At 32.0% G+C, this 54,472-nt stretch overlaps 5 protein-coding genes across 8 annotated transcripts; 3 read left to right on the forward strand and 2 right to left on the reverse strand.

The window, feature by feature from the left end:
- Positions 1-2,911: 2,911 nt before the first annotated feature.
- Positions 2,912-5,626, reverse strand: LOC112736695 (uncharacterized). The gene is made up of 6 exons (XM_025786254.3): positions 5,326-5,626; positions 4,961-5,033; positions 4,775-4,868; positions 4,092-4,208; positions 3,948-4,005; positions 2,912-3,829 (listed from the first exon to the last, which is right to left on the reverse strand). The coding sequence occupies exons 1-6, from the start codon at positions 5,356-5,358 to the stop codon at positions 3,284-3,286; spliced, it is 921 nt and encodes a 306-aa protein (XP_025642039.1). The 5' UTR covers positions 5,359-5,626; the 3' UTR covers positions 2,912-3,283.
- Positions 5,627-13,959: 8,333 nt separating this feature from the next.
- LOC112736696 (uncharacterized) lies at positions 13,960-17,437 on the forward strand. The gene is made up of 2 exons (XM_025786255.3): positions 13,960-14,189; positions 15,356-17,437. Exon 2 carries the CDS (start codon positions 15,377-15,379, stop codon positions 17,324-17,326), a length of 1,950 nt encoding a protein of 649 aa, XP_025642040.1. The 5' UTR covers positions 13,960-14,189; positions 15,356-15,376; the 3' UTR covers positions 17,327-17,437.
- A 2,053-nt stretch (positions 17,438-19,490) lies between these two features.
- Positions 19,491-22,391, forward strand: LOC112736697 (uncharacterized). The gene is made up of 2 exons (XM_025786256.3): positions 19,491-19,742; positions 20,315-22,391. The coding sequence occupies exon 2, from the start codon at positions 20,336-20,338 to the stop codon at positions 22,277-22,279; it is 1,944 nt and encodes a 647-aa protein (XP_025642041.1). The 5' UTR covers positions 19,491-19,742; positions 20,315-20,335; the 3' UTR covers positions 22,280-22,391.
- Positions 22,392-23,170: 779 nt separating this feature from the next.
- On the forward strand, positions 23,171-28,206 carry LOC112736698 (uncharacterized). 3 transcript variants are annotated; one of them, XM_025786257.3, is made up of 14 exons: positions 23,171-23,616; positions 24,010-24,050; positions 24,365-24,457; positions 24,673-24,747; positions 25,051-25,100; positions 25,444-25,533; positions 25,674-25,730; positions 25,951-26,020; positions 26,261-26,362; positions 26,432-26,484; positions 26,690-26,828; positions 26,941-27,025; positions 27,475-27,603; positions 27,838-28,206. In XM_025786257.3, exons 1-14 carry the CDS (start codon positions 23,325-23,327, stop codon positions 28,020-28,022), a joined length of 1,461 nt encoding a protein of 486 aa, XP_025642042.1. In that variant the 5' UTR covers positions 23,171-23,324; the 3' UTR covers positions 28,023-28,206. The 3 variants fall into 3 exon arrangements, with proteins under 3 accessions (XP_025642042.1, XP_029147219.1, XP_029147218.1); XM_029291386.2 differs by having other exon boundaries at positions 23,186-23,616; positions 24,354-24,457; XM_029291385.2 differs by having other exon boundaries at positions 23,206-23,616; positions 24,349-24,457.
- Positions 28,207-48,853: 20,647 nt separating this feature from the next.
- LOC112736700 (probable E3 ubiquitin-protein ligase RHC1A) lies at positions 48,854-51,396 on the reverse strand. Of its 2 annotated transcripts, none has more exons than XM_072213066.1 (2): positions 51,169-51,396; positions 48,854-50,026 (listed from the first exon to the last, which is right to left on the reverse strand). In XM_072213066.1, the coding sequence occupies exon 2, from the start codon at positions 49,973-49,975 to the stop codon at positions 49,070-49,072; it is 906 nt and encodes a 301-aa protein (XP_072069167.1). In that variant the 5' UTR covers positions 49,976-50,026; positions 51,169-51,396; the 3' UTR covers positions 48,854-49,069. The 2 variants fall into 2 exon arrangements, with proteins under 2 accessions (XP_072069167.1, XP_072069168.1); XM_072213067.1 differs by having other exon boundaries at positions 48,854-50,023; positions 51,169-51,355.
- Positions 51,397-54,472: the final 3,076 nt, after the last annotated feature.

The following is a 54,472-nucleotide window of genomic DNA, read 5'->3' on the forward strand; positions in this document are numbered from 1 at the left end:
ATCTATTCACTAATTTTTTTTTTTTTTTTGGTTTACCCAAACGGTATCCCTCAACCCGACAGGTTAAGAACTAATCCGTCGCGGATCTAAGCTCCATTTAAGGGTCTGCCGCTGGCCAATGAGTTGCTGCATGCACAAGGCGGGGTTCGAACTCCCGACACTTGTTTAAGCGGACGAGTGAGCTGACCCAAGTTGGTTATTCACTAGTGTTTTATATATATATATATATATATATTGCAACTTAAGAGCTTAAAAGAGAGAAATAGAGAATTGTATATGAAAGGAGGAAGAGTATTTTATTGTTGCTGTGTGTAATCAACGGAGGCTTAACCTCCTATTTATACATGTACAAGAGTCCTCTTTTTCCTCTTTCATTAAATGTAATTTCCTTGGTAATATGACACTTCACTAGAGGAAAGTTAAGCCATCCAAATCATACGTGGTCAATGGTCATCCATATTGTAACATTCTAAAATTTTTATTAAAAAATATTTAGTTAAAAAAAAAAGTGATGGTTTATGAGTAAGACATACCAGGCCATGTGGGCCGAGGGTGCAGCAACCTGTTAACCCTTTGCCCTCTAGCCTACGCCCAAGTCCCGAGGCCCAACTCTCAACTTGGAGAGGATAGGACATCATATTGCAAACACATTTAGCCCAACCAAGAATATCCAAGCCCATGTTCCATTACAATAATGCCCCCACTCAGGTCACAAGCTCGCGTTATCAAATTCAAAAAATGTTACACCTTCTCATAAGTTTTATAAACCCGTGTGTTCTAATATATATGACCGAGGTGAGACTTGTCAAGCGAAGAACTTAGAACAATGTTATAAATATTTGGAAAAAAAATTGATCTCTAAAATCTATTTTTTAAAATATATATATATCTAATTCTTTTCATCTCATTTTTAAATCTTTTAGAGGCTTATTTGTTGTTAATATTTTTTGTAATTTTTTTTGTCAACAATATAAATTTTTGAGTACTATTTTAGTAGTTTATTTTACATAATTATAAAATTCGACCTAATTATTGAAATTAAAATTGATAAGGAGGCTTATTTGTTCTTAACAGTTTTTGTGAATTTTTTTGTCAATCATATAAATTTTGGGGTACCATTTTACTAGTTTATTCTAGATAGTTATAAAATTCGACTTAATTAATGAACTTGATTGGCAATATTATTGATAACGCGAACTCTTAACTTGGGTTTGCAATATGTTGTTCTGTCCTCTCCAAGTTAAGAGTTGGGTCTCGGGACTTGCACGTAGGTTGGAGGGCAAACCCTCGACCCACATGACCTGGTATGTCTTGCTCATAAATCATCATTTTTTCTTTTTTAATTAATTTTTTTAAAAAAAACTTTAGATGTAGATTATAGTTGAATTTTTTTTACAATTAAACAATCTTTTTGGTTTATATATTTTTTTTTGCACAACTATTAAATGATGGAATACTTTTTTTTTAACAACTGTTCAATAATTTTTTTCATCCATAATTTTTTTTAAAAAATACTTTAGAATCAAACAAAAATTAAATTTAATACTAATAAATTATCTAGCTAATCAATTTAATCCTTAAAATTTTTAAAATTGATTAATTAGGTCGAATTTTATAATTATACATTGTTAATAAAATGACAATAACAACGTCGTGCCAATATGGTCCAATAGCTTTTGAATTTTCTTCACCAACATATATCGATAATCTTTATTTTAATTGTTACTCAATAATTAATTTAGTCATGAGTTTGATAATATGGTAAATTAACTTAGTGTCTTATGTAGATTATCTCTTTGACGAAATTAGTAAAATCCTAAAATACTAAATGGCCTAAAGTGTCACGTACTGTAAAATGGGACTGAATTAATTAATAAATAAAAATTTGAGAACCAAATTGATTTGATCTCAAATCATACATTTACTTTTATCCTATTAATGATATAGAAAACAATTTTAGGATTAAAACATGTGTTTACATGTTTATAAACCCTTTAAATATGTTTATAAAACTCCATTTTGTTAGTTTGAACTATATCTAAAACCAAGCAAACATGCATTTTGCATCTCTAGTCTGTGTGTGAATTGGGATCAAATTTTCTGGTTTGATCTAGATAGAGATTATTCAATTGTTTCTTTTTCAAGAAGAAAAATCATGAGATAACATTCAAATAGATAAAATTGCTTTATCTATTATACTCTAGCTAGAGTATCACGTATATTACTTATTTTATACCTTATCTTTATTTTATGAGTATCTGCCAACTTTTTCTAGGATGATGATTATGTCTAAATCTGCACAATGACGGGTCTCACTTGCCTTTCACCGTTTATATTTATCCATGAATCATTCCAAAGAGAATACGCCAAAACCATATTGGATTTCCATTGTGAAATCTTCATAGCAAGATAAAATTCTATTAACTTTTACATGAAGACAATCGTATATAAATTTTTATCTTATAATAAACTATTATTATCAGAGAAAGTTATTTTATAGTTTATAGTCCTAAAACCAAGTGAGGATAAGTTGTTTAACTATCTTGCAAGAGCTTGGAGAATTAAATGGACAATCACAAAAGAAATCACTCATCTTTTTTAATACATAGCTAGTGAATGTTATAAAGAAAGTTGAATAATGTTGAGTCCTATGTTTCAGAAGAAACTTGTAGAGTTTGAAAAAGAATTTTAAATGATCAAAAAGAAAAATCCACTTTAACTGATATATCCTTAGGCACGATCATACATAACATAAAAATCATACTCGGAAACGGAGGACGATTAGCTAGGGCGACAGGTGCTACAATGAAACTGATTGCAAAGAAGAGAAATCGGCCACATTAAAATTACGTTCTGGAAAGGAGTTTGATATCCAAAAACTGCTCAGCAATAATCAAACAAGTAGGGAATGTTGGGGTCGCACGCATACAAATATATTTAATCGGAAAGGGATTGCTTAAGGGAGACACCTTCATCAGATTTTGAACCATAAAATCTAATGCAATGCCTACCGTAAGCAATCCCTCCATCAGATGATAAACTTGATAACTTATCAAATTACATTAAGGTGAAACATTTCTAAGAAGAAACCATCTCTACATTTTTTTTAACTCTAAACTAAGGTAGTAAGGAGAGTAATCATCAAATGCAATCTCCATCCTAACCTTCCTAAACACTAATGATCTGTCATAACTCTCTAGTCCTAAAAGTTCTAACTCTAGTTCTCCAATCAGAACTTACAAATCACACTATTTCATAGTTAAACTAATGCTGAGTGACTCACCTATGTTTCTTCGTCATAATCTTCGTCGTCTTCATCTATCCTTCCGTTTATGTTCGCCAACTGAATGGTGTCGATGCTCATTTTTTCCATGTCCGAAAAGGACCATCCAGGGTATTCCTCGTGCTTCTCTTCTACTCTCTGTTTCGCAGATGAGGTAGTCGGGACAGGAGTTGGTGTATCTGATGAATCCATTACTGGGACTGGAGCTTGTGTGTCCGATGAATCCATTACTGGGACTGGAGCTTGTGTGTCGAATGAATCCATATCTTCATCAACTGGAGCCATATTTAAGTCGATATTCCTTACACACGCTTCGGCTTGCCTGCTAACTGACAAACTCGGCTTAACTTCTTCATGTTCCAACACATTTTCCGGGCTTTCACTGCTGTGTGTGTGCTTGCCATTTTGCTTCAATACATCAGATTCATCTTCAAACTTGACATGCAAAATCATTTCATGATCATGATCTGCTGTTCTATGTCCTCGGCCACGACCTCTACCTCTCCCCCTACCCCTTCCTCTGCCACTAGTATTTCTGGCCTCTAGCTGCGCAAATTATCAGATAACATAAAAAAAACTGATATATTACTGCGGATTCATACAAGAAAAAGGAGAAGTCATATAACTTCTAATTTGAAGTAATTTAAAACATTTGATACATTACCATCTTATTTCTCTTTTGCTCCTCATCGCTGTCATTATCATCACCTTCCGCAACTTTCCTGATGTAAGATACAAGATAAACAAAATTCAGCGATAATAGAACATTTTCAAAATAACAAACAACAGAATCAAGCAAAGCACAAACCTCCTCTTAGGGATAGAACGATCATCACCCGTCGCACCAGAACCACCTAAATCAGGAACCTTGTTGAGAATATCTTTCAGAAAATCAAACACATTAAATGTCTGGACACAATGCTTTCTGCAAAGGCAAGGATTCAAGTAATTGAAGCTATTAGATACTAGAAAGAGGAGCATAACACTTGAGCAAAACATTCAGAAAGCAACGCCATCCCAAAATTTTATATGCCTTCGACCTTTTCCATTGGTCTAATTATATTTATGTATTCGATAAATGGAAGATTATAAAGGGGAATTTAATCTTAAACATCTTTGGATATCAAACCAAAAGAAGAACATGAAAGGATAATGTGACTAAGCAAACTATCAATAGAAGCCTCGTTCGGTAACTATCTCAGGACAAAAATACAAAAACATGTTTTGAAGACAGATGCATACATACACAAGGAAAATTTGCCGAAATTTCTGTCCACAAAGAAAAAGCTACGAACGATGGGGACAGAGACAAAGACACAACTTTTCTGTCTTATCAGTATTTTTGTCCTGAGACACTTACCAAAACAACCTCGAAGATCTCCTATTCTTATGAACATCATTGCTATCACCAACCAAACAAAAAAAGGAACCTACATGTCAATATATCCTTAACACAAAATAAAAAATTGAAGCCAAAAGAATATCACTTACAAATGCAAAGCAGTCATGGTCTTTGCCCCTCTCCTAAGAGTTATATCATATGTCCTATTACACAAATCTTGCAGGAATAGCTCTAATGCTTTAGCTGCCATTATACACAAACAAGAGATAAATTGATACAAATTCCTCAAAACATATAACAAGAAAAAATAAATACACCAATAAGAGACTACTTACAAACTAGAAGAGGCACAGCCATAGCAATCTTCCCTACATCCTCATCAGCTTGCATGATTTTCTTAATCCTAGCCTGTCAATAATGAACAAAATAGCACAACAACCAATTCATTAACAAAGGTCAACAATTCCCACACATAATTTATACCCATTTGAGAATATATCATAATATATAACAATAACAATAAATAGAAAACAAGTTTACACATTAAAACATGAATAAAGGAAATTCCAAAACCAAACATGAACCAATACAATGGAAACAAACCCCCATAAAAGAATCACAATGATTACAAATGCAAAAGATTAAGTTACAAACTTTCAGCAAAAGGGTATAAGAAAACGAGGAAAAGGCCAGAACTTACAGCAGGGAAACGTGTATCCAGTTTCTTCCTCATGTTTCTCTTTTTCAGTTTTTCTAGTGAAGACAAGAAAAACCCTTCTCGGGTGGTTTATATGAAGAAGAAGGAAGAGATAAGAGTATCAAACGAAGAAGAAGAAGAAGAAGAAGAAGTGAAAAGGGGAAAAGTTTTGTTTGTTATGGATTTTGAGAATGGAGGTTCCACAAAGCGGTATTCTAGGAGACTCCTACGGTGTAAACCTTTTTTGTCTTTTGATTTTTGAAACTTATCACGTTGACCACTCCTTTCTTTTCAGTTTTCAAGCTCCTAACTAATTAAGATAAGATAAAATAAAAAGAAAATAAAGATTGTAATCATTAAATAATCATTCATAATAATTTTAATGGTGTGAAATTTTATTTAATAATTTATTTTTTTTTTGTTGATTACATGCTGACCAGAATTTAACAAAGTTACATGTCTCTAAATTTTTTAATAAATATTTTTAAAATTTATATATATATTGTTTGAGATTTGCTAGGATTTTTTGTTAAATAAATAAAAAAAATTACTTAGGAAAATATGTAATTTATAACATTTTTATAAAATATTTTTTTATTATTTTTTAAAAAAATCTGATTTGTTATGGTCCAACCCTAAAAAAGAATTATTTGTATAAAAATATTGATATTGTAATATTATTATTTCTGTATTTTCAAAATATTTATTGTTGAATCGATAAAGTTTAAAATTTAAAATTTTAAGTGATTAATTTATTAGTCTGTTTAAATAATTTATTGACTAACAAGTAACAATAAATTAGTTTATGGCCTATTAAATAAAAGATATTAGAAAAAATTAAAAAATCAAAATTTATATATTAAATTTAAATTTAGACAAATTGAACTAGAATAATAAAATAAAAAATCAAAATTTATATATTCAATTCAAATTTAGACAAATTGAACTAGATATAATAAAATAATTTATGTACATATAAAATATATTTTTAAAAATAAATTTTTTTGAACTAACTTTTTACTAAAAAATCTCTATTAATTTACTGGATTTTGACTAATTTGTTGGCAAATGGTTTTCAGTTAATTCAGTTAAATCCTTTGATTCGGAAAATCATTAATATCTCTTATATAATCAATGGTTAAGATGTGATGATAAGCTTTTTTAAAAAAAATATGATTAATGAGATAAGTAACAAATTTGAAATATAGTCTTAGTAAAATATTACCAAAAATCATGTAACAAATTTGACACTGAATCTTAATCGAGATAAGTATCCAACCTATTTTTTTGGTGGCCTTCATTTGATCTATGTTTAGTATTTTATCGTTTAGTGTGCAATTATGTCTTGAATATGTAATATATTGCCTGCCATAATAATAATAATAATAATAATAATAATAATAATAATAATAATAATAATAATAATAATAATAATAATAATAATAATAATAATAATGAATATATTGACATCATTGTGGATATACTTTGGATAAAATATACTTTATACATGCCAAAAATAAGTGTGTTTGATATAAACAATCTATCTAAATCATTAGTAATATTGAATTTCCGTAAAAAAAAAATAGTAATATTGAATTAAAGTATTTGGATTGCTGTCATGTTTTTTTTATTTTATTTTATTTTATAATTTGGTTGCTTCTTGATATGTACCCTATACCTCGGCTAACAACCCAAAATTAAACTCATTTAATAACCCGGAAAAGTCAAGTCAGAGCTCGGCTACATAATCTGATAACAGCTCTCAACAAGTCAAAAACTATCTCCAAAATCGTTACCACAAAATCCGGACGAGCTTAACAAAGCTCGGAACCACAACTAACAGGTCAAACGTTAGCCTTGTGGATAACTTCGGTAAATCTGGAGAATCCCGAAACTAACTCCAACTAAGCAACCTCAAACGCCTATATAAACAGATAGGTAACTCCGGAGTAAGACAGGTCACAAAACTCAGTCTGATTTACTTCTCTTATTTTCTCATAACTCACATTCTTACTTGAGCGTCGGAGTGCTTTTTGCAGGTGCTCCCGCCGTGGTGTTCCAACTCAGCCGACATATATCTCTTCCACCTGAGCACAGTAGCAGACAGAAAGAGTCGCTATACCTCGGCTCTATACGCACGGAACATTTGGCGCCCACCGTGGGGCCCTGAGTTAATTTAACCCCACTTTTACTCCTACATTGCCCTTTTTTCTTTTCTTTTGTGCAGGGATTTTGACCTTTCAGATATGGCTGAAAACGGAGCTTAACCCTTCAACCAAGCCGAGCTCCTAGTCCAGATGGCCGAGCTCCAAGCAGAAGTCCGAAGACTTGCCGAGCTCTCCACACAGAATAACGCAGGAAAGCACGAGGAGAGTAGCTCTAAAAGCTCGGCCCTGGGAAACTCAGACCCCTTGAGCATCACCCCGCCAAAGGAAAAGCTGACGCTAGACAACCCCTTCTCCGAAGAAATCACAAACTTCAAGATGCCGAAGAATTTCGTGTTGCCTAACTCCCTGGAGCCTTATAAGGGGATTGGTGACCCCCGAGCTCACATTAAAAAATTTCAATCCATGATGTTCTTCAACGGCGCTAATAATGAGCCTATACTTTGTCGTTCTTTTCCCACTTACCTTGATGGTGCTGCTTTACTGTGGTTCTCTAAATTATCTGCAGGATCAATTTCTTCCTTTAAAGAGCTGGCGAGGTCTTTCATTAATTACTTCGCCGCATCAAAGATATACGTACACGGATCAGACTACCTCAGCACTATCAAACAAGGACAACACGAGAGCCTGAAGGACTGTATGACACGATTCGCCAAGGTAACTATAGAGATTCCAGACCTCAGTTCCGAGGTCCACCTGCACGCACTTAAAAGCGGCCTCTGTCCTGAAAAATTTCAAGAGACTATAGCCGTGACCAAGCCAAAGACTTTAGCAGAATTTCGAGAAAAAGCAGTTGGACAGATGGAAATAGAAGAGCTTAGAGAAGCTCGGCGGATCAATAAACCAACTCAATCAAAAGAAGATTACCAGGAGGATCTTTTTGAATCAACAAATTGATCGGCAGGGACTTATACCCTTCAAGCACTACTAGGCAAAGAACTATGGCTCGAAGATGTACTCTTTTCTCTACTCACACGACTTTTTTTACACCGGATTTTGCTTGGAGAGGTTTTAATGAGGTTCTTTCATCCTATACTTTCTATATTAAGAGAGTAATCTTTAATAAAAAAGTATATTATTTTTAACTTCATCATTCTTTATTTTTATCCATGCCTTTAGTTCAGCTATTGTTTACGCTCTACACATATTATGGCAAACTAATATTAAAGTCGGCATACAAAAAACAAACCGACAGTTATAAGTCGGAACCAATCTAACAAATCGACAACTATAAGTCGGAATCACTTCAAACAAACTGATAATTATAAGTTTGAATCAATCAAAGCAAACCGACACCTATAAGTCGGCCTTAGTCCAACAAACCGACACCTATAAGTCGGCCTCAGTCCAACAAACCGGCACCTATAAGTCGGCGTCCGTCCAACAAACAATCACCTATAAGTCGGTAGGATTCCAACAAACAATCACCTATAAGCTCGTTCAAAAACATATTGAAATAAGCAATCCATTTTCCAGTGACAAACTTGTCCAATTTTATTTTCAAGATTATCAGGTTGATCTTGGGGCTGCTATAATTTCAATTTATAGGTCGGAAGCTCAACCTGTTTAATTGAAAACTTTCACAGGTCAAGCTTGGGGGCTGTGATCTAGTCATTATAACTCGACAGATACAAACTATAATTTGGAGATTAGATCTGATCTGTCCTTATAAGTCGGTCACGTACGCTATAGCTCGGCCACTTACAAATTCAAAATAACTCGGCCGCGTGTGCTATAACTCGGCCACGTACAGCAAATTCAAAAAATGCAAGCTCGGGACATCATGCCTACAATAGCCGAGGTATACGAAGAAACTAGAAGCTCGCCTATGTTTCCTCTGGAACACAAGGCAAGCTTGGGGGCTATGATACGTACCCTATACCTCGGCTAACAACCCAAAATTAAACTCGGCTAATAACCTGGAAAAGTCAAGTCAGAGCTCGACTACATAATCTGATAACGGCTTCCAACAAGTCAAAAACTATCTCCAAAATCGTTACCACAAAATCCGGACGAGCTTAACAAAGCTCGGAACCACAACTAACGGGTCAAACGTTAGCCTTGTGGATAACTTCGGTAAATCCGGAGAATCCCGAAACTAACTCCAACTAAACAACCTCAAACGCCTATGTCATGGCCAAAATGAGCCATGACTGGCGCTCAGGAAAAAGAGTTCCCTAGCAAGCCTAACAGATTCGAATATAAGATAAATAAAAATGTTACAAATACTTTTTGAATAAATTTACACTTTCTAGAATGAATAATTAAATAATTGAACAAAAATAAAATAAATAAATATAGATGGATCTTGCCTGTGACATATGGAGCAGATGACGTCTAAGAACTCAACAAGGAATAGAATCCATTGCTGATCACTACTCTTGAATAGAAAAGCTCACATAATCAAATACTTATTCCTGAAAAATATTTTTTTAAAAAAAGGGGTGAGTTTTGCAACTCAGTGACTAGACAGTATATCTATAATTCACATGAGACCATCTAAACATTATTATGAAAATAATTTTAGTTAGAAAATAATAATTTATATGAATAAGTGAATCAATAAGGGAGTTCTCATACAGAAATCAAATCAAATAGTCCACACTTGGACGGCTCCACCTCTAAGGGTAGCCCTTTCCTCTAGTGTGTCCACACGGAATAACAGATCCAACGTGTGGCCTACACGTTAGGCTAGCAACGCCCCTGCTAGCTGAGGTCTGAGCCAGATGCATCTAGGTTAACGTCATAACTGCCGTTAACTACGGTTTTCTAATACGAGCATCCCAAACCAATTCAAAACATATAATTTCAAATACAACCAATCTTTGATCTTTCAAATATATAAGGTATCGAATCAAATCAAATCAGATAATACTTTCTCATCCAAATCAGATTCAATCATATTTTCTCAATCTTAAGGCATTTCAAAATATTTCACAATTCCAAAATAAATGAATACCAACAAAATTTCAATGCTTCAAAAATACATATTCGAATAAAATCAAATGCTTTAAAATAATATAAAACTTCTTCAAACATAATATATAGTCTCATGTGCATATTAAAATGAGTTTAACAAGGATAAGCATTTAGTTCTAATAAATCAATTATTAAAACTAATTTAAAATCATTTGATAATACTCTTTGTAAGTATAACAAGTTCAAGCACCGTATATCCAAATAATTATAGACGTAAAGCCAAACAATTATAAATTTAAAGTCTACTCACAACGTGGCCCTAAAGGACCGAAGAGACCAAAACCGAAGTGCGAAATTAACGGGTGAGGATGATCGATGTAGAATGAAATGAAGTGTCACATGATTTGGATCGGGCAGCGGAAAGTTGCGGCTGCAACAACAGCAGCATCCATTTCTTATTGCAACGTCGATGATCATAGCACCCAGAGAAACTATTGGATTCAAATTGAATGGAAGACAACAAGAAATAGTGCTGGAAAATCCAAGGTAAAGCAAAGGTTCAATAAATTCAGAATGGCAGGATACGGAAGTGAAACATATTCAAGGGAAAAATAGCGAACCAGAACGGCAACAATGGCAGCGGACAGCTCGACGGTAGCAAGGAGGTACGACGGCAAGGTGGCAGCGCTGCTTCTTCTCCCTCACGAACTCGCCTCCTTCTCCCTCCTCTGTTCGCGGCTCACGGCAGCGACAACAGCTTTATCAACGGCGACGCAGCAGTGGTGAGGGAACGGCGGTCTCCGACGGCATGCTAGGCAGTAACCAGGCGTGACAGAGCTGGTGGCGTCCTCTCCTCCATCGCGTTTCCCGCGGCGGCAGCTCTCTGCCTCAACGTCTCACTCTCTCCCCTCTTCGTCAGCGCCGGCGGCGACACGTGGGACGGCTGCTCCACGGCGGTGAGGTGCGACGCCGGCGTGCTCCAATGCGACGGCAGTGATGGTGGACAGCCTCCTTCTATTCTCTTCTCCGTTCCCTCACTCTCCCCTTTCTCTTTTCTTTGCTTCCATTACTTCTCCCTCTTTCTCTGAATTGTGTGTGTGTATGTATGTAAGAGAGAGGGTGTGAGATTTATTTTGAGATTAGGGTTAGGGTTTGGTTTGGGAAAAAGGAGAGTAAGGGTATTGTAGGGATTTTACAGCCTATATAAACAGATAGGTAACTCCGGAGTAAGACAGGTCATAGAACTCACTCTGATTTACTTCTCTTATTTTCTCATAACTCACATTCTTACTTGAGTGTCGGAGTGCTTTTTGCAGGTGCTCCCGCCGTGGTGTTCCAACTCAGCCGATGTATACCTCTTCCACCTGAGCATAGTAGCAGACAGAAAGAGTCGCTATACCTCGGCTCTATACGCACGGAACACTTCCCATTGTTGACAATGATAAGATATATTTATAACTTACAAGGTAACTTATGTTATCTTTCAAATGATATTCTATTTATAAATTTTACAGGTGTCTACTTTGATTTTCATTTAAGGTGGTATATAATTAGGGTGTTTAAATTCAAATCGATACAGATTAAATTGTTTATCTAATTCAATTCAAACTAAAAATCGATTAAAATCGTATTAATTTAGATTTGATTAGATTTTATTTTTTGCAAATCGCTGATTAGATCGGATCGAATTTTCGAATCTATTTTTCATAATCGATCAAATTCAATTCAAACCGCACAATATGCTATAATATTATTATTTTATTATTATATTTATAATTATACTTATAACATGATAATTTATTATATATTTTTATATTATTCATGTATTATTATTATTTAATAAATATTTTATGTTCAAAATGTGATTTATTTATTTATTTTAACTAACCTGTAATTTTATTTCTATTGTTATGTTATCGTTAGTTTTTAAAATATTGTAGAGACTTGTTATGTCATTATTGGTTATTTAAAATTTGATGTTGAGACTTGTTATATATATTTAATTTTTTAATTTACAAAACCGCAAATTTAATTCAATCCAAACCACTTGAAATTGATTGGATCGGATCGAATTTAAAAAAAAAAAAACAATTCAAACTGCACTACAAATAAAATTAGTGTTTAAATCGAATAAGTTTTTGACTTAAAATCGATCAAAACCGCATCCCAAACACCCTTAATATATATATATATATATATATATATATATATATATATATATATATATATATATATATATATATATACTTTCAAATCTTGTTTAAAAATTGTGAGGAAAAATAATAAAAAAATATATTAACAAGGAATAATGAAAAAAATAATGACATGTTTAGACCACTTAAAGATATTCACATTCACGGAATTAAAATTAAAAAAAGAAAGATTATAATATACTATTAGACTTTTATAATTTAATTCTTGAATATAGTAATATAAAATTATCATCTGAAAGTAAAATTGTATTACTTTATTGATTTTTTATGTATGTAATTATGATTAGTTTATCATGTAAAATAATTTTGATATTTTTATTCAATCAAAATTAGACTTAATTTGGTAAAAAAAATTTTTTTATGAAAATAGTTTATAAAAGTTAATTTTTAAAATATGATTTTTTAAAAGTTAGTAGCATTTATGTTTGGTAAATCAAATTAAAAATAGCTTTTGATCAACAATAATTATATTTAGTAAAATAGGTTTTAAAATTTAAAAATATTATAATAGATATAAATGTAAGCATTAAAATTTAAAAATTAGTTAACATATGAGGTTATACTAGACTTTTAAATTTTGAAAAGCACAAATCAACTCTAAAAAGCCCTATCTTAGGTAATTTTAAAAGTATTTTGATCTTTTAAAAGTTACAAACACAAGCACATGATCTTTTTGATTTACTAAATGCAAGATAAAAGTCTAGTATAAAAAACTTAAGTTTTTAAAAAATACAAACACCTTTTCAAAAAACTTTACCAAATCAAATCTTATTCTATTTGTATAATTATTTAAACGATAGTTAAGATTAATGATTACAAATGATATAAATTTTTATTGTATATTAATGGTAACACAAAATTCTTTTACATTTCTATTATATCCAAATTATGATATTTTTATTATATTAATTTTAAGAGGTCATTTTTATTCTTATATAAATAAAGTACATACTATGATGTCTATATATATTTACCTAATTTATTAAAAAGAGATAAAAATTAATATTTAATTTAAAAATATAAAAATAAATAATTTTTAAATATTTAAAATTTATTATAAAAAATAAGTTCAGCCATTTTGACACTAAAAAATTTGCCTGTAAATAAATACATAATAAAAGAATTTAATTTCTATGTATTCATACCATCAAATTTTTTTTGGTGTCTTTCATACCATCAAATAATTTTATCAAAGATCTAATAATATATTTTTATATTATTAAAGTGATTAATTAAAAAATTATTTTTTTTGGTGACAATTAAAAAATTATTTAAACGCGTAAATTTATATTTTTATTTAAAAAAATAACAGAGAGAATTAGGAAGAAAAATAATTTTCTGACATAATCCGATTGGTATTTTTTTTTTTTTTCAGATCTGATTTTTTCTTCAAAACCCTAATTCTGCCAAATTGAGTTTCAGCCTCGAAAAACCTATCTTTCTCTCTCTTCCATTTCTCTCTCTAAACGATTTTGCAATTCAATAGCAATCTCTCCATCGTCATCGTCGTCATCATCATCATCTTCATCTTCTTCTTCTTCTTTAACGTTTCCTTCTCTGAAACACCCAGGTGCCTACCTAATCCTTCTTCTTCATCCACCTCCCTCTCTCTATCTCTCTCATGTTTTCATTTCCCCTCTTTTAATTTTCTATGATCTTACTTTGCCACGTTGATTGGATTGGAGAGTGAGGATTAGGAATCTCGTGTTTTAGATTTAGGGTTTCGTGGAATAATTGAATTATGTTATTAGAATTCCGCATTTGCCTTTTTTGAATTTTGGTTTGGATTGAATTGGTTCAATATCGGGTCTCCGTTTCGATCCTTGATTGCGTGAATTGTGTGAGGCTCGTTGTTTTTTTTTTGGTCATGACTCGTTGGTTATTGTTGTTCAATATCAATGCTTTTGAATACTGAATTTGATGTATGCATGTATGTATTGGGTTCCTCATTGGCAATATGTTTGATTCTGCCAGAAAGTGTGAATCTTTTCGTAGTTTTCGTATTTACATATCGAAAGTTTTGGAGAATCTCGGTATTATACGATGTAGCTTAGCAAATTTTGAATTTTGATTAGGGAGGATTGATACGTCAGAGAATTTTAGGGACAAGGTTCATTGGAGCCGTTAGCAGAAGATCATCATCATCTTTTTTGTTGTTTGCTATGTTTTGGATCTGAAAATGATTGTAATTAGTCTAATCTCTTACTTGCATTAGATTTATCAGTCAATATGACTCGAATGAAGAGGATGTAATATGTTTTTTTTTTAGGATACAGGAAGAATAAACACTGAATAAGAAAAAAAAAACTGGTTTTCTCCCTCATTTCTATTGTCTTATGTCATATTCTTTTGATCCGTAAAGTGATGTATGCTTTAGTAAAGCTTAATACTTGTGAAAAGTTATTGGCCTGTGTTGTAAATAAAGAATTATAATTAAGTCCATCCTTCTGAATTTCAGTTGCTCTTTTTTTTTCCCCTGATATTTTTTTCTCCCCCATAATTTGATATACTAAATTGAAGTTTTAAAACAAGTTTTTCATTCTCATTAGTTTTATCAATAATCTGTTGATTTCATTTTACTAGTGCTTAGTCATTTGCCAACAGGTGTGGTGTTGATGTAATTGTTGCTTTCTTTTTCTCTCCTTTGTGAATAGAATATTATTTGGTAAATATATAGTACTCTACCCATTTAGCATCCGATTAAAAAGAACAATGTGGTTTCATTAAATATTGTAGGCCAGTTGCTTTTCTAAGGAAATGTCTCCTTCATCCCGATCCAAGTCTAAAGACAAAAAGCCAACCAAGGAAGCTCAGAAGGCTTCTGCAAAGCCATCAGGGTCTGGTAATGGAGTAGCTGGCATTCCAGCAAGTGCATACAACCCATTACTAGGAACGTTTCATACTCTTGAAACCTCAGCAGCATCTACCTCCCCAATACATTCAAATGGTCGATTCCGGAACATAGATGAGACAGAGGGACATCCCATTGGGTCTGTTGTTTCGGGTGTTGAGTATGATTCTGTTTCCAACAATGGTAGTTGGTCCGGTGAGTCTGAAGACCATAAAGAAAAAGGTTCTAATCCCCCTGTTAGACCAGAAACGGTACCGGGAGCTGATAATGATAAGCGAGAGAAAATCCGCCAGAAGAATGAGAGGAAACATCAGCGCCAGAAGGAAAGGCGAGCGCAAGAGTTGCACGAGCGATGTAGTGGTTATCTTATGTCCAGGAAGCTAGAGTCTCTTGCTCAACAGCTTGTGGCAATGGGATTTTCTCATGAACGGGCAACAATGGCATTGATACTGAATGAGGGAAGGGTGGAGGAATCAGTAGCATGGCTGTTTGAAGGTGGTGAAGAAACAGAAAGTCAGAAGGATAAAAATGTAGGTACGGGCAATTTGAAAATTGACATCTCAGAAGAGCTTGCCCGGCTTGCAGACCTGGAAACAAGATATGATTGTTCAAAACAGGAGGTTGAAAGAGTGGTTGTTAACTGTGAGGGTGATCTTGATAAGGCTGCAGAGTCCTTAAGAGAGATGAAGCAAAATCATCCATCTGCTCCACCAAAGTTAGAAGAACCTGGTGATCCCCTTATTACTAGCAATGGTAAGCAGTCAGGAGTTGTGAGTCCAAGGCTACAAACGAAACCTGTTCCCCCGCTGAATCAACCTAAAAAAGATGAAAAGGATTTTAACTATACAAAGGGAGCAGCTACATTAGGAGTACCGTCAGAATCCAATAACAGAAATATACAGCCTCTTAAGAGAATACAACCCAAGTCTGAATGGGCAAAGCCCCAACAAGCTACCACACCAGCTGCTGATAAAAGGTGGCCAGGTGCAGGATCTAATCCATCTGTTTCTTATTCATCGGAACCGCCTTTGCAAACTTCTCCCCCACTTTCCAAGACTGAAGCTCGTTATATGGCTGTTGGAGGTGATTTTAAGAACCTTCAGTCCAGTGCAGCTAGGGAACCAGTAATTGTGATGCAGCGGTCCCAAACTGTAAATGGAAAGCAGGTTCCAGCCACAAGCATGAGTTCCTCTCCCCCTGTGTCTGCTAGTTGGTATCCAAGCAATGGTGTAGAAGCTATGAGGTCTAATGGCTTTATATCTCACCCTCCAACCAGTAGAAGCCTTAGTCCAAACTTCCTCAATTCTAATCAAATGTATCACCAACTTCAGTATCATCCTCCACAACAGTTTGTTGCAGCCAGCAGTAATTCAGTAGATCCCCAGGCAACCAATCGAGGGAATAACATGTGGAATAGAGGAGGTCCATCATCATCGCTAGCTGTTGCTTCTTCGCTAGGCCTCTTTTCCGGACTAGGATCAGCAGCCACATCAGGGGCGTCTTCACCGGTAGACTGGAGCACTGGCGGGTCAATGCAGTTTGATTATACGTGCATAGACTGGTCGTTGGATAGAAATTTGACTTCACCAAGGTCGCATTCTTTGTGGCTAGGGCTCTCACCTTTTTCAAAGAGTAGTGCTAGTCATAGGTACGACTCTAATGCTTCTGGAGTGGTTGCTCAACAGGCAATGAGATCGGTACAATCAAAAGGAAGCATTGTTCCTATGCCGGGTTTTCATGAAGGCGGAGTAGCTTCTGGTGAATCATCGTCTGCTGGCCGAGAATGGAGTTCTCCTTTTGAAGGGAAAGATCTTTTTAGTTTACCCAGACAGTTTGTTTCTTCCCCTTCTCTGTAGTGTTAGGAGAGAAAAATCAAATGAGAATAATAATGAAAGAAAGACTGAAAATGTGCATGGATTTGATGTTGGTTCTTAATGATCATACAGTTGATGATTGTTGGTGGTAAACTTTCTGTTGCAGAGTACTTACTTTAGCACACACATGCACTTTCATTGCGTTCACACTTCTCACTCATTTTAATATTGCTGTCTACTGTTGCAGCCACAAAACTAATGAGACAAATTAAACTGTGCAGGGAAAAATGGATAACTGATATGTTGCAAAATCTGTTGGCTCTGAACTGTTTATATGGTATTTTTTGTGCCTAGTTTTGTGGTTCCAGCAGTATTCCAGTTTTTTCATTAATTTTAGAATATATGTCTAATAGCATTATTGAACCACTCTTGGATTAACCTAATATAATATAATAAAGGAGGATATTGAGAACTTCAAAGTTGGTCAACAATGTGCTGTTAAAAAATTGTAAAGAACTGAGTAAGGAATGAATGTCCAACTGCATGCATTTTTAGGCTAACCAATAAAAATCCACAGTCACTTTATTGGTGGTTGCATTTAAAATAAGTATTCAACTATTGGTTTCTTGTGGTATCTCTTGGTCCAACATGACAAAGATTAATCTATTTTGGATCGAAATTTTATCAAGGGTTTAACTGAACTAGGGAGTTAATTATTAGACCAATTTAAATCAAAGAAAAATTAAATATATTAACCATAAGAAAAAAAGGGTTCAACTGCTCAAGTGGTTTCATTGGGATTTAGATGGGTTAATAATAAATAAAATAAACCCTGATTGAATTTGATGCCTTGTATTAAATGCCTATCTGGTGGCCTATACAACAGATTTTGGTACATAAAGGTCATAAACTTCAATGCAAATAAGAATGGTTAGCAATGTGCACTGTACAATCTTTTCTTGGAGGGTTCTGTAAAATCAACCAGCTAATTTTGGCCTCTGACTCTATGTACTACATTTTTTTTTACTAAAGATAGGAGATTTGAACCTACAGCCTCTTAATTGAGTACGAGGAGACTCTATACCAGCACTCTATGTACTACATTGGAGATACGCTTCTTAAAATTCGTATTATTGTTATTTTTTAAAAAAAATTTATCTAGTCAAACACTAGTGTATAATAATAATAATAATAATAATAATAATAATAATAATAATAATAATAATAGCTTTATTTCGGTTGTTAAAATTTAGCGTATTTTGGGGAACAAATAAATTTGAGGATAATATTTTGATTTTTTAGTAGAAGAAACTGAGAGTTATTTAATGTTGAGTCAAATGTAAGGTAAATACAACAGAAAAATATTGATTCTCTAATGTTTGTGTTAAAGTTTTTTCCAGTCATAAATAAGGAAGAAAAATAAAAACGGTTGACTTATAATATATAATATTTTTATAATTTAAATATTTGTAAAGTTATTATAATTATAATAAAAGTAAAAAATGGTAGAGAATTAATTTGTTAGGCATGTTGTTAGTTAAGGTTTGACTCTCATTTTAAAACGGAGAGGAATTGGGGAATCAAATTTTGTTGACCAATATGTGAGCCTTGTATGAGGTATTCTTTCTTGATTATTATAATAATTCACATTGAACATTTGATTAAACATGATTTTTAGTAGTTATTTCGATTTAGTTTACTAAGTAATTCCTATTATTTTTTTCAAATTGTATCACGTAAACAATTTTTATATAGAAATATACAGTAATTCCATAATTTTATTAAGACCACCACCAATGCTACCACTTGAGTTTTCCCCCCACAGTAGTGTGTACCAATAATCCTTTATTATTTCATTTTTATGGGCATTTTTATGATTTATTGATAAGATAAATGTTTTATATAGTTAATAAATTCACTTATTCAAATGATTATTTTATTATATAATTAATTTCTAATTTTTAATTTTTAATTTGATTACAAGTGAGACCCAAATTCAAGACCTTTAAATAATAGTAAAAAAATTATGTCATTTGAGTTATAATTTTTTGACGTCTTTTAAGATATTATTATTATTATTATAAGGTCATTTTGGTCTTCACAGGGTACCTATATTTATGCTACTTAATAAGACAAAATAACCAACATATTCTTACAGTAAAAACTATCTATATATATATATATATATATATATATATATATATTTCTCATTATTACAGGAAGGAAAAAAAAAGATAAAATTAAAAGCCACAAAAATATTTTCGGACATATTCTGTTTGGTATTTTTCTCATTTCTTTTCAGATCTCTGTTTTCGTCGAAACCCTAATTCTACCAAATTCAGTTTCAGCCTCGGAAAACCTATCTCTCTCTCTCTCTCTCTCTCTCTCTCTCAACGATTTTGCAATTCAATATCGATCTCTCAATCTTCCTCAACGCTTCGTTCTCTGAATCATCCAGGTACCTACCTTCTTCTCCCGCTTCCTCTGTGTGTGTGTGTGTGTCATTTTCGCTATATTGATCATATGTGATCTATTGTTGCCACGTTGATTGTGTTAGCAATTAGTTTAATTGCTACTTTAGATCCATTTCTGAGAATACTGGAAATTATTGAATTTTTCATTTCTCTGTTCTTCTTTTTAGATCTCAATAGTGTTGTATGCTTCAGTGAAGTTTTGCACTCGTGAAAAGTTATCAGATTGTGTTGCAAATACTAAATAGTGAATCCTTTTGAATTTGCGTGGTCTATTTTTTTAGCCTGATCCTCTTTTTTTTTTTTCTCCCTGGTAATTTGATATTATCTAAACTGAGGATTCGGAATTAGTTTTCGTTGTAATTCGCTTTATCAATTAGCAGTTGATTTAGCCTTGCAAGTACTTGTTCGCTTGCAATTAGGTATGACGTTGATGTGAACATTTTTTTTTTGAGGGAGGCTTACATGTAAATGTGAATATAATGTTATTTGGTTAATATGTAGTGGCAAATTAGAGGCAAGAATGTGTGGTTTAATTTAGTTTCATTAAATATTTTAGGGTTGTTGCTTTCTGAGGAAAATGTCTCCTGCATCCCGATCTAAGTCTAAAGACAAAAAGGCAACCAAGGAATCTCAGAAGCCTTCTGCAAAGCCGTCGGGGTCTGGTAATGGAGTAGCTGGTATTCCAGCAAGTGCATACAATCCATTACTAGGAACGTTCCATACTCTTGAAACGTCACCAACAGCTACCTCACCAATACATTCTAATGGTCGATTCCGGAACATAGATGAGACAGATGAACATCCTGGTGGCTCAGTGGTTCCGGGAGTTGAGTATGATTCTGTTTCAAATAATGGTAGTTGGTCCGGTGAGTCTGAAGACCATAAAGAAAAGGGTTCTAATCCTCCTGTTCGACCAGAAACGGTACCGGGAGCTGATAATGATAAGCGAGAGAAAATCCGCCAGAAGAATGAGAGAAAACATCAGCGCCAAAAGGAAAGGCGAGCACAAGAGTTGCATGAGCGATGTAGTGGTTATCTTATGTCCAGGAAGCTAGAATCGCTTGCTCAACAGCTTGTGGCAATGGGATTTTCTCACGAGCGGGCAACAATGGCGTTGATACTGAATGAGGGAAGGGTGGAGGAATCAGTAGCATGGCTGTTTGAAGGTGGTGAAGAAACAGAAAGTCAGAAGGATAAAAATGTAGGTACAGGCAATTTGAAAATTGACATATCAGAAGAGCTTGCGCGGCTTGCAAACCTGGAAACAAGATATGATTGTTCAAAACAGGAGGTTGAAAGAGTGGTTGTTAACTGTGAGGGTGATCTTGATAAGGCTGCAGAGTCCTTAAGAGAGCTGAAGCAAAATCATTCATCTGCTCCACCAAAGCTAGAAGAACTTGGTGATCCCCCTATTACTAGCAATGGTAAGCAGTTGGGAGTTGTGCTACAAACAAAACCTGTTCCCTTGCCAAATCAACCTAAAAAAAATGAAAAGGATTTTAACTATACAAAGGCAGCAGCTACAATAGGAGTACAATCAGAATCCGGTAATAAAAATATTCAGCCTTTAAAGAGAATACAACCCAAGTCTGAATGGGCAAAGTCCCAACAAGCTACCATACTAGCTGACAAAAGGTGGCCAGGTGCAGGATCTAACCCATCTGTTTCTTATTCGCTGGCACCGCCTTTGCAAGCTTCTCCCATACCATCCAAGACTGAAGCTCGTTATATGGCTGTTGGAGGTGATATTAAGAACCTTCAAACCGGTTCGGCTAGGGAACCTGTTATTGTGATGCAGCGATCTCAAACTGTAAATGCAAAGCAGGTCCCAGCCACCAGCATGAGTTCCTCTCCCCCTGGTATGGCTGCCAGTTGGTATCCAACCAACGGTGTAGAAGCTTTGAGGTCTAATGGCTTTATATCTCACCCTCCTACCAGTAGAAGCCTTAGTCCAAACTTCCTCAATTCTAATCAAATGTACCACCAACTTCAGTATCAACCTCCACAACAGTTTGTTGCAGGCAGTAGCAATTCAATAGATCCCCAGGCAATAAATCGAGGGAATAACATGTGGAGTAGAACTGCTCCATCATCATCACTCCCTGTTGCTTCTTCACTGGGTCTCTTTTCTGGACTAGGATCGGCAGCCACATCAGGGGCATCTTCTCCGGTAGACTGGAGCACTGGCGGGTCAATGCAGTTCGATTATACAAGCATAGACTGGTCGTTGGATAAAGGCTTAACTTCACCAAGGTCGCAATCTTTATGGCTAGGGCTTTCACCTTTTTCAAAGAGTAGTGCTAGTCATAGGTATGACTCAAATGCTTCAGGAGTTGTTGCTCAGCAGGGAATGAGATCGATGCCTTCTAATGGGAGCATTGTTCCCATTCCTGGTTTTCAAGAAGGTGGAGTAGCTTCGGGTGAATCATCTGCTGCTGGTTCTCGGGAGTGGAGTTCTCCTTTTGAAGGGAAAGATCTTTTTAGTTTACCCAGACAGTTTGTTTCTTCCCCTACTCTGTAGAGTGAGAGAAGAGAGAAACTGAATGAGAATAATAATGAAAGAAAGACCCAGAAAATGTGTGTGGATTTGATGTTGGTTTTAATGATTATACAGTTAATGGTTGCAGTGGAAAGAACATTCCAAGAGCATTTTCTTTAGCATACACAGTCACACATGCACTTTACATTCACACTTCCCAGTTCCCCCTTTACTGATCTAAATATTCTGATGTCTAAACAAGCATGGACATTTTAGAGTATTTGTTACAGCCACAAAACTAACATGACAAATTAAACTCTAAGAGTGCTAGTGGTGGTATCTGTTATGGTGCAAAACCTTTGGCTCTGAATTGTTTAATTTATATTTTGAGCCTAGTTTTGTGGTTGCAGCAGTATTCCTTTGTGCATGAACTTAAAAAATGTGGGCTAACTGCATTACCGAACCACCCTCGTATAATTGGTTTAATTCTTTATCTATATTTAATCTTAGGTGGAATTGGGCGTACTTTACAGTTAGTCAACTAATTATGTACTCCAAAGTCCTAAAAAACAAAATGTTACTTTACAATCCGCTTATAAAAGATATTAACAATGGAGTGCGGAATGGATACCCAATTTCCAACTGCAAGCAATTAGCAACCAGTAACCATACACAACAATGATTTTTTGTTTTAATATATAGATGGATTAATAAACCTGTTTGATGGCTACTATTAAAATGCCTTTTTTGAGGGTTTAATTTGATCATATGGCTAATTTATAGAAGTTGAATAACATTAAAGGTATGTTTGGTTGATGAATAAAAATAAGGTGAAAATATATAAGATAAACTATATATGTGTGTGTGTGTGTGTTGAAAATGAATATTATAATTATGGAAAGAAAGCATGGCCCACATTATCTGCAGGAAAGTGCAAAAGTAGAGATTGATAGCCTTTCATTGCTTTCAGTTGCACAAGCATAACTAACATGAAACCTGTTGTTTTTTTAGTTCAAATTTGCTCTCAAAATAACAAAGATGTTGAATTGAGTTAGATAAAAAAGGGTTACTAAATATAATATTACATATGATGTTTTCTTCTTCTCATGCTTCTTCATTCCAAGTTCCAACTCCATTCAACAAACCAAGAAAGCAGCAGCATCAACAGCTACTATGGAAGTCTTATCATCCAATTCAACAAACCAATCTTCAACAAAGCTTATTCAGTTCTGTTCATCTTCCTTATCCTTTGAAGAGAAACCTCCACAAGTGCTTCTTACAGAAGCAGTCTCAATCCATACAAGAGGAAGAACAGCAACAATTTGAGTTTGAGAGGCTGTCCTCAAACCTTAACCAAGCGACTTTGAAAAGGGAACCTGGTTGGTACTCTGCATACTCTCCTATTTTGTCTTCTGTCTAGTTTTGCCATTGTTAAGAAGTTCTGTGTCCTTAAAAGACTCTGTGCTAAGTGTTTTGACAAAAAACATAAAGGGCAAAACAATCTAGATAGAGATGTTGTGTCTTACACCCTGTTTCTAGTTTTTGGACAGACAGAAAATTTAGTAAATTTTGTTCCGGATAGAGAAATTATGTTAGTTTCCATATCTGTCTCCTTCTCCGAACCGATTTGTGTTTCTCAATGTCTTTATATTTTTGTCTTGAGAATATTACTGAGCCGAAAAATCCTTCAGTTTTATCATTTGTTATATTTCTTCTGAGATATTGAAACTTTAATATATTCAAAAATTTCCCCTTTGTGTTAATTTTGGCAGGAAGCTTATCCAGTGCAATTTTGCTTGTTGCAGGCACCACTGTGAGCCTCTTTTTTTTCACCTTTTTCCTTACAATATTGTGATCTAAATTATGAAGAGATATCCTTTCTTTTGAACATAATTAAAGATGATTGAATATGATTTTATGTGAATATTTGAATTACTATTCTCTCAATCACGGTTATCAAACTCAAGAGACTTGAATTGTAAAGTTCAAGTAATAAACTTGATTTGAGAACCCAAACTCATGAATTCTTACAAGTTTGAGTTAGCTAAATATTCGTCGTAGCACAATTTTCGATATCTTTATACGCTTTTGCCTGATTGTGTTTGTTGAAGCAAAGAAATGTCACAGGTTGGTGCAGGGATCCTTGCAATACCTGCAGTGACACAAGAATCAGGATTTTTAGCATCTGCAGTTACTTGCATTGTTTGTTGGATATTCATGGTAACTATCACCAGCTGTGTTATGTATCATTTCCAAATAGTATATTGTGATATCGAGACACGAATCACATGTTCTAGCAAGATTTTTCATTGTAGTAGTCTATTCCAGCTTAGTTATCTTTCAGAGGCTTGTAATTTTTTCTTACATGCACAACTGTTCATAACCTCAATTTTGCATGGAAAGTTTTTGCACATAATACGTGAAAACTTTTGTAGGTTTCAACAGGGTTGCTTATTGCTGAAGTAAATGTCAAAACCATGTGTGAACTTGGTTCTGGTGGTGTATCACTGGTAACTTTCTCTACTGCTTTCCCTTGCTTGATATTTTCTGTGATTTTATTTATCTAAAAATAAAATAGTTTTGTAATCTTCAAACAAAAATAATGCTGGATATCTTTTATCAGGATTTTGGTTATGCATACTAAAGTTCTATATAAGATGGATATTTAGATATGACAAGTTATCTTAGAAAGCTTGAAACTTAACAGTTAACAGATTTGTGTTATAATGTTGGAGTTTTTCATCCTCTAACAAATTTTAGCTTTAAATTCTGCCTATTTGGATTATTGGTAACTTGATCTTAATAAAGTTCAGGTATCCATGGCCAAAAGAACTTTAGGAACAGCCGGAGTTCAAATTTCAAGGTAAGTTCATAAGTCATCTTTGTAAAATTTCATTCACATCAACTATGGGAAACCAACATGCATAATATATCTCAGATTCTCAATTGCATCAATATGATATAATTGACTTAAAGAGGCATTAATTCAATGGAGAAGAGTTCTGCACTAATTCATACTCAAGTGACTACATTATCATGAAACCTTTCTTGCTTGTTATTTCTTAAACTTTACTTCTTTTGACTTTTGTATATGTATATATACTTCTTTCATCTACTTCTCTAAGATCAAATCTTTATGGTCTCAAGTAACTTCATTCAAATATTTTTTTAAAAAATAGCTAACAAGAATCCTCATTTTCTTGCAGTTGGTCATATATCTTCATCCATTATGCACTTCTTGTTGCCTATATAGCGCGATCTTCAGATATCTTAACAAATTATCTGGGCATTCCAATGTAAAAGTCACTACCTCTGCCTTAAATTGTGTCTAGATTCTACCAGTTGTGTTGTAACATTTTTTCCTACACCATCTTCATTCCTCTGCATTCAAATCTTGAAATCTTGTTATATGCTGATTCCAGCATTTTGGCCACAGATGGGAAAGTGCAACATTGTTTTCATTGATATTTGGAGGCTTATGCTTCTTTGGAAGGTTAGCTTGGCCTTCTTCCCTCATCTTCATGTAGATTTTACTTGCTTGATGTTCCCCACATTAAATTTACAATTATTTTTCACTGTACAACCTTATGACAAATTTGTATCATGCTATGCTTATTGTAACTAAGATAGTTAGAATGAGTTATTGAAATTCTAGTTCTAGTTTTTAATTTTGTAAGGTCAGAAAATTGACAAGGCTTAATTGTAATATGTAGCCAGCGATTTATTGGTGCGATTAATGGTGTTCTAGTAATCGGTCTCATTGGTTCCTTTGCTGCTCTTGTGGTAAGGTTTCTCATGTCGAAAACAAGTTGTTCTTTTTTTTTTTCTTCCTTTAAATTCTGTGTCTTTCACCCTTATTGCCATTAAAATGTTTTATCAAGATGAATTGTTTTCTGTTTTTTCAATTCAAGAGTTCATTAGTAACAAAACTAGTACATGATTATTCATGTCATAACAAACAGTTACATGGTTTATTAGCCTTGGTTTCATATCAGAAAATAGAGATTAATTTTCCTATCTTAGGCAGTTGCAAGTGGAGATGTACACTTGGATGCTCTTCTGAAAGCCAACTTCCAAGCTGCTCCTGCGAGTATACCAATTATTGCACTATCGTTTGTTTACCAGGTAACATCACCAACTTGCAGCTGTTCAACAATGGACAAAGTGTAACACTTTTGGCATATGCTTGTTCAGAATGTAGTGCCTGTTGTTTGTACAAATCTTGAAGGAGACATGACAAAAGTAAGGTGACAAATCTCATCATCTTTCTTTGCTCCAATATTTATTCCAATAACATGATAATCGAGCTTTTTCGCCTACTTTTGCTGATGTTGAAGTAACAAAATAGAAATACATGATTGAATGTCTGTAAAACTTTGTTTTATGCAATATAGAGATTCAGTCCAAATAGTTTTTCTATCCTTTAATAATATCAATTTTTTTCCCTTGTAGGACTGCAATAATCCTTGGAACTGGGATAGTTCTTGCTCTATTTCTCATTTGGAATGCTGTTATCCTAGGAACTATTACTGACAATTCAATGGGCGTCGATCCATTACAACAATTGCAGTCGACGAGTGGAGCAGTTGGAGTAAGTATATGACAGCCTCAACTGCATTTTGATATGCATATGCTGGAGTAATTTGATGGAAACATTTTTCTTTTTCTTACTGAATTTTTTCTTCTCTAACCAAATTCTGCAGCCTATTGTTGCAGCCTTCTCATTTCTTGCAATCACCACATCTTACATTGGATTTGTTTTGGGTTTATCAGACTTTCTTGCAGACTGTAAGTGGAGCAATATTCATTTTCTTTCTCATCTTTAATAGTTAATTTGAGCAAACCACCATTTTAATCCTCAAGATTTGTTTGCTGACAAAATGGCTCCTCAAAGATTCATAATTATATCATGGTATCCAAATGAATATAATTTTCATTTTAGTCTTGAGTAGACCATTGTTTATGAACATAACACTAACCATTTTCGGCAGACTTGTCAAGCGAAACCAAACTTTCGGGTACATAGGATCATCATCAATTGTTAAGGGACCATTTTGTCGAAAGACTAATCTTTCGAGAATGACTTATATTGTATGTTTAAGCAACAAGTATGCTGCAAATTTGCAAGACTAGAAATTGATATGAATCTAATTTGTATTTTCCAATTACCATTTGCTTTGCTTAGAAATATATATCTGAATGAATCTTTTATTGCATTATTATGATGATTTTTTCAGTGCTGCAACTCCCAAGTGGTCAGAACAAGCCTCTGCCATACATACTGACTTTAATTCCACCATTAATACTAGCATTGTTGGACCCAGAAATATTTTTCAAAGCCTTGGACTTTGCAGGAACATATGGAGGTATAGAAATAGTGTCATCCACATTTGTTGATATATAATCATCAATGTAAATTAAACTCTTTAACTCGTGAACTCTTGCGAGTTTACAAGTGAGAGTTTGTTTAGGTGAACTCATGAGTTTGATTACCCTGATGCTTCTTAATTTCACAACATGTTAGTATGTATTTGTTGGATTTAAATCAGATTCTAACACAGCAAGTATTTCTTTTCTTTTGTTTCCATTGTCACTATCAGTGTTGGTGCTTTTTGGAGTTATTCCAGCTGCAATGTCATGGTCTGATAGGTACTCAAATTCATCATCTGCATCTGTGAAAATACCTGAACTAGTTCCTGGAGGGAAGATAACACTACTACTGGTGCTTGGAGGATCAGGATATGTGGTTCTTTCTGAATTGATTCAGAACTTTCAGCACCTTTGAAGAAAGTCATGTAGCTACTATGTTCTTCCCCCTCTCTTATATAAGTTTTCTATTATTACTACAATATATGTTACTGTATAAATTATTCCACTTTGGAGAACCTGCTAGCTGTATAAATTGATTGGAGATCAAGAAAAGAATAAAGAAACATAATAAATAAATGATGGATACTACAACAACCAAAGCTAGAGATATGGATCATCCCAATATCATAATATCTTGTTTATTGTAAAGCATATATGCACTTAAGCCATTAAAATCATTTTTCTTTTTAATGATTTTGCTCATGAATTAATGGTAAGTGAAGACACTAATTTGACATGGTTACTTTAGTTTTTTGGCTTCCAAATGAAGAGTGTGTAATATAATTTGATAGCTTAGGGTGAAAAGTGGAAATAATAAAACCTTGTTATGATTTTTCTCATATTTGTTTTATTTAAAAAAAAAAAAAACGAAGAACATTGGAGCAATGATTGAGTTGTTTTCGTGTGACCTTAGGATCACGCTTTTGGGACCTCAATTTTGGTCGAGATGTTGAGTTTTATTTCTTGGATGATACGTAATTCATTTTCAAATGATGTCTGCAACTGCAAGTATTTCAATTTCCTTGAAGAATTTGAATGCATAAGCCTGGTTTCTTCTTCTAGCTTTTGTAGGACTTTGATATTTGTCGTTGATGCCAGTTGAGAAATAAGTGAAGGGTTTGACAATTCACAATTATCGTTACAAACATAATCTCCATAGTCTTCAAAGACTTCGATAGCAACGACCAATAAATATTGTCTTTGGAGAGAAGTCATATAATTACTTGTATCATTCCAATTGTATTATTCCTTAGTTGGTTCAGCATAGCTGGTGTCCTATTTGTCGTGTTAAATTTCCACCTCAACACAGCAAAGAGGACATGAGTTATGCTGAGCCAACCAAGGAATAATAGTAATACAATTAGAATGGTAAATATTGAATAAGGACCAGAACTAACAACACCCCAACTCTGTTCAGGAACATCAAAATTGGGGTGCCTTCCAGCCATTCTCTGCCTCATGAAATTATCCATAGCATCTACAAAACCATAAAAGCATCGAAAAAATCAACCTTCTGGACTTATGTTGAGCTTTATTACAAAGAGTTTTATTAGATAGTAACTGTATCTAACAATGAGTTTAATTAAGAATCTATTCTTAATATATAAAAGTAGATACATAAGTTTACCCACGTTACTTTTAAACCATTTCTCTTGTCCTACTAACGCCATGTCAGCAGCATCGCTTACTTGGCAAAATTTTAGAATCAACCACCTAAATCTTGCCAAATCAACTATTATTTCCAAATCAGCAAAAAAAATAAAATATACAAAAAAAATATACAAGTAATAAAAATATATGCAAATTAGGCTGCAAAATTATCAATGACAATAATTAGAAATTAATAGTGTCTAACCAAATTTGTAACCTACAAAAATTCATATTCCTATATTTATTATATTTTACCGTTACAAACAATCTATTCTTAATAAATATCCATATTACAAATGCTATAATAATCTATTAATCATAATAAATTTTACCGTCCGCGCATTGCGCGGGTCTCATTCTAGTATTTTTAAACTTAGGTGGTGTATTTATACTATGGTGGTAACTATTAAGCCTAAGATTTAGTTAATATAATATTGGATAAGATATTCAAAAGGAAAAAAAAAGATAAGACTAAAAATGTGATTTATACGAAGTCTACTATATATATTATATGAAATAAAACTTAATGTGTATATATATGTTAAAGAAGAAAAGTTTTTATTATGTATGTGGAGTGAATAATAAAAAATTTTAGGAAAAAAAATTATTAAGGGAAAGAAAATATGTTAAAATAAAAATTCGTATAATTGCTCTTCCGTAAATGTATAATGATTTTTTTACATTAAATCAAGTTAAGTTGGTTTAATGATTAGCTTACTAGTCCACAAGTAAGTGTTGAAAATTCGAATTTTGTCTTGTGTATATAATCAGGGCGAAGCTCGAACCCTTTTTAGGAGGGAGCTAACATGGAAAATACAACTAAATAAAAAGCAAAAAAATAAAATTAGAGAGGGGCCAAATTATAAAATTAGAGAACTTTATAAATAAAATTTATTTATTTGGGAGGGGCCATTGTCCCCTTCATGTATACTAAGCTTCGTTTCTATATATAACAATTTATTGATCAGGAACAAACCCTTAAAAAATTATAAACTCAATATCGTAGCGAATTAGTTCTTGATCTGTCGGATTAGAGAATACCGTAAAAATAAAAAAAAAATACTATTTTCCCATATTAGAGGATGGATATTGCACAGGTATGTATAAGATGCGGTCAAAATGATATTGCCAAAATTAATTACTAGAATTTTTGGAGAGAAAATTAATTTTGCTTTACCTGCATTTAAGTCATTCAAACACATACAATCAAATGTTTAATAAAAAATACTACGTGCATATATAGAATTTGCTAATATATTTGTATATGTATATATATTATTTAATTTATTTTTAATATATATTTTATATTTTAATATATATTTTATAGAGGTAATTATATTTTAGATTCAATTTAATAAACCTTTTATTTTTTAAAAATAATTTATTAAAATTGATTTTTTGAAATATAATTTTTTAAAAATTATAGTACTTATATTTGGTAATTAAATAAAAAATAAGTTTTAATGATAAGCACAAACAACAACAATTTTTAAAATCAAAATATTTAAGATTAAGGAAGAAAATAAAGAAGAACATTTAGTAAATGACAACTCAAGCATTAATAAGATAATAAATTGAATCAAATAACATATATTTGAATTAATTAAATTAAATAATTGATATAACAAACCAATTATAATTGTTTGGATTAATAAAGTAAGTTAAATAAACAAAAAATATCTTATAAATATATCATGTAAAAATTATAACATTTTTAAAAATTATTAATCAAAATACATAAGACGAAAAAATTAATATAAATTAAAACAAAATCAATTTATTTATTTCAGTTAAATTAAATAATTAATATAATTGATTAGTTATAGTTAATGCACTCAAATAAAATATTTAATAAGAATGATAAGAGCAATTTAAAAGAATGAGACTTTAGTTAAGACTTAGAAATGTATAAGAACTCAAACTGTAATTTGAGTCTTGGGATGAATCTAAGCATTATTTGGATTAATTTAAGAAAATTTAAAAGAATATGATATATTTTATTATCTGACAATAATATATGATGTCTGGTTGAATTTTTTAAAAGTTTGTGAATCCGATTGTGAATTTTAAGAATAAATAAATAAGGAATGTGATTTTTGACATGATGTGTATCAAATATATTATTATTGAATGTAAATAGATCAAAGTATGATTTTAAAAATGAAAAGGTGTCAATATGTGAGGGTAAAATATTAAATTGATCCCTTATGTTTGGGCGTAATTTTATTTTGGTCTTTAAGGTTTAAAGTGTCCTATTTGAATCCAAAAAAGTTTTATTTAGTTTCAATTTAGTCCTACTGGAGGTCAAAGATAAATAATTAACAAAATGTCCTACATGACAGCAGTGTAAGAACAAGATCGATAATCTAGAGAATAAGCACAAGCTCCAAAGGCACAAAATCAACCGTGGATGCATCAATACATTTATTTATCATTTTTCTTATAATTAAAATGAAATATTTTCTATAAAACAAAAAAAAATGTTAAATACATGTATTGATGCATCCACGGTTGATTTTGTGCCTCTGGAACTTGTACCTATTTTTCAAATTATCGACCTTATTCTTATACTGCTGTCATGTAGGATATTTCGTTAATTATTTATTTTTGACCTCACGGTGGGACTAAATTGAAGCTAAATGAAACTTTTTTGGATTCAAATAGGACACTTTAAACCTTAAGGACCAAAACAGGATTACGCCCAAACGTAGGGGACTAATTTAGTACTTTACCCCAATATGTGATTATAAAAAAGTATGTGATATAAATCGTGATGTGATGTTATTTTGATGAAACACTTGCACCTGGTAAGGATGATGGTTTTTGTCTCGTCCATAGTGAAAACGATAGTTTTGTTCTGCTCACAACTTGAAGATGATAATTGTTCTTGTGACAAATGCGATTATATGAAATTATAATCTTGGTTATAACTATGGTTATGTTTGATTAAGATTATGATTGTGATATAACAATTGAATTGGCAAGGATGGATGCTTTGTTCCGCTTGTGTGATTATGATTGAGTTATGATTATTGATTGGTAAGGACATGGGTTTTGTCCTGCTTGCGTCACTAATGAGACACCTGCATCTAACAAGAATGATAGTTTTGTCTTGCTTGCTCAGTGCTGCGTGGAGATGTAGGGATGGTGGTTTTGTCCTGTCCACATTCTTTCTGATCGTAAGAGTGGCCGGGCACGCAATTTCCGTATTAACTAGCCTCCAGGAGAAGGTGATAGGGCACTCTCCCTACGAGACCAGTTTATGATACGTACGAGATGTTTCTCTTGGGGATGCACGACAGAAAGACTATATCTGGGTTAGCTACTGGATGTGTCGGGTACACTTGAACTCACGACTAGTAAGACAGACATGCATTATACTGCATTTGTTTGTATACTGTTTGAAATTATTTGTTTGTTTGTACTTGTGTAATTGGAATATATGTAATTGTTTGCTTGTCTGTGATTGAGATTGTTGGTTTGGAATCCTAGTGAAGTGATAGTAGTTTTTTAAAAAAGAGATTGACTAGACGATAAATCTAGAAAGAGATAAACAGTGAGTAATATTTTCCATTATTGGACATAAGAAAAGTAAATAGTAGTAAAATTAAATTAGTTAATTATGAAAAAAAGGATAATTTAGATTAAAAAAAGAGTATTGAGGGATATGAGTTGAGAGAATAGCAGTTGAATTCTAAAAGTTTGGAAGACAAAAAGGAATTCAAAAGATAAAGATTCATAAGACGAGCATTAATTAATTGCTGTAAGACAATTTTTATTTTATATCTTTTTATGACAATTTTAAAATTCTCTGCTGAGATCGCGTGATTTGGTTCTCATCCCCTATATTTCAATATTTTTCAGGAAACAGATAAAAAAGTCCTTAAAGAGTTTACTGAGCATTGAACGTGCATTACTTTATTTTTAAGAGTCAATTTGAATTTAGTTATTTTTTCTCTCGCTGTTATTTTAGAATTCATTCTTTTAAGAGTGGCAAAAAAATGTATTTTATGTTGTATGTATATGAGTAAGTGTATAAAAGTATATGAGATATATTTAAATTCATGAAAGTGAATGTAATTGTTTGAGTCGTAATAATTGTTGTATTATCTTAATATATATAGGGGTTACCTGAAACCAGACTGATTAGCCTTGAATGTGTAGCCCAAACATTTGTATTGTTGAATAGGAGGGGGTGGTGTTCATACCCTGGGTCGAGCTGTCCGACCCAGGATGATTAGCGACAAAGCGACCGACCTCTTTAGGTCAAACCATCCGACCTCTTCCCAAAGAGCTCGGCCAAATTGACAAGAAAGCCCAAAGAAGGCCAAAAATCAAGGAACACAACCCAAATCCTAAGGCAGCCCAAGCCTACAGAGAGAAGAGCGGTTCCCTTGAAACTAAGCTGACCTCACCCAAAGATAAGATAAGATAAGATAAGATAACTAACTTATCTTATCTAAAAAGGTCACTCCATACCATTATAAATACACTGGAGCATCCAGGTATAACTCATACTCTGGTTCTACTAAAAACCTGCTTAATACCCTTGCTAACTTAAGCATCGGAGTCCCTTGCAGGTACCCCCCACCCTCCGGTGACAAAGGATCAGCAGCACAGCCAGTCCAACAAGTCGGACGCGACAGCTCCGGCCGCCACTCACCAGCCAGACACGTCAGCACCGACCAGTACAGAAGATCTCATCTGAGATCGACCTACAATTTCAGGTAACCCTCGGAACATTGGCGCCGTTGCCGGGGAATCTGGAAGTCATCCCATCACCATGGCGGACGACCATGACAACGACCACGATTCGGATCTAGAAGACAGAATGCCGCATAAGAACGCGGACACTACGCCAAAAGATACTCCTCAACCTAACAAACACAACGATCCACCAAATGTGGGAGCCGTGGAGGCACTTCAAGATCGCTTAAAGCAACTCGAAAAAGAGGTGGAGCATCAACGAGAAGCTGAGAGAGACCTACGAAGGGAAGTTAGGCGACGCCGTGAGTTAGAGGACAAGCTCTTAAAACTAGAAGCAGATCTCAAGACCAAGACTACTCGATCAAGTCACGACGATGACTCCCGTAAAGACCAAGATCCATTCACCAAAGAAATCATGAGGGCCAAAATCCCAAAAGACTTCAAACTTCCCGACATGACTCTGTATGATGGCACTACAGATCCTGGCCATCATCTCAGCAATTTCAGAAGTAGAATGTACCTCACCAACGTCTCAGATGCAGTTCGCTGCAAAGCCTTTCCGACTACTTTAACAAAGATAGCAATTAGATGGTTCGACAATCTACCTCCTAGGTCCATCTCAAGCTTCGATGACTTAGCCAAGAAGTTTTTGGCCAGATTCTCCATTTAAAAAGATAAGGCTAAGCACGCCCCAAGTCTATTAGGAATCAGGCAAGGAGATCGGGAAAGTCTTCGCAACTACATGGAAAGATTCAACAAAACATGCCTGGACATACAAAGCCTACCAACAGAGGTTGCCATTATGGGCCTCATCAATGGCTTGTGAGAGGGACCTTTTAGCCAATCTATATCGAAAAAACACCCCACATCCCTGAACGAAGTGCAAGAGCGAGCAGAGAAGTACATCAACATGGAGGAAAACTCTCGACTAGGAGAGACCTCAAAATCCAGACTCACCTACCCCTCCCGGAACAAGGATAAAGAGTCCAAAAAGAAAGAAGATCGACATGTGGAAAAAATAAAAAATACCACAATTACACCCCTCTTCGGGTGTCCCTTGTGGATGTCTACAGAGAAGTTTGCCATACTGAAAAAATACCCCCAGCTCGACCACTCAAAGGCAAAAAAGGAGGAGGAAATTGGAATGAATATTGCGAATACCATCGAATCCGCGGGCATTCTACCAACGAATGCTTTGACCTAAAAAATGTCATAGAAAAACTAGTAAGAGAAGGAAAATTAGATCGGTACCTAGCCACCCGAGACAATGAGCAAAGAAAAAGAAGAAGGGACGAATATGTCAAACGAACTGAGCGATCACCTCGTACACCAGAAAGACATGTCCACATAATACACGGAGGATTTGCGGGAGGGGGAATCTCCAAATCATATCGCAAAAGATATCTTAAAGAAGTATATCATGTCGAGGGAAAGGAGGAAGTACCCGACATCCCCACAATCACTTTTACCAAAGAGGACGCATCCGGCATCATCTCAGGGCACGATGATCCCATGGTCATCACTATTATATTAGCAGACGCAAATCTTCACCGCACACTGGTAGACCAAGGAATATCCACCGATATTTTGTTCAAAACGGCCTTCGACAAACTCGGCCTGGAAGAAAAAGAACTCAGAGCATATCCGAACAGTCTGTTCGGACTGGGGGACACTCCAGTTCAGCCACTTGGATACATCTCACTACACACGACTTTCGGAAAAGGCAACCAGTCAAGAACACTCAAGATAGACTACATCGTGGTCAACGTAAGTTCAGCCTACAATGCCTTAATAGGTCGGACAACATTAAATCAGCTCAGCGCAGTAGTCTCGACTCCACATCTATGTATGAAGTTCCCAACTATAGAGGGGATAGCCACGATAAAAGCAGACCAGAAGACGGCGCGTCGCTGTTACAACGAAAGTCTAAACCTCAGAGGCAGAGGAGAAGAATTCCACACCATTGAACTCGGTGGAGTTCAGAGGCAGGAAGAACTCCGCCCACAACCCGAAGGTGAAATAGAAAAAGTCCAGATCGGAGACATCCCGGATAAAACAACCAATATCGGTACAATCCTAAAAGGAAACACAAAAAAATCACTCATACAGTTCTTACGAGATAACGTCGACATCTTCGCATGGAAGGCCGCAGACATGCCAAGCATAGACCCAAAGTTAATGTGCCACAAGCTGGCAGTCTACCCGGGATCTCGTCCAATACAACAGAGATGAAGAAAGCTCGGACCAGAACGATCCCAAGTTGTGGAAGAGCAGGTACAAGCTCTACTGGAGGCAGGATTCATAAGAGAAGTCAAGTACCCACTATGGCTAGCTAACGTCGTCTTGGTGAAAAAATAAAATGGGAAGTGGTGAATGTGCACCGACTACACTGATCTCAACAAAGCCTGCCCAAAAGATCCTTATCCACTCCTAAGTATCGACGCTCTGGTAGATGCCTCCTCCGGATATAAATACCTCTCGTTTATGGACGCATATTTGGGATACAATCAAATCCCAATGTATCCACCCGACCAAGAAAAAACTTCATTCTTAACCCCCAAAAGCAAACTACTGCTACATCGTCATGCCTTTTGGTCTTAAAAACGCGGGAGCTACTTATCAGAGATTAATGAATAAGGTCTTTACGAATCACATCGGAAAAATCATGGAAGTCTATGTGGACGACATGTTAATAAAGACACAAAGCGAAGAGACGATATTTTCCGACCTAACCCAAGTATTCGACACTATAAGAAGGCATTGCATGCGACTCAATCCTGCAAAATACACCTTCGCAGTAGAAGCTGGCAAATTCTTGGGTTTTATGCTCACACAAAGAGGAATCGAGGTAAATCCGGATAAATGCCGGGCTATACTCGACATGAAGAGCCCGACTTATGTCAAAGAGGTACAACAACTCAACGGAAGGTTGGCAGCCTTGTCCATATTTCTAGCCGGATTGACAATAAGATCTTTCCCCTTCTACACCACTTTAAGGAAGGGAAAGAAGTTTGAATGGACAACGGAGTGCGAGCAAGCCTTCCAAAATTTCAAAAGATTCCTGGGACAGCCACCTATCCTAACTCGGCCACGGGAGGGAGAACCACTCATATTGTACCTCGCGGTAGGAAGTCGGGTAGTAGCCTCAGCACTAGTTCGAGAAGACGACAATGGGCAACAACCCGTATACTTCATCAGTAAAGCATTACAAGGATCCAAGCTGAACTACCAAAAAATAGAAAAATTTGCCTATGCTCTCATACTAACATCTCGACGACTTCGTCCATACTTCCAAGCTCACACCATTAGGGTTCGGACCAACCAGCCCATAAAAGGGATATTGCAGAAAATAGACCTAGCAGGCAGAATCTTGCAATGGGCAGTCGAGTTGTCCGAATTCGACCTTCAATACGAAGCTCGGACAGCCATCAAATCACAATACCTGGCCGACTTCATTGCAAAATTTACAGACACCCCGGAAATCCCCACAGAATGGAATCTCTACGTGGACGGCTCCTCAAATAAAACTGGAAGCGGCGCGGGTGTGATAATTGAAAGCGACCAAGGAACCCAAATCAAACTCTCCCTCAAATTTGGGTTCCCTGCCTCAAACAACCAAGCTGAATATGAGGCACTACTAGCTGGTTTGAAGCTGGCTAAAGAGGTAGGAGCTCAAAAACTCATCATCTTCAGTGACTCACAGGTGGTCATTTCACAAATAGCAGGGAGCTACCGAGCCAAGGATCCCACCATGAAAAAGTACTTGGATAAAATCAGGGAATAGCTCGGACAACTCGGGAAATATGAGGTCCGCCACATACCTCGCGAACAGAATGCTCGAGCTGACGCACTCTCAAAGCTAGCCAGCACCAAACCAGGGGGCAACAACAGAAGCCTCATCCAGGAAAAAGGTTGTTCTGTTTTATAATTGTTCAAATAGACTTCTTTATTGTATTTTTAATTTTTATCTTTCATAAGTATATTATAATAAAGTGTCATGGGAGAATGACATATTGTGGTGAATATTTAATATAGAATGAATATTCCACCCGACTCCTGACAATTGTCTCGAAAGGACAACGAGGCTAAAAAAAAAACATTCAATCCGGTCCCTGATCTATTTTTTTGGGACTGATTAGCCCTTATGCAAAAAAATAACATTAACTTTTTTTGGCACAGGAATCTCGTTATCTTTTTGCGTTAATTGTCACGAATCAGATTGAATTTTTTTTTTTGTTAAGGACCTCGTTATCTTTTGAGGTAATTGTCAGGAGGCCGTTTTAAATTTTTTTCCTTTAATATATTAGATGAATAATCTGCTTAAGATTTATAATTAATACAACAATAATGGTTAAATTATCTAATGTTATATGAATTAAATATATTTAAAATTTATTATAAATACACAACCTAATTTAAACTTACTCATCTACACACCATGGCTTATCCAAAAAATATAAAGACATGTTAAGTATTTTGAATATATTAAAAGAATATTATAATAAAAATAATTTAAATAGTAAAACAACAAAAAAGTACTATAATATGAATAATTCAAATAATAAATTGAAGGTTTATTAAGCGAAAAAAATATTACTAGTAATTTATAATATGTAGGATCAACACGTTATATTTGTACATTATTTTAACAATTAATTAAAAAAAAAAGTATTAGAGACCATTACAATCCTACTAATATGTTAATATTTTTTAATTAAATAATTAATCATTAAAATAATTGAATATATAATAAATAAATAATAAATTTATATATTATAATATAATAAAAAATTATAAAATATAAAATAAATATTTTTATATATAATAATTAATTTAATATACATTTAATATAATTAAATTTAATAATAATGACATAATAATTTATAGCATATGCATAATAATGTCATGTGCATGGATGTAACATATAGAAAGAGAAGTACACTCGGTAGGTATTGTTATATAACATTAGCATGTGCTGTGTTACAATGAGGTAGAAAGAAATTAAAATAAAATAAAATAAGAAAAACAACGAATTTATTTACAATAGTATTGTCTACCACGTGATAATGCATTCAATTGTTTTGAAATTAAAGTGCTAGACTGAAAAATTAAAATAAAAATAGGTCAGGAATGACTTTGTGCCCATGTGATATAGAATCCAATTAGTTACTCCATAATTAGTGTCAATGACAAATAATAACATGAAAATAAATTCAAATACATCGTAATTTATTATTTTTTATTATTAATTTTAGTCAAGGGTCTAATATTTTTTATTTAACAGCTAAAGTTGTAAAATTTATGAGTTTATGTACATTCGTTAAACTCATTTAAGTTCAAACATAGACTCATACAAGTTTACTTTTATCAATCTTTTTAAAATAAAATATATATATAAGATAAAAAAGTACTCAAATCAATACACCATCTATATTAGGAATTTAAGATCTATCCCTTAACCAACATTCTCAAACTTGCTAAAAAAATGTCTAACCAATTCAAAATCATTCAAATAGTCATATATAATTAAAAAATATATATAAATAAAGAATATAAATATTAAACAATGTAAATAACAATTAAAAAAATTAAATAAATTATTAAAATCAAATTCTTAATTTACTAAAATAATTAATTTTTAAATTTAAATTATTAGAGTTAGGCAATATAACCTTCTCTTAATATATTGTCACATAAATTAATATCAGATATAATAATATTTTACCTTATTAAATTCGACAATTCAATCAGATATCCTTTAAAAGTTTACAATATTTAGCCTTTTATTATAATAATTTAAAAAAAATAAAACAAACACATCTAAAAATTATGAATAGATTTAGTATTTTTTAAAAATTAAATACACCTCTAAAATATAAATTAAATAAAACTGATAAATTTTAAATTTTAAATTTCTATTTCAGATTTAATATATTTAATTATTAATATATTACAATTTATTAGTGACTATTAATATATTACAATTTAAATACACATCTAAAAATCAAATTAATCAAAATTTAAAATTTTGATTTTAAAATTTTAAAATAAACTTTAAACCATCTGAATATTAACTAATCTATTCTATTATATAAAAATCGGATGTCTGCACTTAATGATGGAGCTGACGTGGCATGCTCTGGATAGTGTTTCCCGATTTAATTATTTTAACTCATTCAATACAATTTATTACCATGACTTAATTATATCAGCTAATTGATTTGATTAGATATTTAAATATTAATATAATTTGTTATAATATATATTACTTAATTAATTTTACTACATTAATTGTAATTTATTATATTAGTTAATTAATTTATTCATTTATAAAGTATGAAATAAAATAAATAATTTATTATTTATTCTAATTGAATTCATTAAATTTAATTATACATTATATACGAATTAATAATATTTTGTAAATCACTTTATATTATATATGTATTAACAAAATATTATATATGTCTTAATGTGTTAATTAAATATTATATACGCACAGAAAAATAAATACAAAGATGATTTATATAATATTAATAATATTATATTAGCACAGTAATTTTTTTTATTTTGATATCATATAGTATTGATAATGATAATATTATTATATAGTATTATATAAACTTTCTAATATTAGTATAGAAGATTGGAAAATTATTCCTTATGGCAATTACTCTTAGTGAAATAGTGTATCTCTTATATAGTATTGATAATTGTTGCTTAATTTAAAGTAATTGTATGTTGATATCTTAAATTTATTTTTAATATTGACCTAAATAGATAAATCTAATTGAATTGAATGATTATATAAAATATTTTATATTATTAATATACTAAAATTAAATTTATTTTTCGGTACAGAATTTTATAGGTAAATTTTATACAAGATTAAGTTATTTTTTATTTTTTTATTTATTTTATCTATGTTACTTTATTTAATTTTAAGTAGCGTCATATTTACAATTACCGCCAATATGATATTTTATAAAATATGAAAATCAATTTTTTTTATAATTTAAATATCAATGTTTGAGTTAATTTTAATTTAACTTTTTTAAATTAATGTTATCTTTCATCTATCTATCTATTCTATTATATAAAAATCGGATGTCTGCACTTAATGATGGAGCTGACGTGGCATGCTCTGGAGAGTGTTTCTCGATTTAATTATTTTAATTCATTCAATACAATTTATTACCATGACTTAATTATATCAGCTAATTGATTTGATTAGATATTTAAATATTAATATAATTTATTATAATATATATTACTTAATTAATTTTACTACATTAATTGTAATTTGTTATATTAGTTAATTAATTTATTCATTTATAAAGTCTGAAATAAAATAAATAATTTATTGTTTATTCTAATTTTTTTTGGTGACTTAAAAGAAAATAAACAAAAATTAAGAAAGAAAAAAAAAACAAGAAACTGCTTAAGAAAGGCAGTCCCGCTGAATACTACTCTCAAATTCTTTCCAAGGCAATGGAAGCTCCACTTGGGGAGAAATAGTCCTCATTGCAGTCTTTGCCATGATGTCTGCTACTGTATTTGTATCTCTCAAGATCAACCGAGATCAGCACGCCATTTCCAAGACATGATATCTCGGATTTTTAAATTCATTAAATTTAATTATACATTATATACGAATTAATAATAATTTATAAATCACTTTATATTATATATGTATTAACAAAATATTATATAGGTCTTAATGTGTTAATTAAATATTATATACGCACAGAAAAATAAATACAAAGATGATTTATATAATATTAATAATATTATATTAGCACGGTGATTTTTTTTTTATTTTGATATCATATAGTATTGATAATGATAATATTATTATATAGTATTATATAAACTTTCTAATATTAATTAGTATAGAAAATAGGAAAATTATTCCTTATGGCAATCATTCTTAGTGGAATAGTGTGTCCCTTATATAGTATTGATAATTGTTGCTTAATTTAAAGTAATTGTATGTTGGTATCTTAAATTTATTTTTAATAATGACCTAAATAGATAAATATAATTGAATTGAATGATTATATAAAATATTTTATATTATTAATATACTAAAATTAAATTTATTTTTTGATACAAAATTTTATAGGTAAATTTTATACAAAATTAAGTTTTTTTTTTATTTGTTTTATCTATGTTACTTTATTTAATTTTAAGTAGCGTCATATTTACAATTACCGCCAGTATGATATTTTATAAAATATGAAAATCAATTTTTTTTATAATTTAAATATCAATGTTTGAATAGAAGAATTTAATAGACTCAGAAAGGGAGAAAGAGAGAGAGAGAGAATTAGTAATGGGGACAAAAATATAATAAAATTTAGGTATAGATATTTTTTTTTGCTTCCCACGATATTCAACAAGTTAAGGACTAATCCGTCATGAATTTGAATTCCATTTAAGAATCTACAATTGGCCGGCAACGAGTTGCTATACATATGAGACAGAATTCGAACCCTCAATACTTATTTAAGCAGACGACTAAGTTGATCACTTGATCAATCTAAATTGATTTAGATATATTCAAAATTTAAAATTAGAACTATCTAATACATATCGATAAGAACTAGAAATATACACACAATCATTATTATAATATTTAAAATAATAAAAATATAATTTCATACACATAGTATAATATTTAAAATAACAAAAAAATATTTATAAGGACCTTTTTTATTTTTAACATAATTAAATATTATTTTTTATATATATTTTTAAATAATTATTTTACTTAATTATCAAATCTACTTATTATAATTTTTATAGTATAAATAAATTTTTTAACCAAAATAATTACAGTATATTAATACATAGATAATATATTTTTTTATCTTAAACAATTTTTAAAAAATCACTAATAATTTAAGTTGTGTTTAATTAAAAAACTAAGTTTTAATTTAATTATTAATTAATTAACTAATATAATATAATTAATTATCACTAATTTTTTAGTGTATTTATTTATTTTTTATATACTAAATCAAATTTTACAATATAATTATTATTATGTGTTAAGTTTAACAAAATATTTTTTAACATAAAATACAAAAGAACTATTTATATTTTATTTTGAGACAAATATAATATAATAAGTGGTATATATGTATATAAATATTAATTTTTTTAAAAAAATTTGTGGGGGCAAATGTCCCCTTTATATTAAACGTGGGTCCGTCTCTGGCTGTGAAGGAAGATGGGAGTTGTGAATAGGTAAGCGGTGATGGACTCAGCAACAACATGACAGGAGCTATGCGGTTTTTTTGTGAAAAAGTCGAGAAGAGGAAGATTTTAGGTGAGGATGATTGAGTTTATCTTGCATGTAGAGTATAGACTGAAGCTATGAATCATGTGTGATGTGAGGCAAATCCTAATTCCTAAAAAGTGTTTATACGTATATATTCGGGGGCAGGTACACCCTAAACCCGACGATACCTGTCTTGAGCAAAATCTGTCCCGACTCGGGTCAAGTTATTACCCTTTTCATTCGGGTATGGACGGGTCGGGTACCTGCGTATTCAAAAACTCCTGCCAAGTCTAACCACGTATTGATACTCCTTTTATTAAGGGTTTGTCGCTAGCCAATGGATTGCTATATACACAAAAAGAGATTTCTAACTCCTAATAGTTGTTTAAGCGGACGAGTGAGAGGATTACTTAACAAACTCAAATTGATTAAGATAAATACTAATTATTTTTAATATTTTAATATTAAAAATTTTGATAGTTTGATTTTAATTATAACTTTATAAAATATTTATAATAATAATTACTATATATATTATTTAATTTTTTAATAAAATTTTTAATATAATTTTATGTATTATTCCGTACAAGGTACGGGAACATACACTAGTACCATATAAAATTCTGAAAAAAGCGGAGCAGTCACATTCACCGCATTTTCCTAAACCCAGATGCGCACGCCGTACGTGGTTCTCATCCGCCACTGTTCACCTTCTTTCTCTACGCTCAACCTCGACGCGGCCTTCCCCCTCCTTGGCGCTCATCCACACCTCTTCCTTAGCGCTCATCTTCGTCGCCGCCTTCCTCCTCCTCGTCGCCGTTTGTCCGCATCAGCGCAGTCCGTGTCGAAAAGTACCTAAGGTTTGGATGTTCTGTTCATAGAGTTTTTCTCTATACATTCTCTGATACCATTGTTTTTTTATTATTCTGTATAATATTCTTTTTTAATTAAAAATCGAATAAAATGGCTTGAAGAGATTCTCATATATATTGCAATATTGAATTATTTTTGCATGTGTAATTTATGTATCTTAAAAGTGTTTACGTTCTTCACTGAATTTTGGATGTGTTTAGGAGAGTTTTAGTTGTCTGTAAGGGGTTATTATGTATTTACGTTCTTCACTGATTTTGGATGTGTAAACAGATAATTTTGTATGTGTACTATGTAAGAAGGAGATAGAGTCGGTGGATCATTTATTTCTCCTCTGTGAGTTAACATGGCAAGTGTGGTGCAGTTGGTTGAGATCTTTTGGGGAGGTGTGGTCTATTCCTGGGACCATAAGGGAACTGTTTGAGCGGTGGACTGGTACGCATAAGCGAAAACAAGATCAGAAGAAATGGTTGTCGGGATTCTTTGCAGATATTTGGAACATTTGGGTGGAACGCAATGCAAGGATTTTTCAGAATCAGGAAACAGGAGTGGAGTTCGTAATAAGGAAAACGATGCTGAGTTACAATGAATGGACTGAGAGTGATTCTTTTGGTGGTTGATAACGTTGCCGAAAACTACAGGGATTTTATATTTTATGGAGTACTTGTTGTTTCTTTCGTGCTCTATATTAGTGTGTTGAGCTTATTTTGATTAAAAAAAAATTTGTATGTGTAATACTATAAATTTTGGGGGTGTAATAAGACTAAAGAGAAAAGTTTAGGGGACAACACTTTGTTAAAATCTGGCCAGCACTTAATCATCAAAGAAAAATGATTAATCCTACATTATTAAAAGTCATCTCACACCATTGAAAATATTGATGATGACTAATTGATGGCTAAACATCAGAAATTCTACTACTCCTAACACTCCTCAAAAATAAATTTAAAAGAGCGTGTTGTACAAAGAGAAAAAACATTAAAAGAAAAAGAAATAATAACAAACTATAAAATGGATAAAAAGTTAGAAAAAATTTAATTTTTAAAATTTAAATTAATTTTAATTACTAATGTGTACCTAAAAAATATAAATATATTTTAATTAAAAAATAATTAAATAATATTAAAAATTGACTAAAAATTAAATTTTATTGTATAAATAATATTTTTCTAAATTCGATTACCTGTCAAGCACAACACCCAATATAATTAAATCAGATCGAATGAATGCTGAGTTTTTTTTGTTTTATATTTTTTTATATATATAATCAATTTGAATGTCAAGTTTCAACCATTAAAATAAAAGAATGTGAGAAATTTCTTGAGTTGACAAATTATTTTTACTGTGCCTTTCAAAAATTGTCATTATCATCACCTTAATTTTATTTTATTGATTTTAAATTTTGAAACACGTTTAAATAATAAGAAAACTTGAATTAAATTAAAATTTAAACTTAAATTTCAGTTATCATCTTAATTTTTTATTAATTTTAATTCAAAATTTCAATAGCAAGTTTTAATAACAAAAGCACTCGAATTAAAATTGAAATTTGAAGTATATCTAACAATGTGAATTTTAGGAAGAGAAAAAAAGCGTATATAAATAAGTAAATAAAATATATGAAATATTAATAATTAAGAATTAGGTGTAGTATGTAAAATATGGCATGCAAGAAATTTTCAAGTTTTTTAGTAGAAGGACACCTCAGCTGATCTGATCCTCTCGTAACTGAGTATGAAAGAAGACATGAATATTTAAACGGTTGAATTTGGATGACTCATCCTCCTCCAATATACCAGTCCAGAAATTATTCATTCTTCTTTCCCACACAGCATTTATATAGTTTTGTTTGTTAGATGAATAATCTATTTTTTGGTTTATTATTATTATTATTATTATTATTATTATTATTATTAGATTCGAACTAGTTCTAATTTTATTTTGAGTCTTATTTTTTCTTTTTCTTTTTTATCTTATCCAATATTATATTAACAAAATCTTAGACTTAATAGTTATCACCGCAGCATAAATACACAACTTAAATTTAAAAATATTTTTAATTAAACACATTGTTATCAGTTGGATATAATTACTATCTAATAAAAAAATTTTATAATAGAACTAAAAATTCAAGTCCAGAAATTGTGTGTCGACAATTTGACTTTTCAATTTTTATTCTCTTCAGTTTGGTATTTTAAAGTAACGATGTTTTGAGGTATTGGGAGATAAATTGAAAGATTAAGACGAATATTATGTTTGTTAGTTTAGTATTAAAATTTCAGTTTATATTTTCAAAATTTAAGTATTTTAGTATTTCTAAAATTTTTAGAGATAAAGACTAAAACTTTAATAATAATTTATATTTAAAATATTTTTATTTTAATTAATTAATTCTAATTTTATTTTTAGAATTAGAACTTCATTCTTATTTAGTTGTTGTCTCTCACTTTATACTAAATATAATATTAAAATTTATTTCAATCTCTACTTTTTAGTTTCAGTCTTTTAATCTCTATCTCTCTCCCAAAATGGGACAATGGACAACCGAAAAAAACGAGATTATTGCAGAGTCCATAAGGTAGCGTTTGTTTTGAAGTACTGAGACAGAGACTGAGAGACTGAGACTCAATATCGTGTTTGTTAGTTTAGAGATTGGTACTAAAATTTCTGTCTCTGTCTCTAAAATTTCAGTATTTCAGTACCTCCAAAAAGTAGGGACACAGGGGACTGAAATTTTTAGAGATGGAGACTGAAACTTTAATAACATTTTATACCTAAAATACTTTCATTTCAATTAATTAATTCTAATTTTACCCTTTGTGCAAATTAAATTAGAATTTCATTCTTGTTTTAATTCCTGTCTCTCATTTTGCACCAAACAGAATAGTGATATTTATTTCAATCCCTGTCTCTTAGTCTCTATCTCTCAGTCTCAGTCTTTCCGTCTCTATCTCTCCACCAAACGCTACCTAAAGAATCATGGAGGCAAGAATTAAAATAGCATTCCGAAGATTTCAGGACTTAATCGCAATGACAAGAGTTGTCGCTTAAGATGGACCAATCATCTTAATCCAAGCATCAAGAAAAGTGCATTAACTTCGCAAGAAATTCATAAAATCATTACAATCCATCAATATTTATATTTTTTCTTGGACACCATTCCCGATCATGATTGGTAAGTGCCTTATTATGAACATTAATCTTTTTATTATGTTAAATTATTGGAAAATTATCAGGTGTACCGGAGAACATCGGTATTCCAGTTGTTTTAACCATTGATTTCAATTAATATATATTATATATATTTTTTATAATTAAGTTCAACGGTTAAAACAACTGGAACACCGATGTTCCCGGTACACCTGATAACCTTCCTTAATTATTAACTGAATTATGAATGTTATGTCGCAAATAGTGTGGATTTTCAGGCAGTCCTAACATACAGGTTTCAATATACCATCGCCATTACTGTCACCATCACTATTGCAATTTTTTTTTGGACACCATTTCCGATGAGTGGTAGGTACCTTGTTATAAACTTAATTTTAGTATGCAAACAACTGGGTTAGTTGAACATTTAATATAAGAATCTAATTGAGTAATAAACATATTATTGAATCTCATTGTTATTTAAACATGGCAGATAGCTATATATAAATGACCAACCACCTAACCAAATGAAGAAGGTATAGAGATAGAGTTATATTTATAAATAATGACTTATTAGAAAAAGTTATAGATAGTTATATTTAAGCTGCTTTTTATTGTCTTTGATAGCAAAGTTTTTTTAAGTGGCTGAGTCTCATCTTGATTAGGATATTCCCTTGAACATTCTAACATAATTCAATGTCTACAAAATAAATGCAGTAGGATTTAGTAATACTCACTCATGTTAACTTGCAATCTATTTATTATTGAATGAGATATGAAAATAAGATGTTAACCTTACTTTAAATCTTTAATAAGAAAAGTACTAAAACATGTTTGAAAGCATATACATGCATATAGCACATCTCATACAAGTGATACAACCACAAGTGCTAGAGAATGATGCTGCTTGTGAGTGACACATTGTCATAATAATTAATGCAAAAGGGTCCATCTCTTCTTGCTTTTTGGACATGACAAAATTACAAAGGCTTGTCTATCATCAAAAGTTGGCCCCCACTACATGACACTTTTCCATTTCTTTATTATGATTTGTCTTTTTCATTGGCACTTATCCTAAGATTATTCATGCAAAAACAGGCATAAAGTACTGTACAGAGAACTAAGCTACTTTGACTCAATCTTCCTGCTATAGATAATAATTACCATTTTATTTTAAATGAAACTATGTAAGTCAGGTTCTTACCACAATATTTAGAAGATGAGTCTAGAAAAAGGATTATATTTGACTTCTCTAATTATACACTTAACCAAAACAAGATACAAGACAAGACACATACTTATCAAATTAGACACATGAAACCTTATCACAATTATATGGACAAGATGAGTGATAAATTTTCAGCACTATCTGTAGTATCTTTTTTTTTCCCCTTTAAAGGTTTATGCTACAAAACATGGAATAAAACTAGGTTCAAAATATACAGAAAGTATATTCAAGAAGCTTTCATATTTTCAATGAACCAGACACAATAAACCAAATACTCTGATAATGCAGCTATCTCATAATGCAGCTATCTCAGGAACTAAGCAGCATGAAAAAATAAAAATTGTACAATGACAGGTAAAAGCTTCAAAGAGAATCAACTAAGCAAGCAAATTGCATGTACAAAGATTGTAACAAACTTCTATCTACCATCTTCCATACATGAGATAAAGTTTAAAATGCAACATTTTTAAAAAAGCTCTTTCTCCTCCGAATTTTAAGATACAAGCATTATTGGACAGTCTATTATCCATGATTATCATTTGAACTAGAAGAAGCTTCCATGATTATTGTTTTAACTGGAAGAACGGAACGGCCACAGAAATGATAGAGGATTTCTCCTTCCTTGGCTCTGATGGCTGCTCTCCCTGCTCCTGGAGCTGCTCTCGCTGTCACCACTACTGTTGGCGTTCCTTCCACCCCCACTTCGACTACCACGAGAACTAGCATGTCCTTGAGGTGGAAGTTCAACACGGCAAACAGGACACGAGTTATGCTGAACCAACCAAGGAACAATACAATCAGAGTGGTAAATATGGTTACATGGCATCTCTCTGGCTTCAGATCCCAGTTCAAATTTCTCTTTACACACGGGACAGTGTGAATCTTGGCGAAGATGCGCACTCGTGATCTTAATAGTAGGCATTGCGTCAATTGAAGTACGTGCAGCTGGGGGTGGACCACGCCGTTCATTCATGGTGAGTTGCTCAATAAGTTCTTCAAGTCCAGGGCCCATAAAGTAGTCACCGAAATCAACACCCCTCGGACCACCTCTTGGACTGCCGCCATTAGCCAAGGTGAATCCAGGAACTTGACCGTGAAATATCAAATAAGGACCAGAACTAACAACACCCCAACTCTGTTCAGGACCCGGGGCAGGACCAGACCTCCCTCTAACATCAAAATTGGGGTGCCTTCCAGCCATTCTCTGCCTCATGAAATTATCCACAGCATCTATAAAACCAAACCTTGGATCAGGACCCCTCCGCCCCATAAAAGCATGCAAAGCATCGAAAAAATCAGGCATCTGATGGAACTCCCCCATCTGTGATGATGGAAAGGCATGTTGAGGCGCAAATCCTTGCAATTCATTAAGTTCTTGAACGAACCCTCCATCACAGTAGGGACAAACAACATCCCTCCCTCCGAGCACAATTGGCTGCCTGCATTCGTAACACCAGTGCGTTGCTCCACTTGACATTCTTTCTCTTTGACTAAAGCCTCCAATTCTGCACCGGATTTCACTTCCCTTCTGTACAAAATACAGAAACAACTAATAGATCAAAACTAATTATAAAATCGAAATCAATCAATAAGTAATACAACCTTGAGGATTCAATTGGCTTATTATAGTGTTGATATGTACATCCTCATCAATGAAAGCTTTCTTCAGACAGCAATTGGATTGAAAAGAAAACAGAAAACCATGCAAGAAATAAATGAAAATGTAGCATTTTTCCTTTAAAAAATAACTAAAAATGCATGATCGAGTTGGACGCAGATGACAGCAGCATAATTCTGTTGCAAAAATAACCTAGGATTGGAAATGAAAATACAAATCAAATACAGTTTGTTGTTGTTTTTGTTGTTCTAGAAGACAATTAAGGCTTTATTCAGCATATAAAAGCACATAAGAACACTAATTACCAGTAAAGGGTAACTCGGGGCTAAGAACAGAGAGCTGCAAGTGCAGAAATCACTTGAGTATCTCTTTTGGATCATATCATGATTTCTGAGGCACAAAAGCAAGTTGAAAAAAAAAAATGCAAGTAACTAAATGCAAACCACTCTGTGATATTGAATGTATTCCTCAAACAATTGTCCAATTCAACAATTCCAATAAAAAATTTCATGTGCAGTAAGACAAAAACTTGCTTCAATCCATCATCACAACAAAATTCAGTTCGGGAATCAGGTACACAAGTCACACAAAAGGGGCAAAAAAAAAAAAAAAGTAAAAATCTCTGCATATTGAAAAATAGGTCATTTCTAATAACATTATTTTTTTTAAATCCATCACCAAAGACAAACAAGGGAGTAACAAAATTCTTTCACAAATCACAGTTTACTCTCACATAAACAGCAATTACGATTCAATAATAACATCAAATTCAGTCACAGTAGAGAGAAAGCATCACACACATACAGAGACACAAAATCCAAAACTGAAAATTGAAGAGTAAGCAGAAAATCCCAGCTCAAATCAAACTGTTGTTATAATCAAAGCACTAATTTTTAATTCAATTGGGTTCCCAAGTAATCAATACACTTCAATTCCACGGAACCAAATCACTGACTGAAGGGGGGAAAAAGGGTTCCCAAAAAGCAAAAAGTACGAAACTTTTGGAAGATAAGGCAGAATCAAAGCTTCAGGATTCGTCAGAGATAACTTACCAAAGGAAATCGAAGCTTAGAAGGCCAAATTTCTGAGCTTCGGAGAGAGAAAGTAGAGAGAGAAAATAAGAAGACGAAGAAGAAGACCCTTTTTTATGGTTTCTGGGGTCATCCACTGAGAGGGGAAAAGTCTTCATTTTTTACTTTTATTTATTTATTCATTTATTTATTTATTAGTAATCTGAACTTTTTTTTTTCACCGCTGGGGGCTTGAAGAAGAACTTTGATTCTTTCGTATAATAAAATACTATTTAAGTAGATAATAAATAAGAACAAATAAAAAATAAATTGATGATGGATTTTCCTAGTAACTACTTCCCAAATGCAATAGAAATTATAATCTACCTAACTTTATTTATTTATTTATATTTGTATATATTTATTCTTTTTTTGACATGTACCTAAACATATGGCTGCTTGCAATGAAATGAAAATGAAAATGAATTTTCTAATAAATTTAATGTAAATTTTGTTGTGATTACATTAAGGTGGAAAAAAACATCTAAGAACTTTTTAATCTTAAATATTGTATGAACATTTTATGTAAGACAATAAAGTAGCATCCGAGTTAACTAAAAAATGGTAACAAGAATAAAAAATAAGGGAAAGTATATTTTTTGTTATTTTATTTTAAAATTATTTTATTTGTATTAAATATATTTCTAAAAGATAAATTTTTAAAAAATTTAAGATCAATTCAACAATAATGTATAATAATTATGTTTAATTTGTTTCTATTAAAGATTATTCTTACGAAATTATTGTTGAATTGGTTTTAAATTTTTTAAAAAAAAATTAGCTGTTAAGAATATATTTGATATAAATTAAAAACTTTTGAAATAAAATTAAAATAAAATAAAATTTAAGAATATTTTTAAAATTTTTGCTAAACTTTAAAAATAAAAAGTATATTTTATCCTAAATATTAATAACAAAAATTGGATTTTTTTAAATAAATAAAATAAATTTAATATTTCTCAAGCGTAAATATTTCTAAATTTGTATGTATTGATAAATATTATATTTAACAATAATTAGTTAATTTAAAAAAAAAACTCACATTGAACTAAAAAGAAATATTTAACAATAATTATTTAGTTTACAAAAATTGTGATCCTTTTTAATTAATGAATTTATCAGAAATTGTATGAATGAATCTACCCCCACATAGAGGGTGGAACATTGAGGTATGAAGCCAACTTGTACCGAAATTGAAAAGGGAAAACCCTAAAAAGCAACGACAAGTTTGATGAATGATGATGTCCTGTAATTGAATTGTTTGTCCTATCTTTCACAATTCACAAATGAGTTTATGCCTCCTAAGTTGTAAGTAACATTATTATATTTTATTATTATGCCCCCTATTCTTTTTTTTAAATTAAAATTATACACTAACATGTAACCTGTGCTACTAGGTTTGCATTATATATTAAGATATGAAACGGACTTATTCAAGATTTAAGAGTTAAATAAATTATACATGTGTCAATGTGTTTAAACTAGCTATATATATAATGTATGTATGTGAGTTATTTTAGTTTGACCATATTATAATAATTATGGTGATATGATATTTTAAAAAATATTATTAAAATATAAAAAATATCATTTTAACTTTAATAGCATTTATATAATTTTTATAATTATCGTAAGATAATTGTGCTAGAATTTATGATGTATGTATATATGTTTATGTAATTATTGGTTTTGGATCTATCAAATAGTGTTTTGATATTTCTCATGAAAGAAACATCACTTTACTTTTTTTTTTTTGGGTGGGTCAATAATTTAGGTTTTGCTTCTTTTACTAAACGAATCAGAGTAATGGTTTAGTTCTATAAAAGTGAAGCTCTTGATTTTCGTTAAATAGTAGAGTTTTAGAGTCAGCATCATTTCTCTCACCCTTTCAAATATCAAAATTTCAACAAAATATTTTAAAATAATAAAGTTTCAAACAAAAAGTTGGACTTTACATGAGAAATATGAAAGTTAGGAAAAATTATTGTTAAAATTTATATTTCGAAATTTCTTATTTTATTTTTTTGAAGGGGATATTTCTAAAGGTTAAAAAAGGGCAATAAAATTAGCAATGAAATCAAGCTTGATTAAAGGAATTAAATGATCAACTTTGATACTTGGTATGCAATGGTGCAATAATTGAGAGCATGAACTATTTTATTTGTTGGTGTGAAGATCATAAACAATTTATTTATTTTTTGGATATTGAGAGCACGAACAATTGAAAGCAAATTTTGGTGATCTCCTGACTCAACCCCAATTTATAGAAATTGCTAAATCCAAATTCATTGGTCAATTATTATGTAATTAATCATACAATATTAATATGTAATAATTAATTATGTTGAGATTTGTTAGTATTTATAATATTTTATTTCATTTTTTTAATAGTTATTATATTTTTTATATTTTTGTGAATTAATAATTCTAAAATTTTATTGTATATTCTATTAAAAATTATCACGATTATTTCTTATATTTCTATAAATGTTATATATAGTGTTTCGTTTTACCATATATGAATGTAAATTTTAGAGTTAAGTATGCTGATGTGGTACACTCTGGTTCCAATATACATGTTGATGCTATTTTTTGAAAAATATTATGTATTAAATAATTAGATTTGTTAATGATTAATTATGGTGAGATTTGTCAATTATCATTATATCGTGTGTTTGCTTTGTCCAACTGTATCTTAATAAAAAATAAAAAATTCTTCTACGGACACCCCTAAATACACCTAAATACCATCACGTGTCACCAGTTTTATTCTTAACATATATTCTTAAAATAAATTTAGATATAATATATATTATTATTTATTAAAATAAAAAATATTTTAAATACTTGATATAATTAAAATAAGACATTAAAAATAATTAAAAATTTTAATTTATATTTTAATATCAATAAAATATCAAAATATCATTACGATTTATCTTAAAAAATACTTGATATTTTATATGTATGCGTGTCCCCGTGTCATGTAAGATTTTAAAATTCGCGTGTCGGCGTATCCCGTGTCGTGTCGTGTGCATCATAGATTATCATTATATTATTCTATAACAGGTTACATCATAGCCAAAAATGCTGACATAGTACATTATGGTGACTGTTTGCATACATTTTTTTCTCAACTATTTTTCAAGAAAGCATTATGTAATTAATCGTACACAAATTAATATTTAATAATTAATCATATTAAGATTCATTAATAATTATAATATTCTATTTCATATTTTTTTAATAATTATCATTATTCTTTCTTATATTTTTGGGATTAATA

The sequence above is a fragment of the Arachis hypogaea genome, chromosome 13 (genome assembly GCF_003086295.3).
Source record: "Arachis hypogaea cultivar Tifrunner chromosome 13, arahy.Tifrunner.gnm2.J5K5, whole genome shotgun sequence".
In the NCBI taxonomy this organism is placed as follows: Eukaryota; Viridiplantae; Streptophyta; class Magnoliopsida; order Fabales; family Fabaceae; genus Arachis; species Arachis hypogaea.

Bases quoted from the DNA above. Each gene is read 5' to 3' on its own strand.
- LOC112736696 (XM_025786255.3), top strand. From the start codon at position 15,377: ATGTCTCCTTCATCCCGATCCAAGTCTAAAGACAAAAAGCCAACCAAG.
- LOC112736695 (XM_025786254.3), bottom strand. From the start codon at position 5,358: ATGAGGAAGAAACTGGATACACGTTTCCCTGCT. The intron at 5,034-5,325 runs GTAAGTTCTGGC...CATTATTGACAG, and splicing joins TGGATACACGTTTCCCTGCT to GCTAGGATTAAGAAAATCAT. The intron at 4,869-4,960 runs GTAAGTAGTCTC...GTATAATGGCAG, and splicing joins GGCTGTGCCTCTTCTAGTTT to CTAAAGCATTAGAGCTATTC.
- LOC112736697 (XM_025786256.3), top strand. From the start codon at position 20,336: ATGTCTCCTGCATCCCGATCTAAGTCTAAAGACAAAAAGGCAACCAAG.
- LOC112736698 (XM_025786257.3), top strand. From the start codon at position 23,325: ATGATGTTTTCTTCTTCTCATGCTTCTTCATTCCAAGTTCCAACTCCA. The intron at 26,829-26,940 runs GTAAGTATATGA...CAAATTCTGCAG, and splicing joins CGACGAGTGGAGCAGTTGGA to CCTATTGTTGCAGCCTTCTC. The intron at 27,604-27,837 runs GTATAGAAATAG...TGTCACTATCAG, and splicing joins CTTTGCAGGAACATATGGAG to TGTTGGTGCTTTTTGGAGTT.
- LOC112736700 (XM_072213066.1), bottom strand. From the start codon at position 49,975: ATGTCAAGTGGAGCAACGCACTGGTGTTACGAATGCAGGCAGCCAATT.